At 34.8% G+C, this 72,089-nt stretch overlaps 3 protein-coding genes and 1 pseudogene across 3 annotated transcripts; all 4 read left to right on the forward strand.

The window, feature by feature from the left end:
• Positions 1–5,630: 5,630 nt before the first annotated feature.
• On the forward strand, positions 5,631–22,781 carry LOC137398298 (uncharacterized). The gene is made up of 7 exons (XM_068084405.1): positions 5,631–5,785; positions 6,649–6,823; positions 9,051–9,228; positions 15,959–16,161; positions 17,879–18,155; positions 21,664–22,353; positions 22,651–22,781. Exons 1-7 carry the CDS (start codon positions 5,631–5,633, stop codon positions 22,779–22,781), a joined length of 1,809 nt encoding a protein of 602 aa, XP_067940506.1.
• A 14,457-nt stretch (positions 22,782–37,238) lies between these two features.
• LOC137398299 (transcription intermediary factor 1-beta-like) lies at positions 37,239–48,497 on the forward strand. The gene is made up of 4 exons (XM_068084406.1): positions 37,239–37,393; positions 39,942–40,116; positions 42,921–43,098; positions 48,334–48,497. Exons 1-4 carry the CDS (start codon positions 37,239–37,241, stop codon positions 48,495–48,497), a joined length of 672 nt encoding a protein of 223 aa, XP_067940507.1.
• On the forward strand, positions 40,002–54,401 carry LOC137398731 (uncharacterized). Its single transcript, XM_068084923.1, has 6 exons — positions 40,002–40,116; positions 42,921–43,098; positions 48,334–48,536; positions 50,243–50,519; positions 52,997–53,686; positions 53,984–54,401. Exons 4-6 carry the CDS (start codon positions 50,306–50,308, stop codon positions 54,109–54,111), a joined length of 1,032 nt encoding a protein of 343 aa, XP_067941024.1. The 5' UTR covers positions 40,002–40,116; positions 42,921–43,098; positions 48,334–48,536; positions 50,243–50,305; the 3' UTR covers positions 54,112–54,401.
• Positions 54,402–72,056: 17,655 nt separating this feature from the next.
• Positions 72,057–72,089, forward strand: part of LOC137398300 (uncharacterized) — a 1,425-nt pseudogene continuing 1,392 nt past the window's right edge.

Raw genomic sequence — 72,089 nt, forward strand, 5'->3', positions numbered from 1 at the left:
ATTAGGAGTAATTGCTGATGCAAATGGCGATATAGCTTAAACATGTCTTAACCCTCTGAACCCAGGTCGTCCTTGTCAATGTGTGTCAGTGACCTTCAGCAATTTGCCAAACCATCTGAAGTTTATAGGCCTAAATATTTATTAAATATATCTAAAAGAGCTTATAATGCAATGATGTTTGGTGAAACATTTGCAAAAAGGTCTGGCAATACACAGCAAATGTCATCAAACGAAAAAAAGTGTTTCACAGTCATTCGGGCTAAAACTGTAGAAATTCGTAGATTTTAAAAACTTGTAAAAATCGTTACAGTAGAATCATATCCATGAAGCACACATTCATCATCATTTCATGACTCAATCTAATATGGAAATTATAGTTAGTATCATATAATTCTTTATTTGCATTGCAATCATCCATGACCAACTAACAAACAAGTCGTATCAATTTTGTTGATATCATTCCAATAAAAATGGTTATTATAATGGAGGAAATAGAATAAGATATTTGAGAACTGTTACAAATGGAAGTAAAAGTTCTGGTCTAATGCCCTTTACAAAAAATAATTTGATTGGTTTGCGCTGTTACTCAGAAGCGGCATTTGTAAACAGAGACATCTGAAGGCCAGTATTCCAGCGGTTAGGGTTTTGGACACACCCTACGCAATGCCGTAATACTGGCCGTTAGGGTTCAAAGGATTAAGCTTCCAACAAAGTGGTCAAAGATAAGACTCAACATATCAATTTACTAAAATCAATTAGATTATTGTTGCTGAGCTTTACATAGACTTGTCAAGTTGATCAATAATGTTACATATTTGTCAGTTTTTAACAAAAAGCTACTGTCTTCTAAACCTGCCTACCAGCCTAGCCCGAATTAATTACTCATCTGTGGTTGCTGGAGGTGGGGAATTCCCTCATTACTCTAGTCATAAGAATTCAGAAAGCAGTTATGGCCTGATTGTTTAGACTCTAGAATGTTCTAGAATGTTCTAGAACGTCTGATATGCAAGCAAGTCATGGTTGAATTTCTGCAAAGGTCGCTGGTGATGACAGGAATGGCATTTATATTAACCCTTTAAAGTTTAAACCCTAATGCCGGTATTTCGCCGTTGCGTAGGGTCTATCAGAAACCCTAACAGCCGGAATAATATGGCTCGGTTTACAAATGCTGTTTCTCAGTAACAGCGTAAACCAATCAAATTAATTTTTACACAGGGCATTATACCAGAAATTTCACTCCCATTTTCAACTGTTTTCAAATATTTTTATGTACTTCCTTCATTATAATAACACTTTTTAATTGAACGATATCGTGAAAAGATCGATATGACTCATTTGTTGGTAGGTCATGGATGATTGTGACGCAAATAAAGACTTATGTGATACTAACTATAATTATCATTGTATTATGAGCACATTTACATGTAGATATATTTAACAAAGGCTAAAAAATTTGGGACTGTTGAACAAATTAAATTGCCCATGATTACTAACACACATTGACAAGGAAGGCTAGGGTTCAAAGGGTTAAACCCCCCTTTCACGACTGAGCGCACACGGCTGAGATGAGAAGCAAGTGTTTACACAAGCCAAAAACAAGGATGCTCTTAAAAACATGTGCAGCCATTGCATACAGTAATCTACGAAGTCATACATCATTTTCAAGGAATAACTCTCACTAGGTGGGAGCAGCAACACAGCAACACATATGTATGTTGGCCAAAGATCACACCATACCTTGTGACTTCAGAAACCTTTGTTACAAAAATCAGCCTAAAAGCTAAAGTGCAAACATATATGATAGATCAGTTTCAATCATGCCCAATTGGTTTCGAACAGATCAATCATCTGAACGTTAAACAAACCGCACAAGAAACATCTGAAATAATATTACTACTATTTGTTTGATTCCAACCTGTGTAGTTACTATTCGCATACTTTGGTTAAATCATAAAGGCCTCACGATGTTATTGAAATCAGACAGTAGCCATATGTCACACGCTTTCGTCTTTTCATGTCGCCTACAGTGGATCCTTGACAAACAAATGTAATTCGTTCTATACCACTATCGTATATTAAAAGAATTGTATCTCAAAGCATTTTTTCTTATTTAAAATGATATAATCTGTAATATTCTATTCAAGAGTTATGAAACCACAACAGAACACAATTAAATTACGTATAATATACAGTAGACTATAATACAATTTTAATTCATTCCAGTGCTGGCATCATAAGACAAAAATTTCGGAAACTGCAGGGCAGTTATTAAACAAGGTCTGTTTCGGCCTCTTTTTAAAAGTTTTTAAAGAATGTAATGAAAAAGAACTACACAACGAAGTGTTAACACTTTTAACAAACAGTCCGACGGCCATGTATCAGTCCCCTTTACAACAACATTCACTCCTCGAAAAATCACATCTCAAATACTTTGTTGTACCCTAGGACACTTATATTCCGCTAGTATTTAGTTTCGTGAGTAGCACACAGAGTAAAATTTCGCTGCAACTTAATTTCGCGGCTCTGATGAGTGCGAAAATATAGTGATGTGAAAATAAATGCAGTGAAAAAAACAGATTACATTCCTCAGGTCCAGTTCGCTAATAAGAAAAAAATTCAATTTGGAACTAGTTCGTATTTGTAAACCACAGGTTGAAATGTGTGGGTGAGATCGACAATTCAATTTGATCACTTGCTGCCATTTGTTTCTTAGACTATTAATGACTTCTAGGTCCCTTCCACCGTGACTTTCACACTCGAATCCCAAGAAGAAGAAAATAGATAGGTAACAACCAACTTCACAACCAAAACTGTATAAACTGTATAAATGCGTTTACACTGCCATAAACGCATTTATGCGTTTTCTAGGGGCCACTGCCATAAAGGCATTTTTGGACTTTCTCAGAAATTGCGTGGTAACCTGATTTTATTATTTGTTGACCACATAACCCACGGTCTTTAAGAGTTTTATGAAATTGACTGTGTTGTCCGAAGATTTCTCTTTAAAGTCAGCCTAAAACAACGAAGCAATTTTAAACTTTTGTTTAAGAATTTCAAATCTAAAAATGAACATTTTTCTGTGAGTTCATTAACTACCCCGCGCGAGTCATAAAACAGGTAATTAGTTGTTGATGACATAATAGCCAATTTAGATTTTCGTGATTATACAGATAATTAAAATAGAACTTGAAAAAATACTGTATACATATCATGAAGCAATATCGGCGATTTCGGTAATATGGCTGGCACTAGGCCAGTAGCGAATTTGTACATGGTTGGCAGTGAATGAGATAATGTGGTTGGACCTGATGAGGGTTGATATTGTTTTGGGTTGGTAATAAAATTCATCACTACAATAATTATTCTTCAATTTTATGACTTCACCTACCAGATTTTCATCCTCATCAGTTACAAATTCGGTGACTAAACTGATATAATCCTAATTTGCTTTGCCACGCTGCTCAGTCGGTGTATTAGCTATAATGAGTTTACCAGAAATTTCCCATTTATCCCAACCACAGACGAAAATTGCCTGCATTTCTAATATGACAATTTTATTGTGGATATCAATGAACAAAGCTATTTAACTTCGCGTTTTCACTCGTTTGTTATGATAGTTTAGTTTCGTTCATTAAATTTTCGCGAGAGGATGACACCGCAAAACCGCGAAAGTTAGATGCCGCGAATACATAAGTGTCCTAGGGTATATCAAAGCACATATTTTTGAAAATGTTCTGTTGTATTTCAAAGCATTCATATATCAAAGCATTCATATGGCAAGGTTCTACTGTACTGACAATATTGCATGACAAACTGACCCTCTGATGATAACGTTATCTCTTTATGTATGAAATCTCAAGTGTTATCTTACATAAAATGTTAGCAATAGCGAAATCACAAAGTCGAAGGTTCATCACCAAGTCAGCCAACACTGTTTGAACTGCTGATGTAATTCATGTCTCAGGACATGTATGCAGTATAATTCCATTGATTTCTATAGACTATGATAAGCTATCACTAGACTATCCTATCAATAGATTATCTATGCACATGCTAAGAGTGCAAACAGATACAAGCAGTCCAGTACTTATAAGTGCAGGTTCATCTGAGACCATCTCTGATCATGATTTTAATAAGTACATCTATTACTTAGCTTATTTCAATAGAGTTACTCAGTAATTACTTAAAGATATTTGAATTTTGGAAGAAGTTAGACAATATAATTTTTCTGGTGTAATGGTTGTGAAAAAAACACACAAGTTGCAGTCATCTGCAACTTGTGTGAAAAAACACATGAGGTCATCTGCAACTTGGTTTCCATAGAATTACTCATTAATTACTTGAAGGTATTTAAACTTTTCGAAAAAGTTAGAGAATAATTTTTATAACAAAATTTTTTTGTGAATTCCGGCTCACTTTCACTGGCCACCTCCAATTGATCAATATTTAGTATATGATGGCGGCATCGGGTCACAGTTTGTTACCAACTCTAAAGTATATTTTCAGTCAATTTTTTGGACTTTTGCTAAATTGAAATTCATTTCATAATAACAAGAGGTAACCTTTTCCCAAAGAAATATTTCGTAACCTGAAATTTATCCATGCAGAAGTTTTTGCAAGATTATGTGCTACAGTATGCCTATTAATGAATAGGGCATAGCAAGACTGCATCAATTAATGTGTCTTTCTAGTGCTCTTTATTCCATGTGTAAACCTTTATTTACCAACTACAGTTATACATGCAAAAAATTTTAGATACGAGAAGAATTCCGAACATATTTTCGCCTTGAGATACAAGAAAAATTAGAGATATGAGCATACGAAACTGTTCTTGATAGGGTCATTAGGTGGCCCAGTATGTAAAAGGCTGCTTGCGAGACAAGCTTCGCTTGGTCATTCTCGAAAAATGTGTTAAAAGGGCTAGCTAAAAGAGAAGGTGAAAGTGAGGCAAAAGGAGCCAAATATTAAAAAAAGACGTAAAAAACTGAAAATAACAACAGAATTAGAATTAAGTTTAGCATAACGTAAGATGAACATATTTTTAGTGTGTTTTAGTAAGAAATGTTCAAATAAGTTAAATTTAAAGTTTAGGTTACCAAATGCTTAAAGGTTAAAGGTTAGTGTCACAAATGCGTAGCACATCGAATGTGCTGCCATCATGTTTCTCTCTCACAACACTGTTAGCAGGTCTCAAAGGTGAGAGTCCCAACAGTACTGTACATGATAATGTTACATTTTGTTGCAGATCACAACCACTAGATAGGTATTTCTTACTTTGTGAGCTTTGGTGGTGAATTGGAACAATTAATAACTCATTTTTCCATTGTACTATCAAATTGTTGGCGGGTTGGAATGGATTAATTTGTATTTAGTTATTCTATATAAGAAAAATTGATTTGAGATGTGAGAGAATTGACATGAGACCTCAGTCTTTGGACACAATAAGCTCGTATGTCAAAGTATGACTGTATGTAATTTGTATAAACAGCCAAAAAGCCATGGGTAGATTATTATTTGATGAAAGCTCATGAGGAGACCATTTCTAAATTGGCCACTTCAACCTATATATTAATACCTTTTAAATGATACATTTCATTAATAGCTGACTCATCTTGTGACCTTGACCCAAGATGGATGCAGATGATCCAAACTGTGGATACTGTATGCTGGAGTTGAAGAACATGGTAGATCCAAGACGGTTGCCGTGTGGTCATATCTTCTGTCTTGGATGCCTTCAGGGTGACTTCTCAGCTGGTGGGGTGGACACCAAGTGCAACCAGTGTGGGTAGGTGCATATAGACTAGGTTCTTGTTCAGTATGAAATAATTGTGAAGATAAACCCAGTTCCAACATTACAAGAATTGATAGAGCAGACAGGCAGAGTTCCTGTTCATTGTGAAGTGATGGTGAAAAAAGACCAGTTTTCAAAATTCCATATAAAGTCATCATAAGAATAGACACAGTTCCAACATTCACTGATTTGATAGTACAAATAGATTAAGTTCCTTTTCAATATGTAATGATTTGAATATAGACTAAGTTCTTATACAATCAGAAATAATTTTCAGGGTAGACTCAGCGCCATCATTCAGTGATTTGATGATACAGATAGACTAAGTTGCTGTTTACTATGAAGTGCAACCAATGTGGATTGGTACAACCAAGTACAATGACATTTTTGTAAAACTTTACTAAATGAATACCACCTGTTAATGATCATATGCTAGATTAACATGTTATACTGTTTAAACCTGGGACCTACTTCAACTGTCAAATAGACAGGAATTTCTGTCAAAAACATAACCTTTAGCTTATAGCTCTGCGCGGGTACTTATAAAATTTGACTTATGAAAATCATGTGTAATATGTAACTACTAATCTGTTTAGTGTATGAGTTACGAAAACAGTTTTAATTCTGATTACAATTATACAACCGCTATTGTGTATAAGCCGCACTCCAAACTTCTAAACAAAGTTTTGCTGGTATGGCTCATACACAAGGATTTACAGTAATTTACAGGATTTACGGAAAACCGGCCGATAAGGTTTAAAAAGTTAAACATCAAAATTGTATTTGTTGATCACCAAGTTAGTACGTTTCAACCATTGAGTTTTAAACATTTTAAACGTCAACTGTGAATCTTACAGGGAATTGCACAGCGGTCTTGCCTTAAATGAACTTCCTACAGCTCAGGAGAGAGAAGAAAACTCTAATACAGGAGAAGACAAACTCCCACCCATAGCCTGCTCTAAAAACTGTGAGAATAAGGCTACCTGCTTCTGTGAAGACTGCAGTGTTAAGATGTGTGAGGAGCACAAACAGGTAAACTGATGATAAACATGTAATTTTTATAACTAAGATTAGCAAAGCCACTTTTTTTTCGGTGCACTAATAATAATTTGTTGACAATTATAAAGGTGTCTTTATTAATGCGAAGATATTTTATTTTATTTTTGTACAGAAAAAGACTTTAGTCATTTATTTAATGCTTCTACAAGGACAAGATTTTAAATAGGTTGCTGCCATCAGAGATACTTTTAATTGAAAAGAGAAACCCAATAGTCTGTAATTTTCAAATTTGGAAATTTTAACTATAAAATGTTTTATATATGAATTTGTAAGCTGCTACATGTATTTAAGATCTTTGCAAAAGTTTCGGTAAAAATTAGGTTATATATCTCTTTTTAATATTTTTCATCCCTAGAGTGACTACTAAATTATAGATTATTGATTAGCCACTTAACTTGTTATGAAACAATAGGTTTTTATTTCAATTTCAGATTGAGCTTACACAATTTTTTTATTTCATCAGAAAGTATCAGTATTTTTCTATCATTTGCAATATTTTTTAATGTTTAAAGTGATCCGATTGCCAGGATGTTTCAAGATTAAAATTGATATAACTTGATCGTGATTAAAAAGATTTACTTAATTGTTTCTTCATTGCCGGTAGCTTGAATTGCTACTGTGAGAAAAGCATAAGGTCTGTAAGGTGTGCTACTACTGTAAGAAACATGAAGCATTCCTGATTTAGAAACATTGCAAGGATTATTTAAACTCGTCACAAAACAAAAGAGTCTTTTTGCTGTTCTCTACTAAGAATATATAAAACTTACATTAACTCTTTAGTTCTTTCGCTACCGCATTACATTCTGACCAAACAATTTTTCTGCCCAAATTAATTCAAACGGATTTTGGAAAAAGTGACATATCGCTAGTATTTAAGCAATGTCTCAAGAATTAAATCAGATATCATTTTACTGTAAAATGCTTCTTGTTTACAAAAAAAGTTTTCTACGTGATAGGTATAGATATGTTCAGTAAATTCCACTCTCGCAAACTTTCTGACGCTTTCTTTGCGTTGAAGGAATGCGGTGTCTGGTTTTCCCGTTTTGAAAAATAGTTGGAAAGGGAATTTTTGAGCCAAAACATTTTCTATTGGTTACACGTGATTGGCAACAAGGTTGTTTCATTGGAGACAAAATTTGATTGGTCTAGCTAATGTGTGGGGTTTGTTATGAAAAGAAAGTGGAAACCATATTGATTAACCGATACATCGACTTTTGTGGTAGCAAAAGAGTTAAAGAAGAATACAGAAAATGTCATTCAAAGCGAACGTGACAGATAAACCAAGCTCATTGCAATCTATGTAGATTTGCTTTTCGATAGACTTTTTAAATCGTTTTATTCTTTAGAAATTTGTTATATAACGACGAGCTATTAACTTGAATAATTGCAATACAGTTTGCACTTCGCGATACAAAGCAGAATCTGTATTTTATGGCTAATATTTGGGCTTAGAACTCATGTGCAAGCTAAAAGCATAGCAGAAATCTTCTCTTTTACATGTAAATTATGTTTTCAATATGGTTATGCGTAAAGGTTTTACTATGCTAAAAATGTTTGAACGCTAATAACCCTCAAGGCTCATAACTCATTTTCTGTTCAAATATATTCATAAATTCAAGAAAATGTGTTTAAATTTCGCATTTTAAGTACATTTTTTGGCGCAAACAAATTGCAGTTCAGACTATAAGATATTCAAATGTTAATTGCAATTAAAATATATCAGCTTATAGATAACTTTCTCAGCTTTCCATTGCATATATATTTAGAACTCTGTGACAAATCAGAGGTAAGCTGCAGCAGCTTTCTTGCAACCATGTCCTAAGTTGACATTATGATTCCAATTGGCCTGTTTTTTTTTGTGCATTTCAGTCCCGTGGGCGCCTGGTTACAAAAGGGTAAAAAGTTCATATATATATATATATATATATATATATATATATATATATATATATATATATATATATGTCTATTATTAATCAATAGTCAATAATTATTTGACTATTAATATACTATTGCCTAAATTTCTTATTAATAAATTGTTTCATCAATAGAGATCTACAGCAATCATATGATAATTTCTATTATTTTAGATGCCATCTGTGACATAAGTATGCTACCGAAAATCCAATGATTGAGCATTTTATTATATGGAAATTGAGGAGTTGTTCACTCACGACTACGCTCGGTTTGTTATTTGTAGGCTCATGATAACTTTCTTACTGATCACAAGTATGTGCCATTTCTTGAGTATCGGAAATTTCCGGAGAAGTATGACAGGCCAATGTGTAACACTCACAACAAAAAGTTGTCTTTAGCCTGTGAAACATGTGATGTGGTCGTCTGCGAGGAGTGTGACCTCACTTCTCCGTGTAATCAAGGTGAGTGTCAAATTTGGAATGATGCGATCTCATAGATTTTATTTTGTACTAGTTTGAATTGCTTTACAAATATTTCTTTTCTGTATTATTCATTATTTATGTTGCCTATATTTTGCACTACTCCACGAGCAGACCAACATTGCTGTCACCGAGGTTGGTATTTTTTGAAGTTTTTCCTCTCTCTGTCACAGTCAGTCGAGGTGACTAAGACTGTCTATGGATGTGGTTTACGTATGATAATAGATCCCCGATCAGCTCTATTACAAGCCGTCATCTGACATGAGTTTGTATTGATCTGCCTCCATTTAAAATATCTCTTCGCTACATCTTTATAATGCCCTATAGAATCTTTATAGAAACCTATCTTATTAACCCTTTTGCCGGCATAGCGACATTATTGTCGTTTCGCGATACTGACGCCAATGGGCAGAGCGACTATTATGTCACCACGCAAACGTTTTTTGTAAATTGATTTCTGATTAGCTTATTGCCTTTTTTATTTAATATTTTTACTAATAGTAAACTACAATATATTGGTCTCTGTTAGCAACCAAAAGATAAGCCGTTTTGAGAAAAAAAACGATCGTTTTTGCAATACTAAACAAACGAAAAATCAAAAATAAAAACATATTTGAATAGAATGGAGAATTTTGTTTGTAGCTTGTTTATGCTTCTGTTACTGCTTTCTGAATTTTTTCCCAGAGTGAAACAACTTTCTTTTACTGTCATAGCATTCTCCAAAGGCTATAGGCAAAGAGGAACAATAATAAGCACATGATGTCAAGACTGTTGTGTAGGCCTCCGCAATGGCAAATGCTTCCAAAATTACTATAGCTAGAAAAACACCTATTTAAGAATTTGACTTATAAATGTTTATTTGTATTTACCTGTATAATAAAAACATAATATGTGTATACAATATTATAAATTAAAGTGTATCAATGATTTTTTTTAAATCAATTTGTGAGAAATTAATCTGCCCAGTGGGTCTCAAATAGCCCAAACAAACTTGCTTGCGAAAAGTTTAATATGATAGTAGATCTCCAATCAGTTGTTTACAAGGCATGACATTGATATTTGTATTGATCTGCCTCCATTTAAAGTTCCTTTTAACTATATATTTGCAGCAGTGTCTCGGCCTTCCTTGATTTCGCTAAAGGCTGGTTCCTACTATATCGCCGTATTTCGGCGTTGATGCCACAATATTTCGGTGATTTTCAATGATAACAATGTTCACACTATTCCAAACCCATTGGCGTTTGCATCAGCAAACACTCCGTGACGTAGTGTTCTTATTTTTTGGGCGAAGAAACCTTTTTGTTTTTGCATGCTTGAATCAAGTACTAGTCCTGCAGCGACTATCATTAACGAAAATAAATAAATCATGCTATCAGCGACCGTGTGTTACTATCATTGAAATTGTTCACATTGCACAAGCGGGCATCGTCACTTGGCAAAATATCAGCAAAGTCAGGAAATATCAGCAAACTTTTCCGACGTATCTGCATCGTTTCATCAAAGCCAACGGCTTACGGTTCACAAAATCGACCATGAACGCCGAAAGGAAAATACCCTCATACGGTGATATAGTGTGAACCAGCCTTTACCACCACATAATTTCAAGTGTAATATAATAACTGACCTGGAAGTTAGTCTCGTTTCATTCTGTGTACAATACTCAGCCATCTCGGACTAGTTTCAATGAGGATGTCAGTCATTGTTGATAGGCCTGCCTGTTTTAAGATTTCTATGTTTATGATCTTGTCCTGCCACTTGATGTTCATAATGGCCCTCAGGTGTCTCATCATCACAGAAACTTGTTTTTTTACTTGAGCTTGATGAATTGTCCAGGGCTCTGCTTCATATAAGATAATTGACAGAATCATTGCTCAAGGCACTTTACACTTCTCTTCACCCTTCCAAAATTTTTGCAGAAGTTTGCCAAGAACAGCTTTGTCTGTTCTAACTTAGAGCTCCTTTAATTTCTAAAAGTGTTAGATACAACGCTTATGTGTCTGTGGCTTTAACCATTGGTTTTTGGTCGATGAAGATCTCTTTGGCTGTTAAAAAGGCTGAAAAAGGGTTTGATTGGTTGGTTCATAGACTCTGTCTTTTTGATATAATATCCAAGTTAAACAGAGATGCAGCCTTGGCAAAATTCTCTGGGAGCAGCTGCATGTCAGAAGCAGAATAAGCAACCAATGTACTGTTGTCACCAAATAGTGTTATAATGTGGAGTTTTCACAAGGTGGTCTATTGTATGAATGTTGACAAAGATAATTTAAAGGTTGACTTGCAACAAAATTCACATTACAGTTATTTGGTATCAAAAGATTCACGATGTCTTACTCTGCTGTGTTGTAAATGCAAAATATGTTAAAATGGGATTACAAGCTCTTAAAAGCTCAAAAACGAAAAGCCGCCGTAGATTGGAATCTGTTTATTTCTCTGACGTTCTCATTACAGTTGGTTATTGTCTTGTCACGTGATGTTCCCACATGAATTGAAAGGCCAATAAATAGCTCAATTCAAAACCCATCGTAGCACTAGTTTATGACAAGCACTTCGGGTTTTACCGAAGACCCCGTATCAAATATAGATGCTCGCTACTTTACAGTTTTGTTTCGGCTCGGTCTAATCGTCAGGTCGTAATCTGATCATGTGGCCCAATACTTCGCAAACAATTTTTGCAGCACTTTTTGATTATCACAAGTGACCAGCAGGCTTGTCTTGATTATCAGACCATGATATGTACATGTACTTTCTTCGAGGTAAGGATAAAAAATTAAATGAATTTTTACGGTAAGTTACAAGATATCACTGCTAAAAGTGACAGCATTACAATGACGATAAAACAGATGCATAAGAACAATAGACATGGTTTTTTTGAATGTGTGAAGCATATTTGTGAAAATATTTCGACGATTAAGGTTGCATGAAAGTGTAAACAGAAACCATCTACCACAACTACGTGACATTTGAGCCGTTTCGGAAAGAGAATCCAAACTACGGCGGTCTTTGTGGCTGCGATTAACTGTTCATTTTTTAGCTTTTAATAGCTTGTAATCACATTCCCACATATTTTGCACCTACAACCAGAGTTGCCCCCATTTTAATATCGGTATCGGTGCCGATATGAGTATTAAGTATCTGAATCGGTATTGGTCGATCTTTTCTTAAAAAATCGGTAACTTCAGATACTTTTTACAGATCAAATATTTAGCAGAAAACCGTATTTTAGCTTGCTACACTAATAAAAAGTCATCAGCTGCAAGTTCTTTATTTTTACCCAATGAATTCCGGGCCTGTCACACAATCTATTTCATGTCTATAGCCTAATAAACATCCACACAGCTGAGGAATCTTTTGGCTTTAGTTAGGACGTAATCACAAAGTGCGGTATTTCCCAATTACAACGATATGATTTATTGCAGCCAATCACGAACAAAAGAACAAGGATGAGACACAAGAATGCGGTGTAATATTTCTATTCACTAGCATTACAAAAGTAATTTGAGCAGTCGATGCATAAAGTTGTTTATCTCTCTCTTGATCCTGACGATATGATGTATGGTTTGTATCGCATAAAATAACCTCAGTGGTTTATCGATATTTAGCCTGTCCTCCATCATCTGTGGCAAGTGAGTCTTTCTTCAGTATGACTGGCTACATCGATAGTGATAGAAGATAAAGACGTCTCACTGAGATCATTGAATCACTAACGGTAATTAAACGAAACGTTTATTTGCTCTTAACTTGTACAGGCACAGCAGTGCGTTCAGCAGTAGAAGAGAGACTTAATTATCACAGATAAAGCTGTACCACTAACAGTAATTACAATTATTAATAACAGATTTTAAGAAACATGGACTGTTTTGTTACTAGATGCACTATGTGGCAGTAGAGGCAGTATGTGAATGTATATACATGTATATCTTTTTTCTATAAATACAAACAAATAATACATCACTATTTATATTTTCTTTGAATTATATCTATGTTTGCATAATAAAATGAACAATTATCTATGCAACGCAAAATATCTGAATCGGATTGTTTTTTAACAAGAATCGGTATATCGAATCGGTATCTGAATCGGCTGGTGAAATTGAAATCGGGGCATCTCTACCTACAGCACAACAGAGTGAGACATGGTGAATCTTTTGATATTTAATAACTGTAATGGGAATTTTGTTTTTTCAAGCATTTTCTAATATCTTCTCTATATTTTTCCATTTTTCCTTCCTTTCTATACCAAACTTAAGTGATTATTTTTGGTAATATTCATTTCTAATAGTAAAAGAAATTAAGCTCTCTTAGATGTTTCTTAGCTATTTTAAAGTTTGGAAGATGAATATCTATTTAGTCTCTTTGATCTCCTTTTTATAGAATTCACTCTTCTTATTCACAGACTTGTCTGCTCTATGGCTCTGTTGTCTTTATTCTCCTGAATGGGTCTAAGATGTTTCCTTGTCCTCCTGATAAACCTTTAATCTGTCTCTGTAGTAGCCATCTGGTTTTACTGCTTTTATACCTGATAACTCTTTTATCCTGTCTTCATGCCATAATTTAATGCAAACTTACTGATATGACCCTTTTTTAGTTGACTCTCTTCGGTTTGTTCAAATTCTCTCTCAGTTGGACCTTCACATATTGATCTCTGTAAGTTCGCTAATATTCAATTAGTGGCCGTCTTGAATTTATTGCTCATCTTTAGTCTGCCGTTCAAGAGCAGTTGATCAGGTCTACCATTTATTTCCAGCTTTTAGTCTTATATATCAACAAAATCTTGTTCTCATCTCTTTTTTTATTTTATAGACAATTTACTGTTTCAACACATCTCTTTGCCAGACAACTTGCCTAGTGATGACATAGATTGTTTTTATCATAGGTTATGCTATATTACTAGTCAAATGCCTGACATTGCACTGGTTTAAAAAACAGCTTATAAACAGTGGCAGGTAATGTTGTTGCTTGCTACTTGCTATTAGCCTGGCACATTGCCAAAGACTGGTTTGAGTAAGCATATATCCGTATTGCTAAAGTTATCAATAAGAGCCACGAGGGCAAGCTTTGGTAAAGTTGCGTAACGCAGAGTGCTATGCGTATTTTAACCGACATAACGGCTCATATTGTTTAATAAATTCATTGCATCTCGCGTAGCCTGATTGCTCACTTTATCGCCTGGTGAATGGGAGGTTACGAGATCAAATCCAGCGCGATGCCGATCTTTCATTCCTAGATTTTAATAGCTATTGCTTTAAAGGCCAATTGACAGACTTTGAGATTTATATATTTAGATTTTCACTTATGACAAAATTTGATTGGTCTAGCTAATGTGTAGGCTTCGTAAAGAAAAGTGAAACCCTATTGATGAGCCGATACATCGAATTCCTGTCTATACTTATATTCCCGTGAAAGCCGATACATCGGCTTTCACGGGAATATAAGTATAGACAGGAAATATAAGTAATATTACGTTATAATAATAATAATAATAATATTATTATTATTATTATTTATAGTATAGACGGGAATATAAGTATATTTTGTTGATATATAAGACTAAAAGCTGGAAATAAATGGTAGACCTGATCAACTGCTCTTGAACGGCAGACTAAAGATGAGCAATAAATTCAAGACGGCCACTAATTGAATATTAGCGAACTTACAGAGATCAATATGTGAAGGTCCAACTGAGAGAGAATTTGAACAAACCGAAGAGAGTCAACTAAAAAAGGGTCATATCAGTAAGTTTGCATTAAATTATGGCATGAAGACAGGATAAAAGAGTTATCAGGTATAAAGCAGTAAAACCAGATGGCTACTACAGAGACAGATTAAAGGTTTATCAGGAGGACAAGGAAACATCTTAGACCCATTCAGGAGAATAAAGACAACAGAGCCATAGAGCAGACAAGTCTGTGAATAAGAAGAATGGACTCTATAAAAAGGAGATCAAAGAGACTAAATAGATATTCATCTTCCAAACTTTAAAATAGCTAAGAAACATCTAAGAGAGCTTAATTTCTTTTACTATTAGAAATGAATATTACCAAAAATAATCACTTAAGTTTGGTATAGAAAGGAAGGAAAAATGGAAAAATATAGAGAAGATATTAGAAAATGCTTGAAAAAACAAAATTCCCATTACAGTTATTAAATATCAAAAGATTCACCATGTCTCACTCTGTTGTGCTGTAGGTAGAGATGCCCCGATTTCAATTTCACCAGCCGATTCAGATACCGATTCGATATACCGATTCTTGTTAAAAAACAATCCGATTCAGATATTTTGCGTTGCATAGATAATTGTTCATTTTATTATGCAAACATAGATATAATTCAAAGAAAATATAAATAGTGATGTATTATTTGTTTGTATTTATAGAAAAAAGATATACATGTATATACATTCACATACTGCCTCTACTGCCACATAGTGCATCTAGTAACAAAACAGTCCATGTTTCTTAAAATCTGTTATTAATAATTGTAATTACTGTTAGTGGTACAGCCGATACATCGGCTTACGATAGCGAAATAGTTAAGCGTCTCTAGGTCTAATCCAGAAACCTTATAAATTTTTGGATCATATCATGCCGTATTTATATCCAGCTGCACCACAGATACATATTTAATTGATCAAATTTGTCAAACAGTCTGAAAGCCAGGCAGTTGCGTTTGTCTGATTGCATCAAATTCATGTATGTCCACTTTCTTTATGTAGGAGGACAGCACAAGTTCCGTTCATTGGCTAAATCTATAAAGCAGTTTGCCTCTGACTACAGTAAGCTGATAGCATCAGTCTCAGAGCAGCACTCAACCTTCACTAAAAAGCAAAAGGAGACTGAGGCTACATTTGAGGAGCTGGTTGTAAACTACAACTTGGAGGAGAAGCTAGCAGCTGTAGACTCTGTTGTTGAACAGCAGGTAAGTGAGAGGTTAGTGGCTCAATGCATATATTACCTACAACTAAATAAAAGTTAACTTTTTTATCCAAACTGCCACTTACATATTTCTCTTCATTGTCGAAGGCTTGATGAAGTATGGATTATTAGATACGTTATTGTTAGAGGATGCTGCATCATGTTAACGACGTTATGTAGCGTTAATGTTATGTTAATGTAACACGAATGTTATGTTTATATAGCGTTAATGAGCTTGCTTAAAATGAGAAAAGGTATTAGTCCTCATAGAAACTCTTTTAACCCTTTTATGGCTAATTGAAAAGTGAGAGTTGTCTTCTACTTAAAATGAAACCACAACTCTGAAATATCAAAAACTCACGTAATTGATTGAAATCATCAGGTGGTAGTGACACAAAAATAGCTTAATAGGTAACTATAAATCTTTTTACACATCTTTACATGACCTTGAAAAATCAGGTAAATCAGATACACTGATTCCGATTTTGTACTCAAAATAAAGATTGGTCCTCTAACTTTCAAGGTCATTTTTGTTTTTGAAGGCTTTTTTAAAACGATTCAATATTGGTGTTGCAATGACACAGTCGACACAACAAACTTCGCCCATAAATATGTGATGTAACCTAACTTTTTAGAGATGGAAGTTGGGATGTTTAGTCCAATCTAGAAATATAGAGATGGGTGTCTTAAAAAAATTCTCTAAATTCAGCTCTCAAAATAATCTCAGGCATTTATGAAAGGTAGATAAGCTATTTAACATTGCTTGTAGCTTTTTACAGGATGTTTAGTAGCTGAAATTTTACATGTGAATTTTGTGATGTGAAATTTAATTTCACATCAGGAATTTCACATTTCACACCTTTCCCATTTCAGCCTTTACTTTCCAATATGTATTAAGTGCAGAAGCATTGGAATATAATTAATTACAATATTTCTTCGCTTCCAGAAAATTTAGAAAGTTGCCTATAAATTTGCTAAAACATCTACGTCCATGTACACATGTTTTCTTCTGCATATCTGTATATACAAAATCAGAGTGATTACAAAAGCTATTAATGACACAAACTAAATATTGGGAGTTGAGATATTTTAATTATAATTATTTTTATTTATATTGTGAATAACGACTTCCTTCTAATCTTTTTGCCTTAATGTGTTATCTACTTCTGCCGATATCAAAATCAATTATTTTGTCGGTAAAAGTTTGACAGTTGTTCCAAACAATCAAAAGTGTCAACGAAGCTACATAAAAGTTATAGTTGTGTAATCAATGCAAAAGTTTTCTGTATGCAAGTGTTTACTGGTATATGTTACCACATTTTACTGCTGTTTACACAATTTTACATGATAATTTTTAGTTAAAAGATCTATCTATTCTAAAGAATAAACTTACTAAGACAGCTTTATTTCTTTTACTTTTTTTGCGATAAATCTACATAAGTGCTATTCTTAAAACGATAGACATTGATAAAACATTAATCTACATTGTTTGTACCTGTTCCCATACAGTGACTATATAATGAAATCAAACTACATGTACAAGTATAAAAACACACTCAAGTCAATAATAAAACTAGACTTTTGAGGTATCATTTTTTACAAACACGTAATAAGCAATCAAACATTTTTCCTAAAATCAGCTAGGGTATACTACTCTAAAAATCAGAAAATCGGGTTTACTCAAAAAATCAAACACCATTTGTTATGCGCGATTGTTGCAGATTGCTGAAATCCGACGCCGTGCCGAGGTTAAAAAGAAGGAAATAAGAGAGTTTCCTGTGAAAATGGACACAGAAGTGACGGCATACAGTGAAGGACTTGTTAAAAAAGAGCAGCAACTTGATGACCTTGAAAAGACATTGAGTAAGAATATGCGAGAGCTGCATATCGTTGAGAACATCAGACGGAACAAAGGGTATCGGAAAAGCATTTCCTCATCTCAGGCTTTGCAAACGGGCAACTGTGGCATTCTACGTAAAATGGTTGTTGCACCGATGGGTGAGTGAAATATGAGATTACTTGCTTTGAGTCGCTTGTTTGTATATATAACTAGCCGTATGTCCGGCGTTGCACAGGTAATGAAATAGCGGTGTTTGAAACCAATTCAGTTGGTAATAAAATAATAATACACTGAATTAGAGTAACTTACCTTATAAGCTACTACAGTGGAACCTCAGTTCTCAAACACAATCCGCTCTAGAACGTTGTTCAAAAACCGAGTTGTTCGAGATCTGAAACAAGTTTTCCCATTAGAACTAATGTAGGTAAGTTTTAATCCGTTCCAAGTCGATATAACAACTTCGGCAAAGTATTTTTTATCATTTTACACCATAAACTGTACTGTATACTGCATACTGATAAAAGATTTTCTATCAATTATGAAGAAAAAGAAAACAAATAGTAAACATTTTGTATGCTTTACTTTTAAATCGTCAAAAACATCGAAGGTTACGGTAAAACACCAAAAATCACAGAAGTTGATAATGAAGCAGCAAAAAAGTGCAACAGATCAGTTACATCAAAAGTCGTGTAAAAAAGAAAATAGAAACAGCAATGGCACGTGTACTTCACATCTTTGAAGAAGAATCTTCCTCCAAAACAATTTAGGGTAACTCGACCGGAGGAGTTGTGTCCTTAGAAAATCTTGTCGAGACGAGGCGTCCTCCCAGATGGCTCCTTTTTGTAAAGAATTTATGACGCAGAACTTCTCCTTTTGTTTGAGAACCTTCCGAAAGTGGCTCATAACAACATCGTTAAATGTATAAACATGCTGTTCTCGGAGCTGCTCCGAATGTTTAATTCAAATGCGCATGCTCCGGTTTGGTCGAGAACCGAATTTATGGTCGAGACCTGAGACGAACAAATCTCAAATTTTTTGGTCGAAAACCGAGTTAACCGAGAACCATTCAAGAACCAAGGCTCCACGGTAGTCTAAATCTCTACTAAAACAGTAGCCATGTTTTAAGTCAGCTTAATAATCGTTACATTATGCGTAACGATCAACTGTGCTAGTTAATAACCTCAAGTGCTTTTAGTGTGAGTATTTTGACCGATGTAATCAATGTCATCACAATCATCTACTACTCATCGTAGGACAGTGGTTTAGATAATTGGTCTTGAGACATAGAGATTCAGAGATCAAATCCTCTTTGAGGCAGATTTTTCATTGTTGGACGCAAAGATGATAAAAAAGCAAAAGACCAACAAACAAAAGCAAACGTTAAAGGTTGACTTGCAACAAAATTTACATCACAGCTATTTGGTATCAAAAGATTCACCATGTCTTACTCTGCTGTGTTGTAGGTGCAAAATATGTGGAAATGTGATTACAAGCTCTTAGAAGGTCAACAATGAAAAGCCGCCGTAGATTGGAATCAGTTTATATCTCTGATATAGTCATTACATTTGATTATTGTTTTGTCAGGTGATGTTAAAGGCAAATTTTTCACGAATGTTCAGGAATTTAAAGGCCAATGAAAGGCTCAATATAAAACTTCTCGTAGCACTAGTTTATGACAAATACTTCGGGTTTTACCGAAAACGTTATTTTATCGTATTAAATATAGATGCTCGCTACTTTACAGTTTTGTTTCGGCTTGGTCTAATCGTCTAGTTGTAATCTGATCATGTGACCCATACTTTGTGAAGAATTTCTGCAGCATTTTTTGATTATCACAGGAGACCAACAGGCTCGTCATGTTTATTAGACAATGATAGGTACTCCTTCGAGCTAAGGTTAAAATACTAAACAAAGTTTCACAGTAGGTTATAAGATATCAGTGCTGAAATTGGCAGCATTACATAGACGATGAAAGAGACACGTAAGAACAATAAAATGGTTTTATTGAATGTGTGAAGCATATTTGTGAAAATATTTTGACGAATGAGGTTGCGTGAAAATGTAAACAGAAGCTATTTTGTACAACTACATCCCATTTGAGCCATTTTGGAAAGAGATTCTAATCTACGGCAGTCTCGTGATGGCGGCGATTAACTGTTCGTTTTTGAGCTTTTAAGAGCTTGTTAATAAATGTGTGCAGTATATTTGTGAAATTATTTCGATGAATGAGGTTGCATGAAAGTGTAAACAAAAGTGCATCGTGTTCAGCTATGTCCTATTTGAGCCATTTTGGAGAGGGATTTCAACCTACGGCATTTCCGTGATGGCTGCGATAAACTTCATTTTAAGAGCCTTTATTCACATTTCCACGTATTCTGCACCTACCACACAGCAGAGTAGGACATGGTGAATCTCTTGATATCGGATAACTGTAATGTGAATTTTGTTGCAAGTCAACTTTTAAGATACATATACAGATTAAAGATGAACTTACAAAATTTTTTAATAGATTTTTCCAAAAAAGTACCAGTATTTTTCTATTATTTGCGATTGTTTTTGAGGTAATCTGACTGCCAAGATATTTTGAGTTTTAAATCAACAAAACTTGACCGCAGTTGAAATGCTCAGATCAAACAATAGTGAGTTTATTTGGTTAACAAACTATATTTTCATAATTACATTAAAAAAAATTTTTATTTATTCATTATTAAACTGTGACTAGTCTAATATGATCATTGTTTGCAGTTACCTTCTACAAAAATTCCATACAATAATATAAAAAAACAATGAAGTCATAGGATATAAAAACCTATGACTTCATTTTATTTCATACATTTTATTATATTTTAATTGTGTTGCAAATTTTAACACCAAATAAACGAAGCTACTATAAAAGTTATTATTATAGCTACTATAAAAGTTAATTATTGTCTAAATCCCAAAAGCGAAAATTTTAAAGATTTTGTAAGTCATGAAATTTCTATTTTCATTTACGTTAAATTTAGAAATGCTAAAGGTTAAATTTACGAAGAAAACACACCAATAAGCTAGGTGTTTTATACCACACAAGATTCAACAATGATCCTTATAACCTAGTGCGCTTTATATATGGACTTTGACCTTTGGTTATACTTATTGACCTCGAACTAAACAAATTGGTAGTTGTCATAAAAATGATGAAACTAAGGTAAATGCTTGAGATCCTGTAGTCCGATGATTAATTCCTCATTACAGTACAGATAGTATGTTTGACAGTCCCATGCATCGTGAGAGATTGTCATGACTAATCAGTATGTTCATAATTATCTGGTCATGGCAAGGTGGCAGAGTAGTCTAGTGGTTAGGGGCTCAGTATAAAACACAGATGGTCAGAGTTCAATTCCTGTGTGAGGAAATTTGCTTTGCTAACGCTCTTAGCATGTCTTTGACAACTGGACTGATGAGCACCACTCTTATTACAGTAGCGATTAGTTCATGGGTTCAATGGCTCATCCATTATATAGATATTCCCTGATGACTCACAAGTGTGTGTGTGTGCGTGCGTGCGTGCGTGTGCATGTCCGTGTGTGCGCGTGTGTGTGTGACCATCTCTTTAGACTACCATCTTTGATCCAACTTAAAATTACTTACTATGCATGTTTAATTGATTTCATTGATTATTCACAGGCTTTTCTGATATCGGAGTACAGTTTAGACCTCTTCTACCATCCAAGCTAGTGAAATTCTTCAATGGGTCTTCATCCAACAGAAAAGCTCAAAGGGTAACGTTTACAGATCAGAAAGATATCCTCCTCTGCTACAACAACCAAGTAGAACTACTGGATGCCCATTGCAAAAAAACCAAGTTTTCTGTCGCGATGGCCAATGTTGTGTCAGTCTTGCAGCACCATGAATTCATCTACATTGTCACTTCTGTCAGCAAGATTTTAGAGTGTCAGCGCTTCTGCATCGACAGTCCATCACAAGAAGGAACACACATTTTTCGATTTGCAACAGATGCATGGTATTCAGGTCAGCCAATGGTCATAAGAGAAGAAGAGATCATTGTTGTCGATAACTCCAGCTACCATTATCAACTGAGGGTTTATGATTTATCTGGAAAACACCTCCGTAATGTTTCAGTCCTACAAAAGAGTTTTGAGATCTGCAGTCTACCTGATGGCTTTGTTCTTCTCAGAGATGACCGAAATTATGTCAGAAAGTATGATATCAGCTCTTCCTCGGCTGTCGAAGTTTGGAATAGTACAACAACTGCCTCAAGCATCTCAACTGATAGTGTGGGCCTGTGCTACGGAGCATACCATCAGTACAATAAAAACCAGACAATAACCTTGTACTGGCCAGCTTCAAAATCAGGTAGAGTGAAATAAGTAGAGTACATTTTAAACTAGTAACTAAACTCTTATTGTGGTTTCTAAATGAATCTGATGAGTGGAGTAATATACCTGCAAGACTATTGCTAGGTCGATTTCATTTGAAAGTCTAAGATGTATCATTAGTACAAATCGATGACCTAAATGACAAGAGAATTTTGTTTTCAATTATTATTTTGTCTGGAGTATAATATCCTTTTTATCATATTTCATTTTCCTATGACTTGATGAACTTTTTCACAACTTGGAGTGTTGTCTTAACTATCATATATTGTTTCAGGTATGGCTGGGATAAAGCAACTCCAAACAGAAGAGTACAACACCCAGTTATATAGCATATCCGTGAACAAAAATGTCTTAGCTGTAATTGGACAGAACAGCTTTGTTCAGCTCTATTACATAGAGTTCTAGCTTTCTGTATAAACACCAGAGATAATTTTAGATAGATGTTTACAGCTCCCAGCTAATTATCTCTCACACTAAAGTTTTTTAGTGTAAAAGCTCATTTATGCAAAAATATATTTCAAAGCATTTTTAAGTAAATGTTTTTGCTCTAACAACTCATTTTCAAAAGCTCAAAACTCAATGCAGATTGGCGTAGTTTAGTTAAACCACAATCCACAATCACATGATGGCAGCTGTGTCTTAGTTGTCTAGAGCATCTGACCTGTAAACAACAGCTTGGGGTTCAATTCTGAGGAAAACTACTTGTGGTGAGAAAAAGGGCATCCAACCTTAAATTGCTCTCTTTCTCCCCCCTCATTTTTTATCTTTCACATTCTCACTCTATTTACACTCTCTCCCACCACTCTCTCTCTTTCTCTCACCACTCTTTCTCTCACCACTCTTTCTTATTCACCACTCTCTCTCTCCTTCTCTCTTTCTCTCTCCCTTTTATTCCTACCTGGCTCCTTCTCTTTCCTTCTCTCACTCCTTTTCTCTCCTCTTTCTCATTTTAGATATTTCTTACATTAAGAGTAGCTCTGGTCTCGTGATCTAAAAAGCCTGCCCTGTAACAAATAGGTTGGGGTTTGATGTTTTTAAATATCCACTGGTGGCGACCAGAATGACCTCCAATCTTGAATTGCTCTCTGCAACAGGGCATATCTCCAGTTGTGAAGATTCCTTTATCGCTGGACTCAGACATGTTAAGTCAAGATCATAAAGACATTGCTTGTTCAACTATGCTCTTAAAACATGCACAGCTTCTGCTTATAGTAAGCTAAGCACATACCATACTTAACCCAGGAAGAAATGCTCTCACATACAATTCCTTCACCATAGGACTTCTGTTCAACACAAATTTATAGCAAATAATTTTTCGACTTATCAAGTTGGTACATGTATATGTACATGTAGCTTTGTTTTTAACATAGTTTGGTTTTATGACTCCTAAGCACTATGAACCATTTTGCTGGAGAAAGTCTGCGTCACTTTTTGCACCACTGCCACAAAAGGTTTGGTTCTTGGGCTTCAAGAAGCATAGTTTTTTACCAAGTCTCAAATTATCTAATAAGCTATTTTATAAACATTTTGCAGCTTGCTAAAATATTTTTACATGACTAAACTGATGAACTTCTAATATGCTATCATGGAAGTCAAAAGTTAATAGTACACCAATGATTTGGTTGAGAAGCACATTTCACTATCCTCAGGTTTTTCAAAAAGGCTATACTGCAAATCTGCTTTTAACTTTTAATATAAACTAAAAATTCTATTCAAATTTATTGGGAGCTCTTTATAAAAAATTTGATTAAGGTTACAGCTGTTATGACCAGATTTGGTGCTAATAAAACCGGTAGTAGTATTCAATAGATGATTTCACAACTAATTTATTGTTGGAGTTGTCAGCTTTTACAAAGAGACTTGGCGCTTAGAAGAACCATGGCATGCAACTTCTGAATACCTTTAAAATATATTTTTTTAATATTCACCGATTCTTGCTCCACAACTATGCATCGTTAACAACCTCACTACATCTTGTATGTGTAACACTTAGGATTTCTCACATGAATAACCTTTACGCACCCACATAACAAAGTATTGGTAGAGATTAAGTGATATAATTGGCTAGCTGCAGACTCTAAAATGTTTTGCACGGAAACATGAAAGAACATATTTAGGGTAACTGGGCAAGTTGGCCTTATGACCTCATGTATTTTGACTCTCATACTGTAAGGAATAATTATTTCAATTGATACCAATTTTTGGTGTATGGTCGAGGATGTGGGACTCAGGCTACATTGACATGTGCGGTCATGGCAGCTGTGAGCGATCACAGTAGTTCTGAGGTTGATGGTAATTGGTAGAGTGATACTACGTCAGTGAGTGAAAAGGAGGAAACGGCTTGTCTACTCATGAAGTTTTATACAAGTACATGAGATTTGTAATACAACAATGACAAAATTATTTTTACTGTGACTGCGAATTAATTGGGGCAATGGTTCATAAATGATAGCATTTGTGTACGCCTTTTAATGTGAGTTTAGGTTAAGTGCGATGTATAAGCTGTGGGTTGGCAGAGCAGGAGAGGTATTGGTGCATGTGAGATGAAGGAGCTGTAAGTTGGCAGTACAGGGGAGGCATTGGTACAGGTGAGATGAAGGAGCTGTAAGTTGGCAGTACAGGGGAGGCATTGGTACAGGTGAGATGAAGGAGCTGTGAGTTGGCTGTACAGGGAGGCATTGGTACAGGTGAGATGAAGGAGTTGTGAGTTGGCAGTACAGGGAAGGCATTGGTACAGGTGAGATGAAGGAGCTATGAGTTGGCAGTACAGGGAAGGCATTGGTACAGGTGAGATGAAGGAGATGGTGAAGAATTCATTCCTACCGTTGATAGAGTACGAGTACGAGATTGAGAGAATTGAAATTGAAAAGAAATGAGAAAAAGGAATGAAAAGAGAGAATTAAAAGGAAGAGAAACAGGTTTTTAGTAGATTGAGCTAGTAGTGGTGGAGAATGGAAAAAATAACAATAACGATAAAAAGAGAGTGAAGTGATGGTGACAGATAGCAGAAAATGAGAGCATAGTGAAGTCGGTAGCAATCAAGTGGCTACAAGTGGTAGTTTAAGTACCCTAGGACACTTAAGTATTCGCGGCATCTAACTTTCGCGTTTTCGCGGAGTCATCATCACGCGAAAAATTCATGCGCGAAACTAAACTATCATAACGAACTAGCGAAAATTCGAAATTAAATAGCTATGATCTACACAGGCCTGTATTTACTGGTTGCAAGTTGGGGGGCTAATGTTAGACGACTAGTTATGCACCTCTGGGGTGTGGAGAAGGAGGGGGGGTGCTGTAAGCTCCCAACAGGTTTCTCTTATGTAGGGCCTCAGCCGGGCCTCTCACGTGAAGTTTTAAAAAGTTTTATTGGCAAGTATCAACATTTTTCTATTTTTTGAGATTTCCTTTGTTTTAGCTGATGTGACTGACAAAACGTTTTAAAATTAAAACAGGCAAAACTTGTATGCAGTTAAAAAGCTCAGAAAGAAGACATCTTTTTCTTTTAAGCGTTTTAACAAAGATCATTTTTGCCGATTTTATTTCAAGTTCATTAAGTAGGATATGGGCAAGCAGATGTTTGCTAAAACTTGATATTTTGCAAACCTTTATAAAAGTCGTTAACAAGAATATTTTGCCGCTGATGAAGATAATAATGACGCCTAAGAACTACTAAAAGTTGATGTTTGTATCTATCATAGAGTTATCTCCCCCTAGAGTGATAACTGTGCATTCAACAACACGAGCGTTTCCGGTGCCAACAAGGAGCGTTTAGGCCGCGCCCCTTTTTTGTGCTAGTCAAACGTACTGATCGACAGAACAATAACGTCAGCCATGAGAATGATCATGAATTTCCAGTTAAGATAGTAATTATTGCTCATATTAAAGAAATGATGATTATAGTTTATTACTCTAATATATGCTTGTTATTTAAAGCAATTCAATACCTACATGCATTGCAAAGGCACTGAATAGATGGTGTTAAGTAAGTGAGTTAATGCAATCAGTTACTCCAATGATATACAGCCCCCACACATGAGGGGCTGTATATCATTGGTTATTCATAGATAAGATAGATAGTCATACTGGGGTTGTGTTACATTGGTGTGATGGGAAGCTAATCGACTGCCATCAACTGAAAGTATTAACATTGTATGGTGATAGAGTGATTCATTGTCACCTCAGTTCACAAACAGCCCTTGCATGTAATATTAGATTTTAATACATATCAATCAAATACATAGACTAGCTTGAAGCAAAGATGTCCACTAGTTAGTGGACATCTTTGCTTGATGTAAGCAAGCAAAAAGTTTGAAAGTTAGACTGGCAAATGTTGTTATATGTTAGATAAAAATAAATTATACTTAATTATACTAAATTGTAATTATTTAAAAATAAAATAGACTTTTTATTACTTTATTTATTAAATAAAGTAATAAAAATTAGCTATGATTACAATAATTTTTTATTGTAATCATAGCTAAACAGATTATATTTAGCCATTACTTGCTAATTATTTTACATTTAAACACATTTGCAGTTTCATTTTTCTTCTTAATTCATCTTAACAAAAAACTTCTTTCATGATATGAAGTTTAAAAGTAGTAGTTTTTTGAAAAAGCTTGAAAACATTTACAGTTGTTTTTATTTTCTCTCTTCTCTTCATTTATTTCAATTACACAAAACACTTTTCATAATATGTAGTTTGAAAGTTAAAGTGGTAAATGCTGTTATATGTTAAATAAAAATAAATTATACTTAATTCTACTAACTATAATTATATAAAAATAAAATAGACTTTTTTATTACCTTATTTATTAAATAATTTTTCATTGTAATCATAGCTAAACAGATTATATTTAGCCATTACTTGCTAATTATTTTACATTTAAACACATTTACAGTTTTATTTTTTTCCTAGTTTATTTCAACAATACACTTCTTTCATGATATGAAATTTAAAAGTTGTAGTTGTTTGAAAAAGCTTGCAAACCTTTAGAGTTGTTTTCTATTTCCTCTTAATTCATTTAAACTGCTTAAAAATATTTTCTCATGATATGAAGTTTAAAAGTTAGAATAGTAAATGTTATATAAAAATAAATTTTCTGTCCAAATAATTTTTTATTACTCGGGCAACACCAGGTAGTACAGCTCATAGTTGATGGCAGTTGATTAGCTTCCCATCACACCAATGTAATACAACCCCAGTATGACTATGTATGTTATCTATGAGTAACTGCGTGCATTACCTTCACTTTCACTCACTACCTATTCAGTGCCTTGGCAAGTCATGTAGGTATCAGGGATTACGTGTATGTCACAATTTCCATTTTCATAATTCATTTCCATATTATTTCCATTTCCATATTATTTCCATTTCCATAATTCATTTCCATATTAATTCCATTTCCCTACTTCATTTCCATAGTATTTCCATATTATTTCCATTTCCATAATTCATTTCCATATTATTTCCATTTCCTTAAAAGTTCCATAATTCATTTCCATATTAATTCCATTTCCATAATTCATTTCCATATTATTTCCATTTCCATAGCATTTCTATAATTCATTTTCATATTATTTCCATTTTCATACCATTTTCATACTTGTAAAATAAAATTTCCATATCCATTTCCCTAAAATTATGGAAATATTTATGTTTATGGAAATGAAAAAGTAAACATTTCCATAATATGTTTAGCAACCCCTGGTAGGTATTGAATTGCTTTAAATAATAAGCATATATTAGAGTAATAAACTATGATCATCATTTCTTTAATATGAGCATTAATTACTATCTCAACTGGAAATTCATGATCCTTGTTTAACCCTTCTCATGGCTGATGTTATTGATCTAGTCAATCACTACGACCGACTAGCACAAAAAAGAGGCGTGGCCTAAACGCTCCTTGTTGGCACCGGAAACGCTCGTATAGTTATCACTCTAGGGGGAGATAACTCTATGGTATCTATGGCTTCGAATAAAGTGATATTCTACAGCGATAAAAACCTTTCTATAGCCGTTGGACTATGAAATTCCTAAAAAGTTGGGGCGTCTTAGCCGGCCAGCTGTCCAAGGGAATACGGCCCTGTAGTTCATTGATATCCACAACAAAATCGTGATATTAGAAATGCAGATAATTTTGTGTGTGATTGAGCTCATTGGGAAATTTCTAGTAAATTCGTTAATACATCGAATGAGCAGCATGGCAAAGCAAATTAAGATAACAAGTTTTTTTTGGAAAAGCCAAGACAAACGAAGAAGATGATGATATCAGTTTAGTCACCGAATTTGTAACTGATGAGGATGAAAGTCTGGTAGGTGAAGTCATACAATTAAATAATACTTATTGTAGTGATGAATTTTACTGCCAACCAAAAACGATAACAACCCTCACCAGGTCCAACCATGTTATACAGTTCTGGTTGTGATGTTGGTTGTTATCTATTTTCTTTTTTATGAGACATGTACTGTATTTGATTTTTTTTTAATTTGAAATATTGTGAACTCAAAACGTGCCATGGCCATCGCTTGCTATAAATACTTGAGATCTAATATTGGTACCATATCGGTCACGACGGAAAGGACCGAGACGTCATTGATAGTCCAAGAAACAAATGGCAGCAAGCGATCACGTTGAATTATCGATTTCTGCCATACATTTATACCTGCGGGTTACAAATACAAACTAGTCGCAAATATAAAAACTTTTTTTACCGGACCCGAGGAATCTAATTTGTTTGTTCCACTGTATTTATTTTCACATCACTATATTTTCGCACTCATCAGAGCTGCGAAATTAAGTTGCAGCGAAATTTTACTCTGTGTGCTACTCACGAAACTAAATACTAGCGAAATATAAGTGTCCTAGGGTAGGCAAAACTGCATTTGGTGTGTTGGGAGTGATGTAGGTTCTGGAGAATGATTTAGAAAGCTAGATGTGACTATTTAACCAAAGATTGTCCCAGCAATGCTAGTCAGAAGTTAGGGTGAAGTCACGGCAGAAGGAATGCTTGGTAACGTTCTATCAGCGGTGTGGCTAGAGCACTAAGAGTAAAACAACTGTGAAGAATTTAAACTTTGTAAAACAACTGTAACATAAAAACTTTATATCATTAGAAAAATGTTTTGTGCAGGTCCAAAAAATTACGAAAATAAATTAAATTAAAACAACTGTGAAAGTGCTTAAATGTATATGTGAAATAATTAGCAAATAACGGCTAAATAATGTCTGTTTTGCTGCGGCTGCAATAAAAAATTATTCATCAATGATACAATTAATACGAACTGAGAAAACAAAATAAAAATCCTGAGTATGTTGAATTAATAACAACAATTCTTGTATAGAAGTGTGTGTAGAAAAAAGTTACTGTTGTAGCAAAAGCTTCATTAAAACTTTGGATATGAAAATACTGGTACCTTTTGATACCGGTACAAATGTAAAAATAAGACATGGTACTGTCTTTGTCTGGTACTTTGTCTGATCAAACGGAGAAAGAACAAAAAGGCTATTCCTACTCGAAATAATACAATTGTCCTGGTGAAACGTAATTAGCCTGTACATATTTCGCAATCGAACCTTAGGAAGAATCAGAAATATGAGTGTTATTGAAAACATGTCATTTGAAAACTTCAAATTAAAAAAAATACATATTGGTAGTAAAAAATTAGCTTTTAAAAATTTCAAAAATTAATAACACAAAAGGTAATATTAATTAACAACAAATAGTGCACACTTAGTGTGTGCAAGCACGTAAAGGATACAGAGTATGTACATGGTAAGATCAATGGGGATGATGAGAATGGTATAGTTTTGTGGTTAGGTGTGTCTGTTTCCAAACTTGCTGTTGCAATCTTTGTGAGTTCAAATCCGGAACGAAGCACAATTTTCTTCCCCAGACTTTCATCACGATTGTCGGGCAGACAACGAACAATGATGACAGACAAACTTTGAAATTTCTATATATAGATTAACTATACTATCCGGCATTGCCTAGGTAATAAAAAAGTCTTGGGACAGAAAATTGATTTGTATTTAACATATAACAGCATTTGCCATTCTAACTATCAAACTACATAACATGAGAGAAGTGTTTTGTGTAGTTGAAATAAATTAGGAGAGAAAATAAAAACAACTGTAAAGGTTTTCAAATTTTGCCAAACAACTGTAGCTTTCAAATTTTATAACTTGAAAGAAGTGTTTCGTTTTAATAAATTAGGAGGAAAAATAAAAACGTAAAGGTATTTAAATGTAATTGTGAAATCATTAGCGAGTGATGGTTAAATATAGTCTAGTTTGCTACAATTACAATGAAAAAATATTTGGTTTACCATTATATGATTTTAGTTAGTTTCAGCCTTGGCATGCAAAAATTGGCTTACCAGTGTTGGCATGCAAAAATTGGCATGCCAATTTTTGCATGCCAATTTTGGCATGCAAAAATATCATAGGCTATTATAGACGTACATAGAGTGGTATAGAAGCCTAGAGTAATTATCTAATGCAATCACCTCCTGGTAAAAATCATCAAAATCATCATCATTAAAAATAGTAACAAAACAATATGTTAACCTTAGTAACTATAGTTGCCTACAATAACTTTAGTGTATTTTGTGGTTATGATTTGCAATATATTAGAACAATACAATGTACTACGTGGAGAGTTCGTACATTCGAGACAGACGTGTAATATAAGCGCCGAATCTAACTTAAATGAATTTAGCTTACTAAACACATACTTGAAGGAAGTTTTAGTACGTATTTTAGATACTTCAAACTTTTAACAAACATTTTATCATTTATCCGTTTGTGAATCGGTTTTTACCATAACAGATAATGCTGAAGTCGCAATGGCAAGCGGTATAACTTGAATAGCTCATTTAAAACTTGTAGGTGAGATCTTTGTGAGTTCAAATCCATCGAAATGCAGAACTGTAATTCCAAGATTTTAATAGCTCTAGCTGGACCTACACATACATGTACAGCCAAACTTTGAGAAATATATACATGTATATAGATTAGCAGCATGGTGGTCCAGTGTGCCGGGAGAGATTGTCTTTTATAATAATTACTCTGATACTACGCAAGGTGATTGAATAGCGCAGATGGTGGTGCATCTGGTTGCACAGCTGAATATTTGTCAGAGTTTGAATCTCCTGCGGTGCAACCTTTTTTTCCAACATGTAACCGTGACTTAGGAAACATTTAATTTAAATGAAAACATTAAATGGAAACTTAGTTAAAATGATTGTTTTTCATGAGTTTGATAATTGTTGATGACTACTTTAATATTAGAATTAAATTAAAATTAACATAAAGTGAAAATACAAACTAAAATAAAGTACAATTACATATTTAAAATATAAAATCTCCAAAATGCAGCAATTTGTTAGTCAAGGGGCGCAGATGGTAGTATGCCTGGTTACAAATCTGAGTATCTGAATATCTGAGTATCTGAGTATCTGAATATCTGAGTATCTGAATATCTGAGTATCTGAGTTCGAATCCCCTGTGATGTAATATTGTTTTCCAACTTGCAACCGTGAGTTTGGGCGGATAGACAGGGCTTATTGCTATATGGTTTATTATGGCCTTATTATTGTATGAATAGTGTTTACTCATTATAGTAATGATTTTATCAATCATGCTAGATTGATTTCAAGCGGCTTCAAAACCACAATAGTACCTAATTCCCGAGTGCTCTTTAAATCTAAACAACTGCCCACATATACAAGTATACTGATCTACAGAACTGTGACATTTTGAATCCTAAATCACCAAGACTTTTAGTGCACTTAGATGGCCAAAGTATTGCCTGGCTAATAAACTACATGTGTACGATGGGAGAATATTTGCATAATATATCTGTTCCAAGATATATACAGCTAACTACCCCTTTCCCAAGTTCTATGTCAATGTGTTAAACCTTATATAAACTTAATACTAGTGGTAAGTCTTCTACTGTAAATACTTTAAACTGTAAAGTCTCATCTTCATCCCTTATGATGTCAGGTTTAGTTTCTAGCAAATTGATCTTTAGCTAAAGTTACATTCTCATAGGAAATTTAAAAGAAGTGAAAGCTTATACCATCATATCTACACTATCAGTTAGTAGAGGTCGTATTGGACTGGTCCTGTGATCTACATAACCATAAAGCTAGCGGCCATTGGCTTACTGGAGGGGTACTGGACTAGAATTCAATTTGTATATCACTGAGGCAGCCTTGTTTGTTGCGCAAGCTTATTGCTGGTTAATCACATGGGGAATTCCCGACCACTGTGAGAGCTTTCTCTTCCTCTGATTGGCTTGCTATGAGTCATCGGGTGAGGACTGTCAAACGTCTGCCTATAATATAGGCAGACGTTTGACAGTCCTCACCCGATGACTCATAGCAATAATATCATATTATGATATTATTACTTGTTGGGAGGGAACTAGACTGCTTAGCTTGACAGTGGATATAGCAAGTAAGTACTATACGCACACTTATGTCAAGGGAAAAGTTTCGATCTCAAATATATAGGAATATATGAATGAATATATTTTCGTCATGAAAGAAATTTCAACTTGCTCTTATACTTTCAACATTAATTTGTAATTATAATTTCCATTAATTGCTATAATAATTGATATTTGAATAATAATATGAAATGTATTGTTTTTTTGTGCGTTTCCTTTAAGTGAAATTGTACATTGGTTCTATGGTTCTATGGTTCTAAGTGTAATGATTAGCCTCTGGACCTTGAGTTCAATTTCTCCCAAGACAAGTTTTGACTGCAAACAAAGTGGCACTTCTGCCCCACGAAAATCAGACTGCCGCTATGAAGTGAAATTGAAACAACTCAATTAATGGAGATAGGCACTACTATAGTTCTCCTTGAAATTGTTTTGACAGATAACCCGCTGTTGCAATAATGAGCCCAAGTTCCAATGTTCAAGAGTAGTATTGAAATTGTACGGCCTACAACTGTCTTTAAGCAATTATCTTATAATAAACATTAATACGCCAGTGGTTTGTTTTCAAGTGTTGTTCAAACTTTCCAACCCTGACACTTACCTCCAATGCAGTTTTGCTAGTAATGATTGTGTTTTGTAAGTGATGGTAAAACAAGTTTGAACGACTCAATCGATGGTCACAAAAAACAGTTCGGTTTAAGGTGGTTGAGAAGGAGTCAGTAAGTCCCTATCAAGAGTGCAAACACCGATAGAGCTTGTGCAAAAAGGAATGGTAATTGAGTGAAAAATAAAAATTTAACACCGACAATAGTTTCAAGTAAATCTAAGGCTACGAGGAGGAATCATTGAGAATGTGCTCTCTGTTGACTGCCAATCATTAGAAAATTTTTTAGTAAACACGAGCACTTGGCGTACGTTTTGTTTACTGGGGAATGTTCTATATAGTTTTTGCGTTTTTAATCATTACCCGTTTATCTTATGCCACTGTATGAATGCTGGGTAGATGCCTGAAATTTTGGTTTATCCAAAACGTAAATTTACTGAGAGAAAAATTTGTTGAATACAACGGTCCTTAAGGATGAAGAGTTGGATGAACTTTGAAAATGCTTCATGTATCTCCGTGTACTCATATGTGAGAAAACGCATTGTAAGCAAATTTAAGCCCAAAACTTTTATCGTTATGCTATTGTGCTCCTTTGGAGACTCTCTATGTACCCATCTCCTGTGAGGATGCAGAGGATCATGGTTCTCCCGGCTTTCTATAACCATGACTATTTTTGGCAGGTCTCAACAGTGGTTTGCCTTCTGTTGGGTGTTTTTATTGAGACACCATCTTAGTGCTGCTCTATTGGAGTCTAGTATGTCCTTTTAGAGCTGGTAAACTGACTTTTCAAAGTTGCTCTCTTTTGATTATTTTATCTAGTTCAGTTTACATTGTTGGCAGCGGCAGTAAGTCAAGATCAGATCCAAGATTCAATTCAAGATCGATTCAAGATTCAATTTTAGATCGATTCAAGATTCAATTCAAGATCGATTCAAGATTGATTCAAAGTCGATTCAAGATTCAATTAAAGATCAGATGTACTTACTGCTAACATTACATAAGCTGTAGCTCAATAATTGTCTCTTGATGAGGAGAAGTACATTGAGAGATATTGACCATTCATAATGAATCTTTAATGCTCAAAAGAGATGCTGTCGAGCTATGCTGTCGGGGATAACGAAAGCTCTGCTCATTTCTTTAGGGTTTTTCAAGAATTGCGCTGGAAGCCAACCTAAAACCTTTATAAGAAGCTGCTTATCTTTAAGAACAACGGTTTATGTCCAATATCATCATGAGACATCTAGTTAATCACTACCATTATGTCTCATGTGATCATGAAAGTCTGCCAAGCTTGATGCTCCTCATTTAAATTTCTCAGATAACTGCTCAACATGATGAATACAATAGGATGATTGTCAAAAATTTTCGCCCAAGCACGTCATCTTGTTAGCCGTTTAACGCTTTTGCAAGTAGTCTGCTGACCCTTTCTTAAGGCCTACTGAGCTGATAACAAAGCGGCCAGTCAATCACAAAAGACTCTATCTATCAATTAATCAAAGTCAATAAGATTATTGATTTTCCATGTTGAAGTAGACTATTGAAGTTGATCAATGACATTCTGTTTTCACATACTTGCCTGTTCTTGACAAAAGCCAGTTCCTACTAAACCTGCAAACCAACCCAGCCAGAACTAATCACTCAACTGTGGTAGCTGGTGGTGAGAATTTCCCGCATCACTCCATACATGAGAATTCGAAGAGCAGCAATGGTCTAGAATGTTCTACAACATCTGACATTCAACCGAGTCATAGCTGAACATCCTGAATAGCTGATAGCTGAATAACACAAAGTTTTTGGCATCTTATTAAACAAAAAGCTAAGTATGTAGCTTTCCCACCTCCTTTGTATGTACAGTAATACTTCAACTTACGAGTGCTCCAACATACGAGAAACTTGAGATACGAGCCAGCTTTCTAGCAAGTTTTAGCACTAACATACGAGCCATGTTTGAGATACGAGCACTTGAGTGAGTTGCCAAGTATGCCAGAGGTGTTTTATTAGAACAGCATCACTCTGAATTTTTCAACTGCTCAGGTTATACTGTTGTACCGTGTTTTTTTGTGCACGATTTTCTGTGCAGAATTATGTGAATTAAAAGTACTGTGCGTAGACCGAAAGTTTGCCAGTAAAATGAAAGATAATACAAAGAAAAAGCAAATGATAACAGTCGATATTAAACGGAAAAGTATTGAAAAATATGCGAAATGTGTATGCGTGATTCAGATAGCTCGGCAATATGACAGAAATACATTCATAATTATCAAACAGAAGGATTATATTCAGGGCATTTAGTTCGCAAAAGGACTAGCCATAGTTTCTAAACGGTGCAGCGATCTTCACGACCGCTGATGGCATTGGACAAACAATTGGCCGGTGACAGCGTAATTGAAACGATGCAATGTGAAAAGGCCGGCGCTATCTATCCAAACTGTTTAATAGACATTCGGACAAGTTGGCTAGTGATCGTGTGTTAACCATTTGTGACGACACCTGTGTTCGTCCTAATCGCAACATGTTGCAAGGGCGACAAAGGCAAACGTCCTTAGATAGGTTTATCTTAAAACGGCCGGCTAGTCGTGAAAGCGAAAAAAAGGAAAGATTTCTCGCTAACCAGTGAGAAATTTCAAACTATGAATGCCGAAGAAATTTTAATTACGTTTAGTTGAAAATGAAAGTTTGCTTTTAGGTTTGCTTCTAAGTTTGTCTTTTAACACTTTGATAAAATCTAAATTTATCAAAGTCAACTGTTGTAACGAAGGATAACTTATATCTCCCTCCCTGGCAAATGCGAGTGTTAACTGCTATTGTATGTATTTAATTTTACATTTTAATTAATCACATTTCCTTGCATTATTTTTTATTTGTTGCTTTTTGAAAGCATGTAGTACGTAAGGACAATAGCCAACATGTTCTTTCTGTTACAACATCTTGTTTTGAGTGTTTTATTTGCCTTTTTTTAGAGTATGGAAACCAATCAATATATATTTAATTGTTCTATATATAAATTAATTGCACCAACATGCGAGTAAATTGACATACGAGCTCAGTCTCGGAATGCATTAAGCTCGTAAGTTGAAGTATGACTGTAGTACCTGGTATGTCTGCACTATCACAAGAATTCAGTTTTGTTCCTGCCCAGGCATGTGCAGCTAGTACTCTATAAATAGCTTAGGATGAGTCATCCCCTATCTTTTGGCTTACTTACCAGGTGGTCAGCTGACCTTGTTCAGTGTTGAGTTGGCTAGTGTTACCTCTGGTTCAGTCGCTAATGAAGCTGTCTAATTGTAATGTTACATTTGCTTATTGCTTTTTATTGTAAGATGTAACAGCACCCTTCATCAATCTTCTAAACGCCCTCAAAATTGTCTAATAAAACATAAGAAAAAGAGGAAGACGCTTCCGAGTTATGAAAAAGTCACTCCATTAGATACGAGTTAATTAGTTCCAATTCCACGAGTTTCCACTTATTGCGAGAATCGCCGGTTTCGTGAAAAGATTTCTTAGCCGTAAAAAGAGAGGTATGACTGTAGCAAGCAATAAACAATAACGGGTACGATAACTTATCATTATGACCTTTGACCATTGATAATTGACTTTTGACATTCGACATTTGATCTGTACAACTTGTAGCTGTGTTCAGTCGCGACTGTGCTTCTAACCCAGCATGGATTTAGAAGGTCCAAGATGTGACTACTGCAAGAGGAGACAATTCCTAAATACGCCACTTCAGCCTGTACAATAATACCACTTGATTGTTACATTTCATTAATAGTTTACTCATCCTGTGACCTTGACCCAAGATGGCTTCAGATGGTCCAAACTGTGGCTACTGCATGCTGGAATTGAAAAACATGGTTGATCCGAGACGCCTGCCGTGCGACCATATCTTCTGTTTTGGGTGCCTTCAGGGTGACTTTTCAGCTGGTGGGGTGGACACAAAGTGCAACCAGTGTGGGTAAGTGCATATAGATAAGGTTTTTGTCCTGTATAAAACAATTGTGAAAATAGACTCAGTTCCATCATTACAAGAATTGATATAACAGACAGACCGAGTTCTCATTCAATGTAAAGTGATTGCTAGGAAAGTCCCAATTCCACATAAAATTACTGAAAGGATAGACTCAGTTCTAGCATGGCGCAAATTTGACTAAGTTCCTTTTCTATACGACATATTTAAACATAAGCTAGGTTCAATATATACAATATGAAGTTGTAAAAATAGACTCAGCTGAAATCTTTTCTGATTACATGGTACAGATAGACTGAGTTCCTGTTTACAATGAAGTGCAACTACTGCGGGTGGGTACAACTAAGTGTCAATATGAACTGATGGAGATGAGATAACTATGAACTAACAAAAAAGAATGTTTGCTATTGGATTTGTGCTCTTGCTTTTCCCGCAAAACGGCACCTTTGGAAAACTTTACTGAATTAATACCACCTGTTAATGATCATATGATAGATTAACATGTTAAACTGTTAAGGATCATATGATAGATTGACATGCTAAACTGTTTAAACAGGAGATCTAGTTTAATTGTTAAATAAAGTAGGTGAATTTGTAGGTGCTACAAATTGCTGTCAATTTTTGTCCTTGCAAAGGTATTAAATAAATGACTAAAAATATTTTTAGGTACAATCAAAAAATACAAAATCCTTGCTATAATAAAAAGCACAGAAAGCCACAGCTGGAGATCGGAAAATAGATTGCACCGTGCGGGATTTGAACTCTGCTGACATAAATTACTCAAGTGACCATGTGTATATGTATATATTAATGGATATCGACTTTTCCTTTGTTAGATTTACTGGTTATTAGTAGTTGGTGTTTTGTTTAAACTTTGATACACAGGTCTGGACTGTTTAGAGAGATTGTTGAATTTAAATCAACTGAGTGATTATCTTTATAATTGTCAAAATTGTTCTTAGTACACAGAGAAAGAAACAAAGTGGTTTCGCTAATATTAGGCATAAAATCGGATGTGTATCAGTACTTTACCCGCTTGTGCTCCTCACACATCTTAACACTGCAGTCTTCACAGAAGCTGATAGCCTTATTCTCACAGTTCTCACTGACATAAATTACTCAAGTGACCATGTGTATATGTATATATTAATAGATATCGACTTTTCCTTTGTTAGATTTACCAGTTATTAGTAGTTGGAATGGCTGTCTTAAAATTGCTGTCAATTTTGACAGCATTTTTACTGTCAAAATTGACAGCAATTCCCGTCAAATTTTGACAGCAGTTTTGCTTTCAACATGACAAGAACTGCTCTTAAAATCATGACCTTTAACTTTTAACTTTGCGCAGGTGCTTATAGAATTTGTTCTATAAATTATATTTGATATGTAACTACTAATGCGTTTAGTATATAAGTTACGAAAAGTGTTTTAATTTTGATTACAATTAAAGTTCCAACAATTTATTTTATTATAACTACCATAAATCCTCATAAACTGTCACCATGTATAAGTTGCATCCCAAACATTGAAGATTGTTTTTGTGTTACAGATCTACAGTGTTTATAAGCCAAATCCACCATTTCCATTCATTTAACACATTTAATTTATCCTAGCCACTTGAGTTTTTCACCAAGTCGACTGTCCTTGTTTGTTTTCACATGCACATGTTGGATATCGAGGTTGCAGTTGGCCAAAAAGTGTTTTAGCCTTTGCAGAAAAAGTATCACGCCTTCAGCGCACAAGTGGCGACTCGGTGAGCACATTTTCAACCCATGCCATTGAGAAGTGCAAAATATGATGCCACGCTTAAATTGATAATCGTAAACGTCGCTTTGGAAATTACTAACCGAAATGCTGCCGCAGTTTTTGGCATTGACGAAAAGCTACTCTACAATTGGAATAAAGTGCTTGAGATGTCACATGACATTGACTATGACTAATGACCTCATTACGCAAGTAAAAGTGTTGAATATTTCTTAGTGCCTTACTGTTTAATAAATTATTTTTAGCATTTGCGCATTCTAAAAGTTACCTTAAACCTAAACGTAGTGAGAAGTTGACAGATATATTTTTAGACCACCAGTATTAATAGCACCCCATACCTCTAAACAAAAATTTACTGGTACGGCTCAGGCGCAAGGATTCGTGATTTTTTGTTCAACTAAGCATTTACAGAATTAACTCTAAAACAATTCAAATGTTTACTCGTAGTAAAGACAGTAAAAATCAAACAGTCAGCTGAAATGAAGAAAAAATTGAATGGCTGTCTGACTTCAAAATTTTACTAAATTGTCTACGGAACTTTCAAGAAATTGAGATATCTCAGTGAATTTATTTGAAGTTCTATCTTTTCACTGTCTCCTACAAATCGATTGTGACATATTGCTTTGTCAAAAAGTGAATGTTTCATATAAGCACACAAAATAATATTGATGATGACATACTCTTTCATCTCAACTTTGTTTTTTAAACATCAAGTTTGTCTTTTTTAAACATCAAGTTTGTACATTTTAAACATAAACCATGAATTTTACAGCGAATTGCACAGCGGTCTTGCCTTAAATGAACTTCCTACAGTTGAGGAAGGAGAAGAAAACTCTAATACAGGAAAAAACAAATTCCCACCCGTAGCCTGCTCTAAAAACTGTGAGAATAAGGCTATCAGCTTCTGTGAAGACTGCAGTGTTAAGATGTGTGAGGAGCACAAGCAGGTAAAATACTGATACACATCCCATTTTATGCCTAATATTAGCGAAACCACTTTGTTTCTTTATCTGTGTACTAACAACAATTTTGACAATTATAAAGATAATCACTCAGTTGATTTAAATTCAACAATCTCTCGAAACAGTCCAGATCTGTGTATCAAAGTTTAAACAGAACACCAACTACTAATAACTAGTAAATCTAACAAAGGAAAAGTCGATATCCATTAATATATACATATACACATGGTCACTTGAGTAATTTATGTCCGCAGAGTTCAAATCCCGCACGGTGCAATCTATTTTCCGATCTCCAGCTGTGGCTTTCTGTGCCTTTTATTATAGCAATGATTTTGTATTTTTTATTGTACCTAAAAAGATTTTTAGTCGTTTGTTTAATACTTTTGCAAGGACAAAATTTCTAGTAAGTTGCTGTTTTCACAGATAATTTTAATTCAAAAGAGAGACTCAATAGTCTGTCTGTAACATTTAAATTTGAGAAATTTAAACTATAAAACTTTTATATAGGAATTTGTAAGCTGCCATTTAAGAACTTTGGAAAAATTTTGGTAAAAATTAGATTATATATATTTTAGTAATATTTTTCATAACTCGAGGATTAGTAAATTATAGATTATTGGTTAACCCATTAACTTTTGTTGTCACAAAATAATGAGTTTTTACTACGATTTTAAAATCAATTTACACAATTTTTTTATTTGATCAGAAAGTATGAGTAGTTTTTATCGCATGCAATTGTTTTTGATGTCTGAAGTGATCTGATTGGCAGGATGTTTCAAGATTAAATCAGTAAAGTTTGATCACGATTAAAACGCTTTATTTGATTACTTCTTTTTTGCCTGTATATTAAATTACTACTGTAAGAAAATCATATGGTCTGTAAGTTTACTACTGTGAGAAAATCATATGGTGTGTAAGCTGAACTACTACTTTGAGGAGCATGAAGCGTTCCAGATTTAAAAACATTATACGGATTATATAAACTGGTCACAAAACAAGAAAGTATATTTGCTGTACTCTAGTAAGAATATATAACAACTTACATTAATCCTATAAAGACTAATACAGACAAGATTATTCAAAGAAAATGAGCCAGATAAACCAAGCTCTTTGCAGTCCATGTAGATTTGCTTTTCGATAGACAAGTTTTAAATCCATTTATTCTTTAATAACTTGTTATATAACAACGAGTTTTTGACTTGAATAATTGCAATACGGTTTGCATTTCGCATTACAAAGCAGAATCTGTATTTTATGGCTAATATTTGGGCTTCGCACTCATGTGCAAGCTGAAAGCATAGCTGAAATCTTCTCTTTCACATGTAAATTATGTTTTCAAGATGGTTATGCGTAAAAGTTTTGCTCTGCAAAAATGGTTTGAAAGCTAATAACACTTTAGGCTCATAACTAATTTATTTTTCTGTTTACATATTTATTCCCAAAATCCAAAAAGTGCTTTTAAATTTAGCATTTTATGTACATTTTTGGCTCAAACAATTTGCAGTTCAGACTATAAGATATTCAAATGTTAATTGCAATTAAAATATATCAGCTTCTAGATAACTTTCTCAGCTTTCCATTGCATATGTATGTAGGACTCTATGACAAACCAGAGGTAAGTTATAGCAGCTTTCTCGCAACCATGTCCTAGGTTGACATTATGCTTCTAATTGGCCTGGTTTTTGGGCATTTCAGGGCCGTGGGCAACTGGTCACAAAAGGGTGAAAAGTACATATATATATATATATATATATATATATATATATATATATATATATATATATATATATATATATATATATATATATATATATATATATATATATATATATATATATATATATATATATATATATATATATATATATATATATATATATATATATATATACATATATATACATATATATATATATGTGTATATATGTATATACGCATATACACATATATATATATACTATGTATATACATATATATATAAACTTCATTGTTTGTTTTTTGTTAAACCCTGTGTTCGATTATAGCAGTTGAAATCTAACAATGAAAAATCTGCATGGTACTGGACTTGATCGCGTGACCTCCAGATCTTTCGACAGTAAACTTAACCATTAAGCTACATGGAACACAATAGACTCATTGGGCGAATAGTTATTACAATGGTTAAGATACTTACGCTTAAAGCGCTTGCTTGGGGTTAAAAACTAGCACCGTTGAATGTTCCACTCAACGATTGTTAAGCACAAAAGGCAGGTATTGTTTTGGTAAAGATCTAGCTTTCAAGGTAAATTACTCAAACTCATTATGTAAATATTCAATAACCTAATGAATTTGAGTGCAATCATCTAGTTGTTTATAAAAGTAAAAAAGGTGAATAAATGTCAAGTATGATTTTTCATGTTGGAAATCATTCAATGATTATCATTGCTTCGTGTTTTGCATGTGATTTGTGTAAAGGGTTCTTGACCGGCAGTAAGTGAAACAAGGGAGACAACTAGGTTAAGCAAGTCAATTGAATTCATATCATAATATTATTCTTGCACCAAATACTGATTTATAGTTGATCGATAATAATTATTTGTCTAATAATATATTATTGTGTAAATTTTTTATTAATAAATTATTGCATCATTAAAAATCTACAGCAATCATCATATGATAATTTTAATATTTTATTTGTCATTGTTCACATAAGCATGCTGCCAGTAAGCCAATGATTGAGTTATTTTCTCTAGATGAAGAATGAGGAGTTGTTCACTCACGCACAGCACTTTATTACTTGCTATTTGTAGGCTCATGACAACTTTTTGACTGACCACAAGTATGTACCATTTCTTGAGTATCGAAAGTTTCCTGAGAAGTATGACAGGCCAATGTGTAACAGCCACAACAAAGGGTTTTCTCTAGCCTGTGAAACATGTGATGTGGTCGTCTGCGAGGAGTGTGACCTGACTTCTCCGTGTAATCAAAGTGAGTGTAAAATTCTGAATGATGCGATTTCATAGATTTGATTTGGTACTGGTTTGAATTGTTTTACTAATTATTCTTTCTTGTATAATTCATTATTTATGTCATCTATATTTTTCACTATTCCACGGGCAGACTAGTCCAGATTAATGGCAATGGCATTAATGTTTCTAACGCGATTGCAATTTTTCTAAGTTTTTCATCTCCCTTGTAGTCAGTTGAGGTGACGAAGACTATCTATGGTGTATGATAGCAAATCTCTAATCAGATAAATTACAAGCAGTTGTCTGCTCTGAGTTTGTATTGATATGCCTCTATGATAAATTCTTCTTAACTACATATTTGCAGCAATGTCTCATCCTTTTTTGATATTGCTAAAGGTTGGTTTACATTACATCACCGTATCTTGGCATTGATGCCATAATACTGCGGTGATCGTCGATGATAACAATGTTCACACTATCACAAACCCATCCGCATTTGCATTAGCTTTCTCATTTTTCTTTTTAACTTTTCGTCAAGAAACCTTTTAATCTCCGCTTGCCAGAATCACATATTAGTCCCGCAGCGACTATCATATTTTGTCTAACTACCGTCAAAACACATTGTACAGGCGGTTATCGACACTTGGCAAAATATCAGAAAAGTTTGACAGCTGCAAATTTGTCTGACGTATCCACATTTCTTTGACAAAGCCAACGTTTCAGAAAATTGACGAGGAAGGCCGAAAGGAAAACACTATCATATGGCGATATAGTGTGAAGCAGCCTTCACCATCACATAGTTCTGAGTATAATATAATAGTTGACGGGGAAGCCAGTCTTGTTCCATTCTGAGTTGGTGGCCCAACCATCTCAGACTATTTTCAATAAGGATGTCAGCCATTAATGCTAGTATGTCGTACAATGTCCTTGAAGAATAATCTACTCATCTATCACAACATTTTAAAGTTGTCAGATCAGAGTGAAAACTACTTTAATGGATGAATCTGAAGGCAGTCGGTCAGATTCAGACCATAGTGACTTTGAATCAGAATGGAGGTTTGATGGTACACTCTTCACAAAAGAAATGTCAACCACGACATCAGCGAGTGCACCACACTTCTTTTTGCTTTTATAGTATTTTCTAACATAGTCTCTATCCACCCATTTTTCCCTTATCTTTTATATCAAAGTTAAATAACTATTTCTGTTAATATTCATTTCTGATAGTAAAAAGAAATTGCACTCATGATGTTTCTTAGCTATTATAGAGTTTGGAACATGAATACCTACCCTACAGGATGGAATTATTTGGATTTAATAATTCGTGAGTTTGCATACAGTTAAAGCCGTGAACTATTAAAATCCGCAAAAAATTAGTTTTATTTTTAACACAGGGGAGAGTAACTACCACCTCAAATTACAAACTAGCTGCTAGGCAGAGTTAATAAACGTCGCTGAGTTCCGAACTCTTTAAAAATCATCGCCGGGGCCTTGCGTTAAACCCGTTGCCAATGCATCACACTTTTTTACCAAACACTTCGTGGTTGTCACAAGTTATTCGGAACTCGGCGCGGCATCGAAAAAATCTTTCCTGCAGTTCTTTACATTGAAAAAATTCATAACCTATCGTAAGTTGTTGGTTCACCAAAGGCCTCCAAATCGATGAACATTCATGAAAACCTCTGAATGCAGCCAAAAAACTATAGCTTAACATGATCTACATTAATTTCTCAGCTAAACATAAACCTAAACACGTGGCATCCGCACATGAAGGTTTTACTCTATTGCTAGCTGCTTTGACGGATTAATTTTTTGATGAATGCGTTAATCCGCAAATATTTTAGTTTGTGAATATGAATGAAAAACTAGTTTTTGCGAAATTCAACCCCGCGAATAATTTCATCCTGCAGGATATTTAGCCTCTGTCATCTCTCTTCATTATAGAATCTACTCTTCTTATTCACAGACTGGTCTGCTCTATGACTAATGCTTTTATTCTCTTGAATGGGTCTAAGACTTTCCCCTGTTCTCCTGACAAACCTTTGGTCTGCCTCAAGCCCTTAGCCATTTGGTTCTTCTACTTTGTATTTAATGACACCTTTATCTTGCCTTCATGACTTACTTTGATCCAAACTAATTGACCCTCTTTTAATTGACTCTCCTTGGTTTGTTTAAATTTTCTTTCTGTCAGACCTTCGAGGATTAATCTGTAAATTTGCTGGTATTCACTTGATGGTCGTGTTGAAGTTGTTGTCTATTTTTAGTCTGCTATTCAAGAGCACCTCATCAGGTCTTCCATTGATTTCTAGCTTATAATCTTATATACCAACAAGGCCTTTTTCTCATCTCTTTTATTTAATAGACGCTTTATTGCTTCAACACATCTTTTTGCCAAACAATTTACTTTGTGATGACGTAGACTGCTTGTAACATAGATTATGTTATACAGTGGAACCCCGGTTCTTGAACGCTTTAGTTCTCGACCAATTCAATTTTCGACCAAAAAATACGAGATTTGTTCTTCTCGGATCTCAAACATAAATTTGGTTCTCGACCACACCAGAACATGTTCATTAGAATTAAATGTTTGAAACAGCTCTGGAAACAGCATGGAAAAATTTGTTAACAAAGGGAGAAGCAAGTTAGCTTCATAAATTCTTCACAAAAATGAAAGAACCATCTGGGACGACGGCCCTCTTCCAAAAAGATTTGTTAGGGAGACAACTCCTCCAGTCGAGTTAACTTAAATTGTTTTGGAGCAAGATTCTCCTTCAAATATGTGAAGTAAACGTGCAAATGCTGTTTATATTTTCTTTTTACACGATTTTTGATGTAACTGATCTGTTGCATTCTTTGCTGTTTCATTATCAATTTCTGCTATTTTTAGTAATGTATCTTAACCTAAAATGTTTTCGATGTTTTAAGAGCAAAGCATACGAAATGTTTACTTTTCGTTTTCTGTTTTCTTCATCATAGATGGAAGATGTTTTATTAAAAATTAACACGATCTGTATCTACCCATTTTTATTTATATTATGTAGTATACTGTACAGTTTATGGTGTAGAATGTTTAAAAAATGCTTTGCCAAAGTTGTTTTCTTGGTTTGGAATGGATTAAAGTTTGCATACATTAATTATAATGGGAATAATTGTTTCGGATCTCGAACAACTCGGTTTTCGAACAACCTTGTAGAACAAATTATGTTCGATAACTGAGGTTTCACTGTATTACTTGTCGAATGCCCGATGTTGCACTAGCATTAAAAAGCAGTTCATAAACAGTTGCAGGTAATGTAGTTGCCTGCCACTCACCATAAGTCTGGCACATTGCCAATAACTAATTTGAGTAAGCTAGTATATGTATTGCTAAACTTTCTAATAAGAGCCGTGAGAGCAAGCTTTAGTGATGTTGTGTGACGCAGATTGCTATGTGTGTTTTAACCAACATAACAGCTCATTTTGCCTAATGATTCCATTGCATCTTGCATAGCTTAATTGGTTAGTTTATGGCCTGCTGAACATGAGGATCCGAGATCAAAATCAGTATGATGCGAATCTTTCATTCCTAGATATTAATAACTATAGCTGGAAAGATTGAAGGACAGACTTTGAGATTGAAATATATAAATTTCAACAGCAACAGCCTTTATAATGAAACGTCACATAAACTATTGTCAGTCCAAAGGCTCATAAGAGCTCCAAACCCTGCAACACGGCCTTTAAATTTCTTTAGCAACCCTCCACTCAGTTGTTCTTTCATCTCCACTAACTCTGTCACCTAGACTAGTGTTCAATAAAGAGAGAATAATTCCTTCCCTCAAACGCAATCCATCTTTCTCTGCCAGTAATTTATCTTTCTCTGCCAGTAATCCATCTTTCTTTGACGTCATCAGTTTGTCTGCACGTGCGCTCATTCACGGAAACGCCCCCGTGTTTGAAGACAAATGACCGTCATTCTCATTCACTTTACATTATTTAGCAGTATTTTTGGTGTCATTTGGATATTATGTGGTGATTTTCTGGAAAAAAGTGTTTAGCGTCACTATAAAAAATTGCAAACAGCAGCGTCGTTTGCAAAAAATTAATTGTCGAAGTTTCAACGGTAAAAGTTGTTTGCAAAGATGGCAGACCACAGTAGAATGACGTCACAAAAAAACGAAAGATAGGGTTCGTTTATGCATCTCCATTCTTTCTACTATGGACCCTCTGTACAGTTGGAGGCAGTGATAACAATTCTGTTATAACCATCTCCCTTCCGAAAGTATGAAATGTCTTATAGTTTTATCTCAGTCTGATGGTGTACCTCCATAGTGTGTGCAGAAGCTCAGCAAGATATTTACTCATCAACAATGAGATAAGCGGTGGACAGCCTGTTTCTATTTCAAATTTTTGGGTTTTTGAAAATGAAAATTGAACTTCTTGTACTACCAGGTGATGGTGAGTACCTTTTTACATGTGTGAGTATCTTCTCCACAAGACTTCTGACACCATGTAGTGTGGATCTCTAACTTTATTAGATGTACAGAATATTACTTATGCATTATCTAACATGGAATACAAAACCAAAAAGAATGAAGGGGAGCAGAAAAATTGGCTTTAGCTTAACTCTTTCACTACCACATTAAATTCTGACCAAATGATTAATCTGTCCAAACTAATTGAAATGTATTTTTAAAAAACTGATATACTGCTAGTATTTAAGCAATATCTCAAAAATCAAAACAGATAACGTTTTACTGTTAAATGCATCTTATTCAAAACAAAAATTTCTGCAAGAACAGTATAAAATTGTTTAGTGAATTCCACTCGCGCAAACTTTCTGACGCTTTCTTTGCGTTGAACAAACGCGGTGTGTTTCTTATTGCCATGACGGTAACGATCTGGTTTTCCCGCCTAGAAAATAATAAGAAATGGAATTGAGCCAAAATATTTTCTATTAGTTACACATGATTGGCAAAAGGTTGTTTCACTTGAGACAAAATTTTATTGGGTTAGCTAATGCATGCACTTTTTAACAAAAAGAAAAGTTAAACCCTATTGATAAGCCGATACATCGGCTTACGTTAGTGAAAGAGTTAAGCGTTTCTAGGTCTAATCCAAAAGCCTTTTTTTTAGATCGTATCATATCATGCCAAATGTATATCCAGCTGGACCACAGATACATATTTGTTTGATCAAATCTGTCAAACAGTCTGAAAGCTAGATAGTTGCGTTGGTCTGATTGCATCAGAGTTTGTCAACTTTCTTTCTGTAGGATACCAGCACAAGTTCCGTTCATTGGCCAAGTCTATAAAGCAGTTTGCCTCTGACTATGGTAAGCTCATAGCATCAGTCTCAGAGCAGCACTCAACCTTCACTAAAAAGCAAAAATTAACTGAGGCTACATTTGAGGAGCTGGTTGTAAACTACAATTTGTAGGAGAAGCTAGCAACTGTAGACTCGGTTGCTGAGCAGCAGGTAATTGAGGTGTTGGTGGCTCAATGTCTATATTACCTACAACAAAGTGTAAATTTACTTTTTATTCAAATTGCGACTTACGTATTTTTCTTTTTACTGTCGAAGGCTTGATAAACTATTGATAATCAAATACATTATTGCTAGAGGATGCTGCATCATGTTAACATCATAGTTATATAGCGTTAAAGTTTTGTTTATATAGCGTTAATGTTATGTTTATATAACGTAAATTTCATGTTTATATAGCGTTAATGTCATGTTTATATAGCGTTAATGAGTCTGCTTAAAATGAGAAAAAAGTATTAGTCATCATTGCAATTCTTTTAACCCTTTACTGACGGATTGAAAAATAAGAGTTGTCTTTTACTTAGAATGGAAAAACAACTCTGAAATTTTAAAAAATTATCCAATTGATAGAAATAATCAGGTGATAGTGACACAAAAGTAGCTTAATAGGTAACTATAAAACTGTTATACGTCTTTACATGACATTTAAACTTTTTTCCTAATTATTTTAATTCTCTCAAACACCATCATTATAGTCTGTCGTAATTTTTACTTCATTGTTGTAAGACGCGTCAGCATTAGCCATTTCATAGCTGAGGGAACCAAGTTTGAAAATGCTACAGAAACAACTATGTTTAGCAGCATAATTTGGTACCTCGAACATTGCTGCAGTAAAGCAGCTATAGCTTACTTCCAATATTGTCGAAATCGGTCTTGAAAAAATTAAAGCTATAACAACACAAAAAACCTATGACAGCGGAACTTCACAAACAGTCTCCTTAATGGAGACACTATACATAATTTAGACATGGCTTCATTTTAGCCTTTCACGTTTTACATTTCAAATTTTCCTATCTGAAATGTAAAAAGGAAATTTCACATTTCGTCTCATTTCACATCTTATTTTACATTATTACCTTTCACATATTTCCTATGTCAGCTTTTCAATCTTAGCCTTCTAATCCGTATAAAATGCAACAATCTATATTTAAAAAATATTCAAATAAAATCTTTGTTTTTCATTTCCAAATAATCTTGAAAGTTACATATAAATTTGCTTAAACAGTCAGATCCATATATGTATGTTTTTCTTCTGCATATTTGTATATAAAAAGTCAAAACGAATACAAAAACCATAATAAACACAAAATTTTAATTATAAATTAAAAAAAATAAAACATAAATAGCAATAAATAAAATAAAGCATAAAAAATAAGTTATTATTAATAAAATAAACAAAATATTGCTTGGTGAAAAAAAATTATGAGCTATTTCAATGTAAAGTCAACTTGGTCTAAGTATGATATGTCTCTGTCTAGACTAGGCTGTTTCTATCAATATAGTCACTGTTTGTTGTGTCAATAAGGTCACACCTCTTTTCACATATTTTATGTGAGAGAAAAATTATGATAAAAACTTGTTTTGTTAATTATAACTTCAATTCTATAATTTTCTATAAGTGCTATTCTTCAAGCTATTCTTCAATGTTTTCAACTGTTCCCATACAGTGAATATATGATGACATCAAACTATAAATGTACAAGTGTAACAACACAACTACTCAATTCAATAATAAAACTGGACTTTTGAGGGATTAGTTTTTACAAAAACACAATAAGCAGTCAAATATTTTTATTAAAATCAGCTAGGGTGAACTACTCAAAAAACCAGACGCTGTTTGTTATGCGTGATCGATACAGATTGCTGAAATCCGACGCCGTGCTGAGGTTAAAAAGAAGGAAATAAAAGAGTTTCCTGTGAAGATGGACACAGAAGTGACGGCATACAGTGAAGAACTTGTCAAAAAAGAACAGCAACTTGATGACCTGGAGAAGACATTGAGCAAGAATATGCGAGAGCGGCATATCGTTGAGAACATCAGACGGAACAAACGGTGTCGGAAAGACATTTCCTCGGCTCAGGCTTTGGAGACGGGTGACTGTGGCATTCTTCGTAAAATGGTGGTTGCGCCAATGGGTGAGTGAAATATTACATGATTTGCTTTGAGTAGCTTGTTTGTATATCTAACCAGCGGAATGTCTGGCAGTGCACAGGTAATAAAATAATTACCTAATGAATTTAAGTTACTTACCTCGTAAACTAGTAGTCTATGTATTTACTAAACAATAGCCATGTTTGAAGCTAGCTTAATAATCGTTACATTATGCGTAATGATCAACCATGCTAACCCCAAGCGCTTTAAGCGTGAGTATTTTAACCGATGCAATCAATGTCATCACAATTATTCATCATTCATCATAGGGCAGTCATTTAGATAATTTAGGCCTTGAAACCCAGAGATTCAGAGATCAAGTCCCCTTTAAGGTGGATTTTTCATTGCTAGACTTTAATTGCTATAACTGGACATACAGACAACAAAAAACAAAAGACCAACAAACATGGAGATCCATGTACAGATTAAAAATGCACTTACAGAATGTTTTAGTAGGTTTTATTTTTCCATCATTTGCAATTGTTTTTGAAGTGATCTGACTGCCAGGACATTTCAAGTTTTAAACGGACAAAACTTGACCACAGGTAAAATGCTCAGATCAAACAATAGTGCAATTATTTGGGTAATAAACTATATTTTCATAATTACTTTAAATTATTTCATTATTAAACTATTATTGAACAATGACTAGTTCCAACCTTTTTTATTCAGTTCCCCCTCATGCCTTTTCACAAATTTGATTCCCCCATGCACATTCAACTCACATGACTAAAAACAACCAATACAAATTATAATCCCATTTTATTTTACATAAACATAAAATTATAACAACATATTATTAATGACTGGGTTAACTTACTATCCAATCAAAATCTAGATGGATGTGTTCACATGCATGTATATCTAGGTTCTGACTAGTAGCTCATTATTGGCACCTAGTGTTATAGATATAACCAAAATATTAAATGATAAAAAACCCAAACTCACACAGCCCTGCAGGACATAAATTGAAAATTTAACAAATCAGACAAATCTGTTCCTCCCTTGCATATTTAAAATTTCTCCTAGGTGGAAATTCCTTTCTGGTTGGGAACCCCTGGTCTACTCTAATATGATCAATTTTTGCAGTTTCCTTGTAACACAAATTCTCTAAGATATAAAAACTTATGACTTGATTGTATTTTGTACATTTCATTATATTTTAAGTATATCCCAAATTTAAGCACCAAATAAAAGAAGTATTTTAAAGTTTATTATTAGACCTATTATAAAAGTTAGCTTTTGTCAAAATCCCAAAACTGAAAATTTTAAAGATTTTGAAAGTCTTGAAATGTCTATTTTCATTTGTGTTAAATTTAGAAAGGCTAACAGTTACATTTATAAAGAAAACACACCAATAAGCTAAGTGCTGTACTCCACACAAGATTCAACAATGCGCCTTATAACCCAGTGTACTATATACATGACCTTTGACCATTAGCTATGCTTTTTGACCTTGAACCAAAAGAATCAGTAGTTGTTGTAAAAATGATAAAACAAAATGTGAATACTTAAGAACCTGGAGTTTGGTTATTAATTCCACATCATAACAGTACAACTAGTATGTTTGGCAATTCTGTGCATCTTGAGAGATTGTCATGACTAATCAGTATGTTCATAATTATCTGGTCATGGCAAGGTGGCAGAGTAGCCTAGTGGTTAGGGTGTTTTTTTAAACAGTTGGTGGGAGTTCAATTCCTGCAGAAGGTAATTTTGGACTATTGAATTGACTAAAAAATGAACTATTGAACATGACTTTTATTATAGTAACAATTAGTTCATAAAGGCTCAAGGCTGGTTCACGCTATATCGCCGTATCTCGGCGTTGATTTCACAATACTGCAATGATAACGATGTTCTCACTATCACAAACCCATCCGCATTTGCATCAGTGACCTAGTGTTCTTATTTTTCTTTCTAAATTTTTGCTCAGAAACCTTTTTGTTCTTGCATGACCAAAATCAAATATTGTTTCTGCAGCAACGGTCATAAACGGAAATAAAAATATCATGCAAATGGCGATCACGAATTACCATCGCCAAAATGGTTCACATTTGAAAGGCGGTTGTCAATGCTCGGCGAAATATCGGGAAGGTTTGACCATTGCAAACCTAATGACGTATCCGCATTGACGTAACGTGCTTCTTCGTCGATGTCATCGGTTTACAGTTCACATAATCAACAATGAATGCCAAAAGTAAAATGGCGGCATATGGCAATATATTGATTGTGTGAACCATATATATTCACTATATCCAGCCGTTTAGCGGCCGTACAGTGCAAAGGTGCATTCTAAAGTTTTTGACCAGATTGATGTTTAGGAGGCTCATCCATCATGCAGATATTCTCGGATGAATCACAAGTGTGTGTGTGTGCGTGCGTGCGTGTGTGGGTGTGTGTATCTTATGCAGCCTAAGTTACTTACTATACATGTTAAAGTGATCTCATTCATTATTCACAGGCTTTTCTGATATCGGAGTTCAGTTTAGACCCCTTCTACCATCCAAGTTGGTGAAATTCTTCAATGGGTCTTCATTCAACAGAAAAGCTCAAAGGGTAATGTTTACAGATGAGGGAGATATACTCCTTTACCACAACAACCAAGTAGAACTTCTGGATGCTCACTGCAAGAAAACTAAGTTTTCTGTCGCGATGTCTAATGTTGTGTCAGTCTTGCAGCACCGTGAATTCATCTACATTGCCACTTCTGTCAGCAAGATTTTAGAGTGTCAGCGGTTCTGCATCGACAGTCCATCAAAAGCAGGAACGCAAATCTTCCGATTTGCAACAGATGCATGGCATTCAGGTCAGCCAATAGTCATAAGAGAAGGAGAGATCATTGCCATCGATAACTCCAGCTACCATTATCAACTGAGGGTTTATGACTTATCTGGAAAACTTCTTCGTAATGTCTCAGTCCCACAAAAGGTCAATGAGATTTGCAGTCTACCTGATGGCTTTGTTCTTCTCAGTGATGACCATAGCTACATCAGAAAGTATGATATCAGCTCTTCTTCGGCTGTCGAAGTTTGGAATAGTACAACAACTGCTTCATGCATCTCAACTGATAGTGTGGGCCTATGTTATGGAACAGACCATCAGTACTATAACAACCAATCAATAAGCTTGTACTGGCCAGCTTCAAAATCAGGTAGAGTGAAATAAGTCAAGTACAGTTTAAATTAGTTACTAAATTCTTATTTTGGTCTCTAAATAAGTTTGATGAGTGGAGTAACATACCTGCAAGACTGGTGCTAAGAATATTTTATTTGAAAGTCTAAAATGTATTATTGACACAAATGGATGACTTAAATGACAAGAGAATTTTGTTTTGAATCATTATTTTGTCTGGAGTATAATATCCTTTTGATCATATTTCATTTTCCTATAACTTTATAAACTTGACCACAACTTGGAGTGTTGTCTTAGCTATCATATATCGTTTCAGGTACAGCTGAGATAAAGCAGCTCCAAACAGAAGAGTACAACAGCATACTTTATATATCCGTGAACAAGAATGTCTTAGCTGTAATTGGTCAGAACAAGTTTGTTCAGCTCTATTACATAGAGTTTTAGCTGCCTGTATAAACACCAGAGGTGGTTTTGGATGGACGTTCACAGCTCCCAGCTGGTTATCTCCCATACTCAAGTTTTTTTAATATAAAACTTCATAAATGCAAAAATATATTTTAAAGCCGTTTTTAAGCAAATCTTTTTACTCAAAAGACTCATCTTCAAAAGCTCAAAACTCAAAGCAGATTGACGTGGTTTACTTAAACCACAACCCACAATCACATGATGGCAGCTGTGTCTTAGTTGTTGTGGCTAAATAATTTTATATAAGGTAAACCTGCTTTCTGTAGGTCTATTGTATTCATATATAATAGTGTTGTCTTAGCTACCTTTGCACTAAATTGTTGTGTCTAATTGGCTGTGTTTTTGTTATCACTTGTGGCTACATTGTCTCATTGTGGATTTGGCTCATTATTTAGTTTTCTGGTAGATATGAAAATTTCATTCGAATACAAGCAGTCATTGGAGAAAGTTTACTTATCACAAGCTATTTTGGCAGTGTTCCATTATGTCAGTTAAAGTGTCCGATTTGATAAAAACCTATGAGGACAGCAACACGAGTGGGGAGTTCAGGCCTTGGATTAGTAAGCTTGAGCTAGTGGCTAAGTTATAGAAGATAGACGATATAAAGTAATTTGTTCCATTGTTTCTAAATGGACCAGCATTTTCATTGTATGACCAGCTCACAGAGGACATTAAAGATGACTACGCCAAGTTAAAGAAAAAACTGCTGACAGCATTTAGCATAAACTGTTACAGCGCTTACGATCAGCTACGAACAAGAGTTTTACAAGAAGGGGAAACAGTGGATATATACTTGACTGACTTGAGGAAGTTAGTAGATGCCATTGGTCAAAAGGAATCTAATCCACTTCTTATATGTAGATCATAAAAAGCAGTATGAAGCTGAGATTATACGGTGGATTAACGATGGATGGCTAGAGCCACATAATAGAGTATTACATGGTAAGGTGAGTGGAGTTATCCCATTAATGGCTGTTTTCCAGCAGAACAAAGGCAGGAAAATAAAGCCTGTTATGGACTATAGCAAAGAGGTGAATAAACATGTGCATAGCAACCCTGGAAATGATGTAGCTGTCTGCCAAGATAAGCTTCGGGAATGGCGTAAGCTTGGTAAAAATTCATGCATGTTGGATCTACAGAAGGCTTATTTACAGCTACATGTGGACTTGTCATTACAGCGATTCCAGGCTGTGCGTTTTAAGGGCAAACTTTATGTGATGACCAGAATGGGATTTGTGTTAAATTTTGCTCCAAAGATAATGTCCCGCATTCTAGCAAAGGTTTTGGCTCTTGATAAAAACGTGAGTAGGGGTACAGATCACCATATTAATGACATTATAGTAAATGAGTATTGTATCAGTATAGTATTGTATAGTATTGTATCAGTAAGTGCTGTAAAACAACATTTGAGCAAGTATGGATTGACATCCAAAAAGCCTGAAAGTTTAGCTTGTACCAGAGTTTTGAAACTAAAAGTGAAAGTTAACACTAACGACAAACCTCAATGGGGTAGAGACCATGACTTGCCAACGGTGCCCGATAAGCTGACTAAGAGTGAACTGTATTCTATTTGTGGTAAATATGTAGGTCATTACCCTGTTGCACAGTGGTTGCGAGTTGCTTGCAGCTACATTAAACAGGAGGCACAGTCAAGTTAATGGGACCATGAAGTAACCGCTGACGTTAGAAAATTGTTGGATGAGGTATCTGACAGGCCTAAAAAGCATGACCCAGTGTTTGGGCAATGGAATGTCAATGATCTAATCTGAGGCAAAATATGGTGCGATGCAAGTAGTTTGGCCATAGGAGTATGTTTAGAAATGGACAATCAAATAGTAGAAGATGCCAGCTAGCTAAGAGGTAATAATGATAGTGCACACATTAACCTTGCTGGGTTAGATAGAGTGGTAAAGGGTGTAAATCTGGCTATCAAGTGGAAGCTATTAAATGCGACAGTGATGACAGACTCCGCTACAGTCTGTGGTTGGGTTAGATCCGTATTGACTGACAGTAAAAGACCAAAAGTAAGTGGGCTTAGTAAAATGGTCATCAAAAGACGTTTGAACCTAATTGGTGAGCTTGTTGCAGAATATGGACTAAAATTGAGCATTGTCTTGGTGAAATCAGAGAAGAACAAAGCTGACGAGATGACTAGAGTACCGCGCAGATGGCTGGAAAGACGTGTATGTAGCGTAAGTGCACTGGTTTCTGACTCTGACATTGTTGTTAAGCTTTGTGATTTGCATGATGCTCACCATCTAGGCATTGAACAAACATTGCATATGGCTACTGTGCGCTGGGGATCTAGGATTACCACAGAGGATGTTGAAAAGATCGTAGCGGAATATTATGTAGGTAAACGTATCGACCCTGCACTAGTGCGATGGGAATCAGGACATTTAGATGCTTCTGATGATTGGCATAGGTTGGCGACGGACATAACTCATCACAATGGTATTCCTTACCTAACAGTAATAGACTGTGAACCCAGTAGATATGCATTATTGCTGAAAATAAAAAATGAAACATTGTCGGCTGTTTCAGAGCAGTTAGAACACATATTTACTTAACGTGGCTCTCCTGCTGAACTACTGTCGGATAATGGACCATGCTTTAGAGCTCTGACACAAATGTTAAGGAAGTGAAATTTCGTGCAATTATTTAGTTGCGCATACAGGCCATCTGGGAATGGCATCATTAACTGGAATCACAGAACCATTAAACAGATGTTGGCACGGTCAGGAGGCAGTGTGAACAAAATGGTGTACTGGTACAATAACTCGCCTAATTCAGATGGTGTTGAGCCATTTGAGAGACTACACTAATACAAGCCACAGTACTTAGAAGCCTCAGGAACTATAAGAAATAATACCAGCCTGAACCTATATAAAATAGGTGATCATGTATAAGTGAAACCAGGCAGTGCTAAGTGCACTTCAGTATGGAAACCAGGTATAATCACAGCTCTCGTCTCAAACACAGCAGTTAAAGTGGACAATATGTCTAGACACATTGGAGACGTTAGGTTTGGCTGGTGTCCTGGCTGTATAGATCAAGTGCAGCCAGTGTTTCTACATGCTGACTTAAACATTGGGGATGATAGTGAACAAAGCAACTCATCTGATAGCAACCATAGCCAGCTTGATGATAATGAAAATGTTGATTGCCTAACACGCCCCGTGAGAACTCGGAAACCCCCGTCATGGCTAGCGGACTTTTACATAACAGACTAGGTTGATCATAGAGATCAGGGGGGAATGTGGCTAAATAATTGTATATAAGGTAAACCTGCTTTCTGTGGGTCTATTGTATTTATATATAATAGTGTTGTCGTAGCTACCTTTGCACTAAATTGTTGTGTCTAATTGGCTGTGTTTTTGTTATCACTTGTGGCTACATTGTCTCATTGTGGATTTGGCTCATTATTTAGCTTTCTGGTAGATATGAGAATTTCATTCGAATACAAGCAGTCATTGGAAAAAGTTTACTTATCACAGTTGTCTAGAGCACCTGACCTGTAACCAACAGCTTGAGGTTCAATTCTTAAAAAACTACTTGTAGTGACAAGAAGGGCATTCAACCTTAAATTGCTTTCTTTCTCCCTCCTCACTTTTTATCTCTCACATTTTCTCTCACTCTATCACCACTCTCTTTCAGCGCTCTCTTTCTCGCTTCACTCTCTATCTCTCTCTTTCACCACTATTTCTCTCTATCACCACTTTCTTTCTCACCACTCTCTCTTTCCCTCTCTTACCGCTCTCTCTCTCACCTCTCTCTCTCTCTCACCACACTCTCTCTCACCACATTCTCACCACTTTCTTTCTCTTTCACCACTTACTCTCGCTCTCTCCTTACCCAGCCTCTCCCACACTACTCTGCCTCATCACTCTCTCACCATTCTCTCTTTCTCTCACCACTCTCTCTCTCTCACAACTTTCTCACTCTCACCACTCGCTCTTTCTCACCACACTCTCTCACCACTCTCTTTCTCTCTCACCACTTACTCTCGCTCTCTCATCACCCACCCTCTCCCACACTACTCTTTCTCATCACACTCTCTCTCACCACTCTCTCTCTCTCACCACTCTCTCTCTCACAACTTTCTCTCTCACAACTCTCTCTCTCATCATTCTATCTCTCTTCATTTGTCATGCTCTTCATTTTTGTCACTCTTTTTTTTCATCACTCTCTCTTCTTTCGTCGCTCCCTCTTTTACACTATCTCTTTATAATTCTGTTCACTCTATTTCTCTCTCTCCTTTTGTCGCTCTCTGTTTCCCTATCTCTCTCTCTCTCTTTTTGTCACTTTCCTCTCTCTATCTCTCCTTTTTGTCACTCTCTCCTTACATTACTCTCCTTCTCTTCCTCTCTCATTTACTATCCCATTCTATGGCTCTCTTTATTCTTCTCTCTTTTATTTTTACCTCTCTCCCTCTCTTTCCTTCTCTGACTTCTTTTCTCACCTCTTTTTCATTGTAGATAGTTTTTATATTAAGAGTAGCTCTCTCACATTGTTCAAAGAAGGAGACGTTAGGTCAGTACACTCATTAAAAAAGCTAAATGTATGTTTTTTAAAGCTAATGGCTGAATCTTCCAACTCCGGTGAGATGTGGAAAGTGGTTAAGCAAGCTAGTGGAATGAAAGCTATCGAAGACAACAAAATTGTTAAGTTGCTTTCAGATAGCTATGATGAGAGCATAACAAACCAACTACAGATAGCAAATAAATTTAACAATTATTTTACCCAGATAAGACCTCAGCTTGCTAAAGCTTTTTTTGAACGCCAACTCGACTTACATTCAATTAGGTCTAAAAGCTTTCCGGAATTAAAATTATGTCATGTAAAGGAAAGTGTTGTTAATAACACTTTAATTGGTCTAAATGAAAAGAAAGCTGCATGATTGGATTTGATTTCTGCTCAGCTTGTTAAAATGTGTGCACCCTACCTTACATTACCCTTAACCTATATAATAAACATGGCAATTGACACTGGCAAAGGTACTACCGTTGTTTAAAAAAGGATCAAAAATGGTGTCTAGCAATTATAGACCTATATCAATTCTACCAGTTTTTTCAAAAGTTTTTGAGAAAGTTGTGAACGCTCAGGTGCAGAATTATTTGGAAACACACAGCATTATAACCAAACATCAATATGGGTTTCAAAAAGGGAAAGGCACACATAATGCTCTAATAGACTTTTCAAATCAGTCTTTTTCTGCTTTAAATGGAAAAAAAACATTGACCTAGGTATTTTTATCTACTTCTCGAAGGCTTTCGACACCATAAATCACTATATTTTGCTTCAAAAACTCAAAGCTTATAATTTTTCATGTAGCACTGTCAAACTATTTGAAAGTTACTTTTCTGATAGAACTCAGTCAGTATATTTAAATAAATCTACTCTATCAGAACCACAACAAATTGAATGTGGGGTTCCACAAAGTTCTATCCTCGGCCCTACATTGTTCCTTCTCTATATAAATGATATAATTTATTATTCAAACTCTCCTCTACTATTTTGTTTGCTGATGAAACAAATCTGTTTTTACTGACAAGAAATTAAATGATAATATCCACGAAATCAATTCAGTTTTAGATAGGGTTCAAAATTGGTGTACTGCAAACAAACTAACTCTTAACATTGATAAAACAAATTTTATAATAATCAAAAATCATCAAAATAAATCCGAACTTAGCCAAAATATAAGTATCAACGGTAAGCCAATAAATAATGTTAAAAATGTGAAATTCTTAGGAGTAGTTATTGACAACTCATTAAACTGGTTTTCTCATATTGATTATTTGAGAAGTCAACTGCATAAAAATTTGGGTATAATTTTCAAAGCCTCAGAAACTTTTCCAACTGACATTTTAATATTGCTTTATAACAGTTTAATAAACAGTAAACTAATTTATTGTTTAGAAGCACGGGGCAATGCTGCAGAGTGTCATTTGAATAAAATATTCCCTAATCAAAAGCGTCTAATGCGAATAATCTTCCATAAAAAATTCAAAGACCATACAGTTGATCTGTTCAAAAAGGCTAATGTTCTTCCAATTAAAGAGTTATACAATTTTTGTTTAGGTATTCTTGCTCATTCACCATTCGACTCTGACACTCATGTTCAACAACACTCTTATGCTACTTGTCGTGCTTCTTATGCCTTACTTTACCCTAAGTCTACATCTACAGCTAGACATCAACAGGTAACTTATCAGTTGTCTAGTATTTGGAATGACTTACCAATATCGATCAGGTGCATTGACAATTCAAATAGTTTAAGGATTGCTTTAAAGAGGCATCTACTTGACTCATTGGGATGGCTTTAGGTCTTAATATGTGAACATTATTATATTAAGAAAAATGTCAACTCGGGCCCTGCACCTTGATTAGCCCTGCTACTGTGCATGTGGGCCTTCATCACTCCCTATTGTATTGTGATTGCTCATTCATATATGTATATTTATTTAGTTTATGTCTCTGTGTGCATCTGTTTTCATGATGAAAATAAACTCAAATCAAAAATCAAATTGTCCAGTGGTCTAAAAAGCCCGACCTGTAAACAATAGGTTTGGATTTAAATTTTAAAAATATTCACTAGTGGTAACCAGAATGACATCCAATCTTATATTGCTCTCTGCAACAGGGCATTCTCCAGTTGCGAAAATCCCTGTATCACCGACTCTAACATGTTCAGTCAGGATCATAGAAACACTGCTTGTGCAACAATGCTCTTTAAACACGCACAGCCTCTGCCTATAGTAGGCTAAACAGGTACTATACTTAACCCGGAAGAATTTCTAACACATACAATTCCTTCACCATAAGAGTTCCGTTCAACACAAATTTAAAGCAAATAATTTTTCGTTATCTGAAGTTGGTAGGTTGGTACATGTATGTGTAGCTTTGTTTTTAACATAGTTTGGTTTTATGACTCCCAAGTAGAGATGCCCCTATTCTAATTTCTTCAGCCGATTTAGATACCGATCCGATATACCGATTCTTATTGAAAAAAAATCCGATTCAAGTAGCGGTTCAGATTTTTTGTGTTGCATAGATAATTGTTAGCTTTATTATGCAAATATAAATATAATGCAGAGGAAATATAAATATTGATGTACTTATTTGTTTGTATTTATGGAAAAAAGATATACATATATGTATATATATTCACATACTGACATACCGTGCATCTAATAACAAAACGACCATGTTTTTGTAATTTATTATTAAAAATTTGGTTGCATAAAAAAGGTCGATTTAATGAAATTAAGACCAATAAACGGCTAAAACATCAACTACAGTTTGATGTCATTTTGGTCTATATAGACCAATCCTGTTTAGAGATATGAGTTTAAATGAGGCAATGTTTTAAAAAGCTCACATTCCAGCGGGTGCTTCATTCGTGACATATATATTGATACATCTGCAAAGAGTCCACGAGCGATAAATATAATGTCGCTTCATTAGCCAATCATCAGCATGAAATTTTTATATAGGTCGTAATAAATGCTAACACTGGTAAAACGCATTGTCTGTGATCTCAAATTTAGGGACTTTACCCTATTATTAAATCGCATGGACATCAATATTTACTAAATTAATTAACATTACTAGCATTAACATTAAAATTAACATTAACATTACTTTAATGAATTAATCGATTGACACGTTTTATTGACGAACAACAGAATTGTAAAAATTGCTGTAAAGTTACTGCGAAGGTGACTCCAAGTTTTCTGGGCATCAGGTGGTTAAAGTGCTATGGAGGAAGATAAGAGAATGGAGGTAAATTTATCTTTTACTTTGAGTCTCCCATAGGTATACTGTTGAGTTTACATTCAGATTATATTTTCCTGTTTGAGGCTACAATGTAATTTATTGGGCATGCAAGATACGTATGTACAGTGAGTTCTTGACGGTTTCTTTTTAATCCATAGCATCTAGTAATACAATGGCTTAGATTGATGAATATACTAAAAGTAATATTTTTAGAACTTATTAATACATATACTAATTAATAAAATTATAACTTTTTGCTATCAACAATCTTTGTTTTATAATTGTTTCTTGTTTCACCTAGCTGTATTTGCTTCAAATTTTCTGTGGCAGTTTTATCTAGTAAATTAGATTTATGATTTGACATTAGATGTTCACTTTTCACTTGTAGAAAGTGAAGAAAATTGATTGACTAATGCAAATCTTTAACTTCCAGAACCAAAGCTTCGAATCGGTGACTTGGCATACTTATGCTTTTGTTAAAGGTTGACTTGCAGCAAAATTCGCATCACAGTTATTTGGTATCAAAAGATTCGCCATGTCTTACTCTGTTGTATTGTAGGTACCAAATATGTGGAAATTTGATTACAAGCTCTTAAAAGCTCAAAAACGAAAAGCCGCCGTAGATTAGAATCTCTTGATTTCGATGACGTATCCGCGGATTTTGGTTATTGTCTTGTCACGTGATGTTCTCGCGTGAATTGAAAGGCCAATAAAAAGTTCAATATAAAACTTACAGTAGCAATAGTTTATGACAAACACTTTGGGTTTAACCTAAGACCACGTATCAAATATAAATGCTCGCTACTTTACAGTTTCTTCTTTACAGCTTGGCCATTCCGTTCGACAATTCAATGTACGTGTACATGTCTGAGTTGCGATCATAAAAAATGTCAAATTCTGAAGAGTTAAGACCCTGGCATTTCGAGCCTGATGCTCTATCTGAAGAAGATCCTCAACAGAATCAAACCTCTTAGCAAGTAAGCATCGCCACTAGCCAGCTCTTATATGCCAAGCTAGCTAGTAGTAATAGTTTTTGCTAGAGAGTGATAGAACGAATATTATTATATATATATAGGATTTTAATGATGATAATTATCACTTCATATTGCGAAAAAATAATTACAGATTTTTTTCGAATGACAACATTAACAATTCTAATATTTAAATCTAGTGCTGCACTGATATTCTGTTGGAAAACATCGACCTGATGTATTAGCTATGGTTGCATAGACATATCTGTTCATTTCTTTAGGAGCTAATACTATCGGCTACAGAGTGGTGTGTCTGCAAGCGCTGTCAAGACATGCCATCTCTTCCTGAATGTTTGTGCTGGTATGATGCTGAGTTTGTGCATCGTCTCCATGACCGCGGGGAGCATGAATGCCTGTGTATGCATCCTGGTGTGGACAAACTTGTGGCGCCTGCACCCCTTGAGTTGGGGTGGAATAATTACCTGTAATATCATAGTGAGTTGGATTTTCATTTGATGCCAACAACACCAAAGCTATGCTATTGTGTCAAGCATTATCTACAATTCTTGTGTTACACATTTAATGCATCGGTTGAACACACATATTCTGAACTCGTGGAACACAAGGAGAACTGTTATATTTGGCTTGTACACTTACTACAGTAGAGAGTGTATTAGTTTTATGAGTTTATTATATAAATATCGAGATTATTTTGATGATCAGCAATTATTGTTTTTCAATAATTGTTTTGGTAGATAATCTATTCCCATTTGGAGAGCCATCGCCAAATGCTCGGAAAAGGTTGTGTGCATACCGCAATCTTGTGTTTTGGCTTATGCCGCAAATTCGTCACGGTGAGTGACGGCCTCTACCTGCCTGCTTGGTGTCTAAGATTCAGGCTCTTTTCTCACCAACGGATGATGAAGAAGAGTTTGCAGACTAGCATAGCAAAAGCCCTTGAACACATAGTCAGCAAACTCTTCTTCATCATCCGTTGGTGGGAAAAGAGCCCGAATCTTAGACACCAAGCAGGCAGGTAGAGGCCGTTGCTCACCGTGACGAATTTGCGGCATAAGCCAAAACACAAGTTTGCGGTATGCACACAACCTTTGTAACAACATCCGTTGTCATGGACCTCACTCTCAGGCCGTGGGAAATTAGATCGGACTGGCATCGCTTGAAGCCTTTCAGCTCCATGGCGTTAGAGCAGGTGGTCTCTGTTGACTGCAAAGTAAAGAAAGTTACGACCAACAATCACTTTCACATTATTTGAATGAATTATTTAACTAGATCAGCAACTTCATGTTTATGTAGTGATAACTACTAAAAAATTTGGGTTTTTGTCAGGCTGTGAAGTAAAAACTGTCAAAGTTTTACCTTGACAAGATGGCTGCTGACTATTAAACCGCAGCTCTGATCCATCATAGTGTAGGCCCCGTATAGTGCGCAATGCCCCGGACTATTGCATGTACCATCACCTGCCAAATCAAGCTCCCAATCGATTGCTGCCATCAATCCCTCGTTATGCAGGGTGTATTGCTCAGCAATACACTGTAAAATATTGTAAAACTTCATTATACAAGATTAATTTGTATCATTATCATTAGTCTAAGAATGTAGAATCCTCTTCCCCTTTTTGTGCTATATTATGATAAAGAATCAGAATTTTAAATTATAATATAATTCGCTTGAAGGATGACATATTTTCATTTCAAGAAAAAAATTGTTTCCAATTGTCGTTATTCAATTAGTGTGCCAAGCTTTTACTCCCATTTTCCAAGTTTGTGGGTAAATATTAACACTCACACCATGTAAGTATTCTCTTTGTTGGTAGAGGCAAATGCTGTGGCTTGTTATCGCGATTTTCAGGAGCAACAGAAAACGGAGGTTCTGCGTAAGGCATCCGCCAGAAAAGAGTGATGCAGCTGCCAGCAGGGGGTTGATGACGTGAGCTCTGTTCACCCTGGCAGTTGTTTCCCAAGAACTCTACCCATCCGCCTTCTCGCACCATCGTGAATGAGCAGGGGAGGGCGCAGGCATGACAGTAAAATAGTCGCTGGAGTGCTGTCACACTGACTATTATTTTCAACTCTTTGAAGGAGGATTCGGGTCTGAAATCACAACACAATAGTTGACTTGCAATAAGATTTGTACAACATCATTTCCTGTTATTATATCATATTTGTTTGATCAGAAAAAGAATAAATATATAGCCATGCAATCATGACACAGATTTTACAAAACCTTATCAGAATCCATGATATTGTAAACAAAAAAATGTGAGTAATAACTCAATGGATATTCTTTATATTTTGTCAAGTTTGGTTAAGTTCAGCTTTATCTTACATGTAATTGGAGAGCGTTTGTCGCTGGCCAACATAGCGCTCAAACTCTTCCCAGTCTTCAGTGGTTGGCACAAACTTTTCATCTAATACTAATAATAATCATATAATAATATTAATATGTTATTAACGATGATACCAGAAAATGACAATAACTATTTTATGTAACATATCTATAAGTGAGTGGGGTTAAGAAATTTGGCGAAATTAATCGTGAAACTTATAACATTATTTTATCAATTATAGATTAATATATTATGTTTTACAGATAGATATGCAGTATGAATTAGTTTTGTTATTATAATAAGAATAATACGTTAAAAAGATAAAATACTAATAATATCATATTACAATTAAATGACAATATTGTTATAATAAATATAGATTAACACAGTAGTATTAGGAGAATACTAGAAAATAACCCGAGTTACTACTACCAATACAAGTAGTTTATAAAATAAATTACTCACATGCTTTGGTGACATGTGGAGTATGCGAACAGGTTAAAAACATGTCGTCTTTGAAATGGCGAAAACAAAGGTAAGAGTAAGCAGGCGACTAAATAAAGTTTGTCACATCCAGCTTCACCCAGCTGCTCCACGCTCAGTGAAGGTCTAGTCTTTTCTCTGCTCTTGGCCAAAAAAAAGGTGCTTCTCAGCTTGGCAGCTGCACAAACACGATGTGATGTGTTAGACATTATGACGAATTGAAATTAACAAGTTTAATACAAGAAAGCGTGTTTGCTATTTGCGATAGATCAAACTTGAACTGAAACTAACATTATCTGATCATGCGACTTACAATTCCCGCCATATGGCGCGAACAATTTCTACAGAATTTTTCGACCATCACAGCCAACCAAAAGGCTCATCATGCTTATCAGAGGATGATAGGCAATCGTTCAAGCTAAGATTAAAAAATTAAACATGTTTTTATGGTAAGTTTTGAGATATCAGTCCTCAAATTTGCAGCATTACGATGCCAATGAAAAAGATGCGTAAGAACAATAGACATGGTTTTTATTGCAAACGTGAAGTATATTTGTGAAAATATTTCGACGAATAAGGATGCATGAAAGTGTAAACAGAAACCATCTCGCACAACTATGTCACATTTTAGCCGTTTTGGAAAACGAATCCAAACTACGGCGGTGTCGTGTGGCCGCAGTTTCTGTTCATTTTTGAGCTTTTAAGAGCTTGTAATCACATTTCCACATATTTGGCACCTACAGCACAACAGAGTAAGACATGGTGAATCTTTTGATACCAAACAACTGTAATGTTATTTTATTGCAAGTCAACCTTTAAACATTTATTCATTTTCAAAATTACAATCACGATCTATCTAACTCCCAACTTGAAAGATTTCAGTAGATACGCGTTAGAATGACATATCTATGAATGACATATTTATATTGCATTTGTTTTACTGATTACAGGATGTTTATGTGGTCCCACCAGCTGAAGCAGCTTTGTCAGTGTGGAAACTGCCATAAATGGGAAAGAGAGACTTGAATGTGCGCTGCATAAACCATGATGTTTTGTTTGAGTTTGCTGCAGTAGATGAATTTGTCCTATTGTATGAGCTGAAACTATGTGAGTGGCCACAACTTGTTGGATATTTTGAATAAAAGTTCATGGCGAGATGAAAATTTGTTTGCTTGTAAAAATTATATAATAAAATAATATTGTTGAAGATAATGCAAAACATGATTTGCAGAACATTGAATATATCATAGCCCTGTTGACACCTGTGCTAAAATCCTTTTTGATAGATGAATTTATGAAGTGCAATCAGAGCTGAATGAACAGGTAATTTTATTTAGCTCGACCATTTGTTTAGTACTTGAGTCAACTAACCAAATGTGACCAGTGAATTTTTTTCTACACATCGATACCAATAATAACTCCATAACATTGGCAGTCGACTATACAATGTACATGACTTTTAGGGATGCAGTTGGTCCCCCACATATTCATTTCAAAGACGTAGCTTGCTTATTTTACTTACGGTAGCAAGAAACTAGTTTTCAGTGTGGACAATGATATATAGCCCCAATTCCAGGATAGGTGACGGACATAATGTTGGCAGGGATTTTGGGAGGCTGTATATCGTTAGTGTGGGTAGTGACAGAACTGTGCCGATAAAATACCTTATTCTACATAGTTTGCTTACAGAATTACCAGAGGCCGGTAGAAATGGTAGTCAGTACGAAGATGTTTACACAGCATTTAGAAGAAGCTAATATGACAAGTTTTTAATTTTCCTTGTTTGAGGCCTTTGGGACATTGGTAATAATGTATCTGCTGCTAGATTTAAAATTTTATTCTAGCCAAAATGAGCAAATATAAGATAAAATATATGCCAATGCAGCCAGGACTGGACTTTTATCGCAATAGCCGATGTGAATACAAGAGATAGAGACAGGTTGCATCACATGTTACATCATTTTGGGCACGTCTGGGCATACCTTTTTGGCCTGAGTGTTATTACAGCAATCAAATTTTCTCGATTTTAATCTTCAAATATCTTGACAATGAGATTGCCTAACACAACAAACAACATATCAATTGATAGACAAAGGAAAATACTTTCTTTTAAAATCAACTCAATTTTGACGCAACCACATCTTTAATAATGGCAATTACTGTTAGTGGTACAGTTTTGTTTGTGATAATGAAATCTCTCTCCTATTGCTGAACAAACTGCTGCGCCTGTACAAGTTCAGAGCAAATCAATGTTTCTTTTAATTACCGTTAGTGATTCAATTCTCTGTGAGACGTCCCTATCTTTTATCACTATCGATTTGGCCAGTCGTACTGAAGAAGCACTAACTTGCCACAGATGATGGAGAACAGACTAAATACCGATAAGCCACTGGGGTTATTTTATGCCATACAAACGGCACAATATATCATCAGGATCAAAAAAGAGAAATAGATAACTTCTTGCCTCGGCTGCTCAAATTACTTTCGCAATGCTAGTAATTAGAAATATTACACCGCATTCTTGTTTCTCATCATTGTACTCTTGTTCGTGATTGGCTGAAATAAATCATATCGCTGTAATTGGGAAATACCGCACTTTGTGATTAGGTCCTAACTAATGCCAAAAGATTCATCGGCTGTGTGGATGTTTATCAGACTATGACCTGAATATGAAATATATTGTGTGACAAGCCTTGAATTCATTAGGTGAAAAGAAGGAACTTGCAGTTGATGATTTTTTTATTAGTGTTGCAGGCTGAAATACGGTTTTCTGCTAAATAGTTGATCTGTAAAAAGTATCTGAAGTTTCCGATTTTTAAAAAAAGATCGGCCGATACCGATTCAGATACTTAACACCCATATCGGACCGATACCGATTCCGATATTAAAATTGGGGCAACTCTACTCCTAAGAGCAGTGAACCATTGTGCTGTGGCAAGTCTGCAGCACTTTGTGAAACACTGCCATGAAAGGTTTAGTTTTTTGAGCCTTTAAAAAAGCATAGTTTTTTGTTAAGTCTCAAATTATCCATCAAGCTACTTCATGAATATTTTCCCTCTTTCTAAAATATTTTACATGACTAAACTGATGAACTTCTAATATGCTATCGTGGAAGCCAAAAAGTTTATAGCACACCGATGATGTGATTGAAAAGCACATTTCCCTATTCTCAGGTTTATTGAAAAGGCTATACTGCAAATCTGCAGTATAACTGTTTTATATAAATTAAAATAACTTCATAGATGTTATAAAAATAATACAAAAAATAACTTTTTTTATAAATTAAAAAGTCTATTAAAATGTATTGGGAGATTTTTATAAAAACTGAATCAAGATTACAGCAGTTATGACCTGATTTGCTGCTAAAAAAAACCGGTAGTAGAATTCAAGAGACGATTTCACAACTAATTTAATTTTGGATTTGTCAGCTTTTACAAAGAAACTTTTCACTTAGAAAAACCATAGCATCCAACTTCTGAATAGCTTTAAAAATACTTTTAATATTCACCGTTTCCTGCTCCACAACAACGCATTTGAAAGACATCTCTACATCTTGCATGTACATGTATGTGTGTAACACCTATAATTTCTCACATGAATAATCTTTACACACCCACATAACAAAGTATTGGTAGAGATTAAGCGGTATATTTGGCTAGCTGCAGACTCTAAATTATTTTGCACAGAAAGATAAAATAACATTACTAGGATAACTGGGCAAGTTGACCTTATGACTTTGGGTATTTTGACTCTTATACTGTAATGAATAATTATTACAAATGATACCAATTTTTGTTGAATGGTTGTAGGGCCCATGGTTGTGAGGCCCAGGATACGTTGATATCTGAGGTCATGGCAGTTTTGAGTGATCACGTTAGCTCTGAGTTTAATGGTATTATACATGTTGTGATTAATAGAGTGATACTGTATCAGTGAGTGAAGGAAGATGAGGAAACAGCCTATGCACACATGAAGTTCTATAGAAGTAAGTTTGATTTATAATACAACATTGACAAAACTGTTTTTCTGTGACTGTAAATTAATTGGAGCAATAGTTCATAAAGTATAGCATTTGTTGTCACTCTTTAATGCGTGGTAGGTTAGGCAGAAGCTGTGAGTTGGCAGTGCAGGAGAGGTTGGCAGTGCAGGAGAGGTATCGGTGCAAGTGAGATGAAGGAGTTGTGGGTTGGCAGCACAGGATAGGTATTGGTGCATGTGAGATGTAAAAGAAGTGCTTCAGTTTTAACTGTTATCATTCCGGCTCACTCACGTTTGATTTCCTTCCTTTACTTTGCACTATTTCCCTGTTTGTAGATTTGTAATGACGGTGTCCTGACATTTACGACATAAAAAAGTATTTTCAGTGGCATGGCGTAAGCCATATGACACATCAGTAGAAAACGTACAGACTTCATAGCAGCATAACTCAGCATTTAGGGTGGTTGTCTCTCAAAAAGTAGTGGGTTACTTCTCAGGTCTCCTTCTTTGGTTCTAGATTTGTCTTCTTTTTCTCTTCTTTGTCCCACATGCATCGTCTTTTTTCCATTTCCTTCCTTCATTTTTCCATTTGCTTTTTACTCATTTACTCATTTTATTCACTACTCATATTTGTTTATTCTTCCTTCAGTCTTTTTTCCTATTTTCTTATTCTTATTTATGTAATAATAAAAATAATTTATTTTTATCATTAAATAGAAAATAATCTAATTCTCCTTATCTGCTCTATATATTTGCTTTAGCCCTTTTTCTTTCAACTTTCAAAACTTTTTTTCTAGGTTTTTAGCCACCATCTTATTTTGTTTTATTTTCGTAATTCAGCTACATGAATCCAGTATTTGTAGTCATTGTACATACCATGACCTTCCCTAAAATGTGTAGGGCTAATGATATTTAAGTCAGCATTCCGACTTACATTGTTCTGATTTTTGTTGAAGATAGTAAAAGGTCCAGTCAGTCAGGGTTTGGTAAAACGATCTGTTAGCATGTTGATAAGTAGTCTTCAAGTGGAATCCTCGAGGTCGAGGTTGTTTGATGCATGAAAGGAATTTGATGTTCGGTTCTATCAGTTTATGCAAAATGATATAAAATTTGAGTGTTGCAAATTGAGCTTGAATATATGTTTCTTGTTCACCTTTTCTAATCCATGGCATTGTCTGGCAATAATCAAAATGTTGGATTTCTACTAAATGACATTAATATATTTGGGTCTTTTGTTGTTCGCTTTAAAAATGGTTTACTTTAAAAAGAGCTTCATAAGATATGGGAAGAGATATCCTTTATTCATTTATATAAAAACTTTATTTTCATATGAAAAGGTTATACAATATATATCAGTTGCAGTTAATTTTTCAATAAATATTGAGTTTGGCCTGTGACTTTTCTATTTAATGTTAGCCTACAGCAAATTTAGGTTTGACACTTTTGGAGTTTGGTTTAGGTCGTTTAATGCATGAGAGGATTTTGATGTTAGGTAATATCAGGTTCATATTGTGGTTTGTGTTCTCCAAAAAGCTCTATAATTGTCACCAAGAAAGTTTGTGTTTGTAAGTAGGAGAACAGAAATTGTCCATGAAGGTTCTGCTCTCCCAGCCAGTCGAGATGGTATTAAGACTTTCTATTTGTGGACTCAATAGAGCTGTTCATTACCTAGAAGTGTTTAGCTTTTGCAGATTTAGCAACTAAACCTTAGGAAAAACCAAAATTAAGAGTATAACGACACGTTTGAAAATGACAAATTAGAAAAATAAGTAATGGTAGCAAAAATTAGCTTTTAAAAAGTGTAAAAGGTTATATTAATCAATAATAAAAAGTGCATATTTAACGTGTGCAATTGCCAAAATACTACAGAGTATGTATTAAGTAATCGCCAAAAGACTACAGAGTATGTATTAAGTAATTGCCAAATGACTACAGAGTATGTATTTAGTAAGAGCAATGGGAATGATAAGAACAGCTTAGCTTTGTGGTTAGGTGCGCGTGTGTACAAAATTGTTGTTGCAATCTTTGTTAGTTCAAATCCGGTATGAAGCAGTTATCTGTCCTAGACTTTAATCGTGATCGTTGGACAGATGACACGACGACAGACAAACTTTGAGATTTAGATATATAGACTAGCACCCTGGTGGTCAGTTGTGCCGCGAAAGAGATTAACCTTTATGATAATTACTCTAATAGAGTTCTTAAGCGATTATGTCACGTTGCCATTGCACAAAAAAAACTCAGTTCTAAACAAACTCGCATTTCGATCAAAATAGCCACGCTATCTATCGCATCGCTGCTTTCTATTTTCTCAGCTGAAAATAAATCGATTTAAAGGAGAGAAAATCACTTTCACTCTGATCATGTGGAAGCATTTAATTACCAGCAAGGAGTTT

The sequence above is a fragment of the Watersipora subatra genome, chromosome 6 (assembly GCF_963576615.1).
Source record: "Watersipora subatra chromosome 6, tzWatSuba1.1, whole genome shotgun sequence".
Classification (NCBI taxonomy): Eukaryota; Metazoa; Bryozoa; class Gymnolaemata; order Cheilostomatida; family Watersiporidae; genus Watersipora; species Watersipora subatra.

Excerpts from the sequence above, each read along its gene's own strand:
- LOC137398299 (XM_068084406.1), top strand. The coding sequence starts at position 37,239 with ATGGCTTCAGATGGTCCAAACTGTGGCTACTGCATGCTGGAATTGAAA. Across the intron at positions 37,394-39,941 it reads ACAAAGTGCAACCAGTGTGG|CGAATTGCACAGCGGTCTTG; the intron begins GTAAGTGCATAT and ends TGAATTTTACAG. Across the intron at positions 43,099-48,333 it reads GACTTCTCCGTGTAATCAAA|GATACCAGCACAAGTTCCGT; the intron begins GTGAGTGTAAAA and ends TTCTTTCTGTAG.
- LOC137398298 (XM_068084405.1), top strand. The coding sequence starts at position 5,631 with ATGGATGCAGATGATCCAAACTGTGGATACTGTATGCTGGAGTTGAAG. Across the intron at positions 5,786-6,648 it reads ACCAAGTGCAACCAGTGTGG|GGAATTGCACAGCGGTCTTG; the intron begins GTAGGTGCATAT and ends TGAATCTTACAG. Across the intron at positions 18,156-21,663 it reads AATGGTTGTTGCACCGATGG|GCTTTTCTGATATCGGAGTA; the intron begins GTGAGTGAAATA and ends GATTATTCACAG.
- LOC137398731 (XM_068084923.1), top strand. The coding sequence starts at position 50,306 with ATGGACACAGAAGTGACGGCATACAGTGAAGAACTTGTCAAAAAAGAA. Across the intron at positions 50,520-52,996 it reads AATGGTGGTTGCGCCAATGG|GCTTTTCTGATATCGGAGTT; the intron begins GTGAGTGAAATA and ends CATTATTCACAG. Across the intron at positions 53,687-53,983 it reads CTGGCCAGCTTCAAAATCAG|GTACAGCTGAGATAAAGCAG; the intron begins GTAGAGTGAAAT and ends ATATCGTTTCAG.